The 65,640-nt window shown below is 43.4% G+C and overlaps 1 protein-coding gene across 5 annotated transcripts; it reads right to left on the bottom strand.

Annotated features, from left to right (window-relative positions):
* Positions 1 to 9,562: 9,562 nt before the first annotated feature.
* On the bottom strand, positions 9,563 to 46,043 carry nrip1b (nuclear receptor interacting protein 1b). 5 transcript variants are annotated; one of them, XM_041050757.1, is made up of 3 exons: positions 45,789 to 46,043; positions 40,002 to 40,083; positions 9,563 to 15,951 (listed from the first exon to the last, which is right to left on the bottom strand). In XM_041050757.1, the coding sequence occupies exon 3, from the start codon at positions 15,496 to 15,498 to the stop codon at positions 11,866 to 11,868; it is 3,633 nt and encodes a 1,210-aa protein (XP_040906691.1). In that variant the 5' UTR covers positions 15,499 to 15,951; positions 40,002 to 40,083; positions 45,789 to 46,043; the 3' UTR covers positions 9,563 to 11,865. The 5 variants fall into 5 exon arrangements, with proteins under 5 accessions (XP_040906691.1, XP_040906690.1, XP_040906693.1 ...); XM_041050756.1 differs by lacking the exon at positions 40,002 to 40,083; XM_041050759.1 differs by lacking the exons at positions 40,002 to 40,083; positions 45,789 to 46,043 and adding an exon at positions 45,667 to 45,761.
* Between the last annotated feature and the right edge of the window lie 19,597 nt (positions 46,044 to 65,640).

Here is a 65,640-nt window from a genome sequence, read left to right on the forward strand (position 1 = left end):
AATTAAAACCCCATAGTATATGCAAATAATTTTATTTAGGACAATACTTATGCAATTGCACTGGCAAATGTAGGTACTGTGTGGTACAATCAATAATTCTTGTGTGTAATTTCTTTTTGTTCATTATTTTACATTTTACTCTGTTATCAATTAGTGTTTCAGTTTCTACACGTATACGTTGCAGCATCCATTTTCCTCCCTCAAAGACAGTAAACAATGACCATATTGTGTTTCCAACTACTACCACAAGCTAAAGAATCTTGTTTTCATAAAATGCACTGTAAACTGCTTTTGAAATTGTTTTGAAATGTTAGAAGGACAGTGAGATGAATACTGTTTTACATTCTACAGACAAGAAAGTTGTGAAAAGTGTGTTCCTCAATATTTGCCTTTCATTGCATCATTTGCCATTTGGCTGTTGTTTGTTCTTCTTATGCACCAAATCCTCAAGGCGTACTTGTCATCTTGTCTGTGGTATTTCAGTTTACTGTGAATTGACATTCTGAGATAAGGACTTCTTCAACAGGTCCTTGCAAACTGGTTGCCATACACACCGTTTTCAAAAGGGAAGAAGCAAAATAATCAATAAGTCAACATACTCATCAGTAGGCCAAGTCTAACTTCCATATGACTGATCAGTCCAATGAGATTCCAACTATATATTGTATAAAGAATGAAAACAGTTTCTCACATTGCCGGCTCTCTGAGATGTAGATACTTTAATAACTCAGCATCATATTATTAGAAATATTATTAGATATTATTAGAAATATAAACCAAAATTGACCCATTGAGTTGTTATGATAGATAGATAGAGAGATCACCTGTAATTTGGAGAATTTGTGTTATTTTCAACATTATAGCTTTTGCCCTTCGGTATAACTACAGTGGAATACTCAGCTGTTACCTCCTGCTCCTTTGTTGTTAAAGAGCTGTCCTTTGGCCTCCAGGAGGTGCTCTAACAACAGCACAAACTTGCAGAACTTCCACACCACTGGTATTGAACAGACTTACTATTTAAATACATTTGATTCATATGGAAATGTAGACTTTGTGTGCAGATTCAGATGCAGGTCGCTTCCACAGCTACAACAACAGCGCAGCTGATTATGTTGGTGGAAAGTACATTTACTCAAGTACTGCACCTAAGTCCAGTTTTAACATACTTTTGAGGAATTTTTGCTATGCTGCATTTCAGGGGGGATATTGTACTTTTACTCAACTACATTTATCTAAGTGGTTGAGTTACTTTGTAGATTAATATTTTGCATAGTGCAACCACTGCAACTATATTCAAGTTATTTTTCTATTATTCAGCCCTGAAAGTCTTTTTTTCTTAAAACAAGTGAAAACCATATGTACCACATGGTGGTGGTATGCCTCCGCACGGTTGGGTGCCTGTTTGTAGCAGATGTAGAGGTAGAGGTTATGGGTGTTTTGTAGTGATAATGGCAATGTTTGGGAAGGTTAGTGTTGGGTGTTCACAAACAAAACTTACACAAGATCACAGTGGCCTTGACCTTTGACCTCTGACCTCCAACACATATTGAGTCCATCTTTGACAAGTAATGATAATGTGTGCAAAGATTGAAGAACATCACTTAAAGCATTGTAGAGATAACACATTCTGAAGCACAACATTTGCATTAAGGTCACAGCGACCATGACCTTTGACCTCTGACCACAATCTAATCAGTTCATCCTCGAGTCACAGTCAACCTTTGTGCAAAATTTGAAGACAATCCCTCTTAGGGTTCTTAAGATATGGCACTGCCAAGCAAAATGTCAATTCAATCACAACGACCGTGACCTTTGACCTCTGACCTCCAAAATCTACACAGTTCATCCTTGAGGCACAGTTGACATTTGTGCAAAGTTTGAAAGCCATCCCTCAAACGGTTCTTCCAATATCACATAACCATGCAAAACATAAATATGGTCATAGTGACCTTGCCCTTTGACCTTTGACCTCCAAACTCCTTTCAGATCTGCCTTAAGTCACAGTCAACATTTGTGCAAAGTTTGACAGAGAGACCTCAAAGCGTTCTTGAGATATTGCGCGTAGAAGACTCCGGGACGGACGGATGGACAACCTGAAAACATGCCTCTGACCTTGGCTATTGCCGGCGCGGAGGCATAAAAAAATCTGCCATTGTGATAAGAACTCAATTCAAACTGTTGAAATTTGTATTGAAATAGTTCAGTGAATTATCTTGAATAAAATGATATTTTTGCCACCTCCAGTAATCTGTGATCTCTTATTCTGACCTCGTTCAACATTCTCACTCTAATTTCTGAAAGGTTGGTGGAACTAGTTGATTTCTGTACATTACATACGTGTAAGTACAGGAGTCTCATAGGGTTGAACTACACAGGTTTTGTAATGTGTGGAAAAAGATTAGAAATTCACTTGTCCAATTTCTGGCCTAATTATTCAGACAGATAAATTAACACCAACATCCAAACACTGGGCATTCAAATCTGTCAGCTGTTATTAATTCAGTGCAAGATGGGAAAGAACAGTCCTCTCACAGAGAACTGGGTCATCCTTTAGATGTTCAGGAATAGCATTGTTGTAATAGTAATAACTGAAGCAGTCAGCATGCTTTGTTAACATGAACTGTGTCATCTAAGTAGCACATATAAATATTAATGGGAATAGTCAGAACTTCTTGGTGTTATGTGGAAGGATTTGGAAACAACAACAGGGATGTGAGCAGGATGATTTCTTCAGTATATGTTTTGCAGTTTCATTACATGAAGAACTGTACTTCAAAATCATGCTGTGTGTAGTTAAATTGTTACATGCACACATATACATAGTACATATCAATATATTATTTTGTCACAGCCTGAATGCTTCATTCAGTACAAACATTAGCTGTCCAGTGTGGCACTGTCATTCAGCTTTTCTCCAGCAGAGGGCAACGTCTTCCTTTGGAGCTCCAGCTTGCATAATGTCAGCTCTACACAGCGGCAGCAGAACTGTGGAAAAGGAAATGAATCATGAAAATAATTCCACTTGCTAAATGATGTAGCATAGCAAGTCACAAAAGTCTGTTTCCAGTTTTCAGCATTGTACCTTAAATCGATATCTCACACTTCTATATGCAGCGTTATAAAATATTGACTGACCACCAGAGCCTGTGAAGGTTACCGTAAACACCAGAACGCCTCTTAAAACAGCCCTCTTGTCTGAGCAGACACATCACACAGTTTGACCTCAAGGCAGGAGGTAGAGCTATCAGTCAGAGAATCTGGGAAGCTGTCAGGAAACTAATCAGAAAATAAGTTGATGAATCAATTGGCAAAGTCAAACAGTACCCGCTGCAGTCTGAATAGATCCTTGGCTGACAGGCTGATATATAAAGAGCTCAGACTTGTTTGTTGAAGATCAAAACGGATCCTGAAAGTGAGCCTGAGGGCTGTATGATAATAGCTTCACTCACACCAGGATATTTAAAATCCCCCTGCTCTCCCTCTGATTCAGTAGTCCACCACAAATAAAATGTACTGTATATCACAGCTGTACTTTAATATAGATTTAGAAAATCAATGAAAATAAAAATCCTTAAGTATATTTGTCACAGGAGTGCTGTTTTCAACATGTGCTGTTCATGCAAATGCATTCAAACGTATAGATATAAGTGGGAGCCCTTTTAATATAGGTGCCCCAGAATTTCCACTTGTCCTGTGGGCAACTTTGCCATGTCTTTAGTCTGAATATTACAGTTAAATATTATACTGTATTTCTTACTGTATCATAGGAGCAGAAGAATAAATAAATGAATGAATTAATAAATGGTTTAATGGGGATTTTAGTGTTTTAGCAATTAGTTCTGGTTCTTTTATTACTTTATTTCACCCAGTGCATGCTTTGCATTGGTGTCCACATCCTTGGGATCCTGAAAGAGTATAAGCATGAATAAAAAATGAATGAATGAAAATATTTTGAGAAGGATTCTCATTTTCTAGCAAATGTCACCAACCATGACATTTGGTCTGACACTAAAATAAGACCCTTTTGCAAACAGACCAGGTTGAACTGGCTCCATGCAGACACTCTGTATGCACATTATATTGCACCAATGTTTTGGAAACAAAATGTTGAGTTGCATCCATGGTCATCTCCTCTGTGCTGCCCTCTTGAGTCTGTTTGCGCACTAGCCAGATTTTACTCACAGTCTGTGTTTTACTGAGGGGCTTTAAAGACAGGCCAGACTCCAAGGCTGCAGATGGACACTGTGGAGTAACTGTGAGTAAAGTCATTTTTATGCCTCCGTGCCGGCAATAGCCAAGGCCAGAGGCATTATGTTTTCGGGTTGTCCGTCCGTCCGTCCGTCCCGGATTCTTCTACGCGCAATATCTCAAGAACGCTTTAAGGTCTCTCTGTCAAACTTAGCACAGATGTTGACTGTGACTTAGATCTGAAAGAAGTTTGGAGGTCGGAGGTCAAAGGGTCACTATGACCATATTTATGTTTTGCATGGTAATGCGATATTGTAAGAACCGTGACTCAAGGATGAACTGATTAGATTGTGGAGGTCAAAGGTCAAAGGTCACGGTCGCTGTGACCTTAATGCAAATGTTGTGCTTCAGAATGTGTTATCTCTACAGTACTTTAAGTGATGTTCTTCAGTCTTTGCACACATTATCACTGCTTGTCAAAGATGGACTCAATATGTGTTGGAGGTCAGAGGTCAAAGGTCAAGGCCACTGTGCTCTGTGCGCTTTTCTCCCAAACATTGCCATTATCACTACAAAACACCCATAACCTCTACCTCTACATCTGCTACAAACAGGCACCCAACCGTGCGGAGGCATACCACCACCATGCGGTACTTCTCGTTTTTATTAACATAGGGTTTGCAGCAATTACATGTCTCTGGTTCTGGCTGACAAACTCCATCTAACAGCATCCACACATTAGAACAGACTATTGTGTTGGTCACTATACTGTTTGAATCTGATTTGTGATCATTTTTTATGAGTGCAGTCTATCACATAATGGCTTTAAGTCTAAATGAGTTGGCACAGTCACCATGAAATTAGATATAAATGTGAGGATCTCTTCTTGAAGCAGACGGCGTCCACTAACATTATCTTTCACTATTTTTTAAAGGCACCAAGAGTATATCTTCCTCATTGGTAAATATTATAAGGTTAGTTTACACATCAGAAAAGAAATGTAGCCACACGTGGATCGTTTCTTTCCTGGGGCACAGTGACCAGTCAATCAATACATCAATCAAATTCAGTCTCTTTCTAGCAGCAAACCCCAGAAGTTATTTCCAACACTGCTGACTCATACTTTCCCAACAGGATATTTATCTGTCATAAAACATGAAACCATGACCAGTGATATCTCACCTGAGAGAATCTTTTCCTCATACTAAATCATGGCCCCATATATGAAGTCTTGGCCTTTATATAAACAAGATAAGCCTCAGTGTGTTTGGCGGTCAGGGGAAATGACTGTGTCACACACAGAGATTTTAGTTGCTGATCCTCATATTTAATATCAAACACAGACACAAACGTCTATCATAGATATTAATATATGATACGGGAAATATGAACCTAACGTACCTGAGCAGCATCACAGCACAGCAAGGATTATAGTCAGTGAACACGTAACAGTGTATTTTGCTGGAAACAGTCATGGCAGCAATAATACATAGTTCACTTAATTATAAACAACACTGACTGTGTCCTTTCCCTTTGCTGTTTTTTTCCTTAGAGTGCAATATGAGCATTGATTTTATGACAGTGTAAAGAATGAAGTAGTTAAACCCTGTCACGGCTGGATGTAGAGTATCCTGACAAGATCTTTGTTTGTGACGATTTCAGCCATTTTCTAGCTCTTAATTCTTATAATGCCAGACATGTACTTCCACGAGTCAGCCCCCATCAGTAATAACCTGCATTTCACATTCATTGTGATTTTTTCTAAAGCTAGGTTAATGCCCCAAACCAGAATTTGTCCATACGAATTCACACATTTTACCACAGTGTTGGTGACAGAGATTATGTGGAAGATACTTGATCTGTTTTGTTTTTCATCATGTTTTTCATTATCAGTGCTAATGAGATTGAAATCAGGGTTGAAGTAATTAAAATCATGTTTAATATAAAATCCACTGTCACTCAGAATGTAGCTCCTGTGTCCTGTAAATGGTTTGAAAATACATGGAAGTCTCATGTTTAGATCCACAAGATTGTAAGTTTCCAGCCATGCTCTGTGGTGCTTTTAGCTCACAGTATCACAAAGCTACAATATTTTGTGCCATATTCATCGAGTAAGTGTTAAGATATTTCACTGGATAACCTGCTGGTGGTGCTAAGAAAAACAAACTCATCCTCTGTGGACCATGAATGTCTGCTCAAAACTTCATGGCCATCCATCTGATAGTTGTTGTTCATCAAGAGCAAAGCTATATATTTCTCTCCCTTTTTCATTTCCTACAATTTGATTGCCCCTCAGAATACTGTCTAACTTTCAAGGACTTTTTACTGATTTTGAAATGTGACTTAATACCTTATGACTGCCAGATGCAGCTTCATTATTTTTTCCCTGTATGACTTCACACTGGGTGGAACATCAGAGCACAAACTCAGAGTTAAATTTGGCGTGCTTCGTCTTAAATGGCCCTCAACCCCCACAGCACAAAGTTCCCATCCCAAGTCGTAGCCTGACTGGTTGACACTGAAATGCCCTTTTTCATTCGGCTGGGGATGTTGACAAATGTTTAAAAGTTCATGAACCCGCAGCTCAACCACAATGTTATCGTTTCTGATGAATCATACAGGAAATTAGTGGTAAATACATTTCCTGATCATGAGACTTTTCACATGAAAGAGCTAGAAATTGGTGGGATAGCTGTCAATTGTTTGCTTTCTCTAGGTTCAAACTGAGAGTACATTAAGGTCAGGTCAGAGTGAAGTTTGCCTCCATCTTCATGAATCGAAACCTCCAGATGTATGTGCAAGAACGTGTGTGAAAACCTCTGCAGAGGAAGAAGACACAAGCAGACAGATGATTGACATTGCTAGTTCTCCCTAGCCAGTTTGTAAAACATTTACTCTTGTGTTTATTGGACATGGCAAGTATCATCCATGTTCTTTCAATGTCAGCCAAGATCCCTCAAGCTGACAGGCTGCTCTGTGCACTACAGGGACTCTCACTCATCATGAATATTACATTGGGACTGTTTACATGCTTGCACATGGCCATCAGTGAGGAAGTTTTACAAAAAAAGCTATCACTGACCTTAGCTACCATATAAAAAAAGCAAATTCTTGAGCCTTAATCTTGTTCTTTACACCCAGTGCGCTCAGTGTTGAAGAAAGTTGTCTTTTCACATTGACTTATTTTTTCCACTGTTTCTGTGGACACGCTGCGCATCAAGCTTATCACTTATTTATGACTAATTACCGCTTTATGTATGTAGACTCGAAGGCAATGGGAAGCAGGAAGGTTTAAGAGCCTATCAAGCATGAGAGAAAAGAAAGGACTTAAGCCATGCTGCCACTTGTCATATTTACATGAAATATTAGAAGAATGGCCTGAGTGTAATGCTGGGGAGGGGAGGGGAGGGTGGAGGAAGGTGCTGGTGGTGTGTTGTGTGGTTTGTGTGTGTATGTGTGGAGGGGAGGGGGGGGGGGCGCTACAGCTGCAGGCCAACAGTTGATCCTGTCCCGGGAAACAGGATCAGCCAGGTCAGGGCAAGGAGGGGGGCCAAAAGGTCATGACCCCGGAGGTTAAGCAACAGACTTCACAAAGAGGTACCATCTTCAAAAGCAAAGACCCCACTGGGGGAACCAGTTTAAGGCTGGGAAAATAAACCAGTTTGACCTCCTTTCTCAGTGTAGGAGTTTCCCCAGGTGTTTGCTTTAACTTTTTTTTGTGGTCTGACTTAAGGCACTGCTCTTGTGTATTTTACACTCATCCAGGCACTGCAGCAGCATTACCTTAAGGCAGAGTACAGAGGATTTTTAACAGAAGAAAGTCTGGTGTTTTCGCATTTTATTCAGTCATTCTTTATTTATCATGTGACCCATAAAATGCTAATTATAGTGTGTGTGTGTGTGCGTGTATTAACATAACATGAGGTCAAAGCATATGCTAAGTTCAGCCACTTGTATGAGGAGAAGGTGATCGAACATCTGTGAGCATATTTATCACACAAGTCACCATGACGACTAGTGACGTGCTAGCTCTGTATGGCCTCTATGAAAATAAAGAAAGCACCTAACAAAAAAGTAACTCATCAACATTAAAATCTAAGCACATGAGAAGTTGGTGTTTTAAAGAGTTTATGCGTTCCCATGTAGATAAACCCTTGACCGAGCCCATTAAGTACAGTCATTAAGTTGTTACTTAGAGAATAAGCATCTGTAATGCCAGGAAATAGTTTTTGGAGGCCTCATCACTATGAAATGCCTGTTGTGGGACTTCCGAGTCCTTGGCCTGTAGTTGAGTCAGTGGTGGCCTGGTGTGCAGCGCTCACATCCTTTTGGCCTCATGCTGAGGTCAGGAAATTAAAGAGTGAAGCCACAGACAAACAGTCGATTGTCAAGTTTTACACCTTGACCTCCGTTTAAACTTGCAGCTCCCTCCTTTGTGTTTGCCGCTGCTTCAGCAATCAGAGGAAATCAAGAGGTTACTGGTGGTTCAGCCTTGATAAGAATCTTGAAATGGAGAAGTTCACAGAGGGGAAAGGTTACGGGGAGTTTAAAGAGAGTGCAGTCAGTCATGAGAAGGATTAAATAAAAGGGAAGTCAGGGCTGAGGAACTGTGCTGCGATTTCAAAAGTGCACAGCAGACAAAAAGCCGTCTGTTCGCTCACTGGACTTCATATTCAAACCCAGTACAGGGGAAGTTTAGCTTGAACTCATCTTCACCTTTAGGAAGCCTCACACTACAGGCTGTTTTTTCTCAAGTCATGAAAATTAACACAGAATGGACAACTTTCTAGACTGAACGCAAGAATTAAGATTTTGTATCGACTGAACAATGAGATCTATTTCGGGCTGTAAATAGAAGAGATGTGTTCCATTTTGTAAGGAACATCCTTGGGCTTTCAGAGTACATCTGGTGATCTCTATGTGTCCTCCCTCCTTTCAGTGTCTTTCCTGCCTTTGTTAAGACTCAGCACTGTAGTGAACAGCAGCCAACTCAGAAGCAGACGTTTTGGGGCAAATACAGGACATCCTCTCACTCGACTTTAATGGACCAGAGTCTTTGATTGCACAAAGGCGAATTTGGCTTTGATGCCCTTTTTTTTAATAACACAGTTCTTTATTGTGAGGCCCAAGTCTGACATTGGCTGCTTTAGTTTATGTTAATAAGTTCTGTAAAAATGGCCGCTCACATGATTGAAAACTAGGCTGCACAAGAGAATCTATTTAAACACATGTATTGTTTAAAAGAATTCATAGAAATACAAATGTGTTTTATGGTCACAACGCAAAGACGAGAGCTTTCCCCAGAGAATGTCTTATAATATATAATATTCTGAATGGTAAACTAGAAAAAGAGGAACACATTCATACTAGGTCATGCATTTTAGTACTTTATTTTTGAGATATCAGTGCAAATGAACACCAAAAATGAAAACATAAAAAATGAAATAATGTTTCAGGTCTTCACATGAAAAAAATGAAACATCTTTTTTTTTTTTATATTTGCTGCTACAAATGTATTTCTTAGATGCACAATGCAGATCTATGATTGTACGTCAGTCCCCCACTATAGCCCCGAGCTCTTTCACAGAGCTTTGTTAACCAGTAACAGAAAAGAAAATCACAAAAATATTCAATGCACGTTTATTTTTCACACATTTTTATCAACTTGCTCAACAGTCTGTGGTTATTTAGAGACTGTTCATATTCTAAACGAACCTCTCTCTGTGATAAAAAAAAACCTATTTTAAGACTTGACATTTTCCCCCATCACCAGTAGGGATACACAGGTAGTTCCCATGCGTCTGCATGCAACAGGCAGCAGTGAGGAGAGTCAGACATTATTACACAACACAGCGCAGGATAGATTATCATTTACCACATAGAGACACATGCAAAGAACAAACCAACCAAAAAAAGATGGGCATAGCATCCTCTGCCTTTGTATGTACACTTGTACGCATATAATTCATATTTACATATCAGGGCATTAAAAACTAGGGTAATATCTTTTCTTAAACATTACAAAATAGTCATCTTTCATACTGAAAGTACTATTTACACAAATATATTTAACCGTTGTGAAAATGTATTAATAATCGAAGAGACGTACTTCATAGGTATATGTATTAAAAAGATCACAAGACTAAATGGATAAAGCAGTGTGTGAAAATAACTGAATACAGTACAATCAAAATAAGGAGCTAGATACCAGATATCCCTCAAGACACCAAAACGTCTTGGTGATTATTGGGGGGCAGGTACATATATCCAGCTGCTTTGAAAACAAAGATGTACCTGTGGTCTTCTCTTTATTATCATGCAATTCTTTTGACATTTTATGAGTTAAGAGACTGCCACAAAAATAAAAGATGTCCATTAACCACAACAGTTAAGAAATTATGAAAAAAAAAAAAAAATCACAAACTGTCAAATTCTCAACAGATAACAATACTGACTTTTTTTTTTTTAATTACATGCCATTAAATTATTCTGAAAAGGACACAGAGAACTCTGCTTCGATAGTGCAAACTCTGGGCACTCCTTTACATGAAATGAAAAGAAAAAGCCATGTGCTTCACACTCAAACTTTTTGTGTGCATGAAAGAAAAAAAAATCGGTGTGGGTTTACCCATGATGGCGAGATAAGTTTCTCAGATACTGCAGCCTTTTAACTGTTGCTCTAGAAACCTGTTTACACACAGTTGCTCAACTGTAAGCACCACACACACTCTGTTGACCCATCTGCTCAAAACTGCAAAATCTGCAAACACATTACCCTGAATTTGCGCTGTCGAATATTGGCCTTAAAAATTCAATACAAATAAAAGCAAAATACAATGAGTTGTGACCATTCAAACCTCGGCTGATATATTCTCGCTCCATGGGTAATTATACCACACCATGAATCTCGAGGAAAAGCAAAGACAAAGCATTCATCATGGCAGGATCTTCACTGAAGCTACTGCAGTGTGAATATTGTTTTCAGCGTCCTCCTTTGAATGAATTTATCATGTACACTGTTGTAATAGACTGCTGTGACTGCTCCAGAATGACTTTATTTGGAATCTTATCTAAAATTGATGGGACTCTGTCTATCTGAAAATGTTCTGATGGAGAAAATAAATAAATGTCCACTGAACTGAGCACTAACATTTTTGGAGTCATTAATAATAAATGTCGCTTGAAATGTTCTCTCTAAATGTATTAGGGCAGGCAACAAAGAGGACATGGAATAGTGATATGTGTGCAATTCAGATACAAATAATTAAGTATATAACAACACCAAGATGTACAAATAAGAAGTGTAAAACAAGACCAAATTGTGAAGGAGGACTTCATAACTGACAAAATGAAATATGTAGTGCATGATAATCAGTGATGGGAGAGGAGACATTTGAGACAGTTGTGTAGTTTTGGTTGTATCAATTAGTCATTTTGCTAAGTAGACCTGTTTTGTACCATTCCATGACCTCAATATTTAAAACTGAGAAAGCAATGCAAGTATGCATTTGAATTTGAACTTGCTCTATTAAACTAAAAAGAAAAGAAAAGACAGAATCATTTTTGCATTCTTTGCTATTTGTCTCATCAAACCAATTTGGCAAGTCATTAAAAAAGAAAAAAAAACAGAGTCAATGAATTTGATTTCCACTTGTTTTTCTGTAGTTGATACAACTTCTACTCAAATGATTGGCTCAGCCCCTGGCTCTCATGGCTGTGCTTGTCATTGTGGGTTGGTGATTGCGGGGTGGAGCTCAGACTGCGTTCATAAGCATGCATGTCACTGATTGGCTCTTCTTTAATTCTGACCACAGACTGGGTCCCCTCTGCCTGATCCCTCACCTCCTTCCTCAGCTGAAGGCTACCCTTCTGCAACATGTAATACAGGATGGGGTTGGAACGTGAGAGCCGGGGAGAGTCCGGGTTCGAGTCACAACCCTGCTCCTCCTCCTCATTCTCCTGACTACTCCATCGCACAGGGCTCTCGGGCTCCTGTTTGACTAGAGTAGGGGGGTCCCGTTTTTGAGTGACAGGCCACGGAGCTGGGTGGCGGCTCCAGGGGGTGCGGATAGGACTGTCACCTGCAGGGGGGGTGGGCAGTGGTCTGATATTACTCTGAAGCCCTGAGTTGAGGGAACCATGGGGATGCCAGCTGGGCAGGTGGAGGAAGCTGTGATTATGGGCAGGCTGACTGAGAATGCTGCCGTTGGCCTTGCCGTTGGCCTGTAGGACGGAAGGACTGGGTGCCCCCCGGGGCTGCTGGGACAGCTCCTTCAGGCAGTTGTCAGAGAGCAGCAGCTGTTTGAGCACATTGAAGCCCCGACTCTCTCTGGTGAGGGTTTCGCTTGGTGGGCTCCTGGGTGGAGCTTCCTCTTCCTTCAGACTCCTCTGCTGGTCAGGCTCTTCCTGAACAACAGAAGAGGCAAAAATGTTTGTGTCACCACTGTCCACAGCTCTTGGAGAGCTGATATTATTCAAATTGTCAGTCCGATCAGAGCAGAGGCGTCTCTTCTTAGGACTGGGGCTTGGATATTCCCTCTGTTCCTCTTTAACCTGTCTGGGCTGTGACTCGGCCTGCATAGCAGCACTGGTATAGTAGGTAGCAGTCTGTTGTTTAAGCAGCTGGCTGAGGAGCCCGTATTTTGCTATGACCTCTGCAGGCCGTGGTTCTGTTTTTACGTCCTGCTGAGAATCTGACAGGGGACTATTCTTCTCATAGCCACTAGGCCTCTTTCTGCCACTCAAGTCCTCAGACAAGGCAGAGGACAGTCCCACCCCCTCTGTGATCTCTGTTTTGACCTTTATGTCCAAAGGTGGCCCATTGGAGGTATCACAGCTGATGGAGGCACCAGGGCTCTTCTCATAGCACGCCCCTGCCACCTCCACACTCCTCCTCCCACTGGGCCTATCTTTGCGGCTGACAGTAGCAGTAGAAGAGCCTGTTCCTAGAAGGAGCTGCAGCACGGTGCGCCTCTCTAAGAGGTTCTCAATTTGTGATGAAGGAGGAGAAGCTTCCTTCCGACTGAAAGGTGTCCCACTGCCTGAGGGTCTGTCGGACAGTGGGGTAGTGGTGGTCCTGTGGATTGGAGCATTGAGCCTTTCCAATAGGGCAAGGGGCCTGCTGGCATCAAGCTCCTGGCCCAGCCCTTTGCTGGGGGGGATGGGTGGGGAAGAAGAAGCTGTGCCACACTGAGCCAAATTCTGCAACAGTTTACTGGCACTGAAGGCAGGCTCTGATGCCTGCTCTGCAGGGAAGGTTTTAGATTTACACAAGTCCAATGGGCTGGACTGGGCGTGGGGGGAAGGGTAGGAGTAAGGGGATAGTGCACCGCTAGGGTCACGGCTAAGAGAGTAGAGGGGCTGGGCTGGGGCTACAGGCCTATCTGTGGGGCTTTTTGTCCTGGTCTCCTCCCAGGGCACCAGTCCCTTAGGTTGGCTTCGAGACATGGTGGCCATAGTTATATCAAGTGGCAAATCCTGGTTACCTATGCTTTTATTAACCATCTCATTATTTCTGCGCTCAAGAAGAAGCTGCATAAGTGTGACCTTAGGGTGGGATTTTAGGTCTGGGCTCATTTCAGACTCCTTGCTCTTGGACAGTTTTGATCCTGATGGCTCTGGCTTCCACTTGTTTATTAAAGATTCTGTTAGTTTGTCCAAGGAAGATGTAAAGCTAGAGGAGGAGGAGAATGAAGAAACAGCACTGGAAACAGAGGAGACAGTAGTACAGGATGGTGAAAAGGCTGTGGTGGATGGTTGAGCTGAAGCTTGAGGAGAGAATGGAGCTGGGGTGGAGGAAAACACTGTGGTGGAAGAAGAGAGGGTAGAGGTGGAAGAGGAGAAGGAGGAAGAGGGGGTGGTAGTTTTGGGTCCTGTGTCCTGTGTGTTGGCTCGGCTTCTTATGGAGAGGTCAATGGGAGAGCAACTCGAGTAGGAACTCTCTGCATCACTGCTGTCCTTGGTCAGGCTGCGCTCCTGGGCGGAGCATTCACTGTCCGATGTGACTGAAGAGGAACCGCTTGGTGGCAGAATGCCACAGCTATCCTCCAGGTGCCCATTCTTGGTCAGCTGCTTCTGGTTGTTGTGGTTGTTGAGTAGCAGGAGCAGCAAGCTGCTGCATGTCTGAGGGGGGCGGGCTGGACGTGAGTCAAAGCCTCGCTTCTCCCTAGGTGGCTGGCTGTGACTGTGGCTTGGAGCATGTGGGGGAGTGGCTGGGGAGCTTTGGCTGTGGCCACGCACCAAAGAGGGGCTCTGTGGACTCGACAGGGCTGTTCGAGAGAGCGTTGTCGTTATTGTGTTTGTTGCTGTCACTCCATTTTGGGTTGTTAAGGAGCTCATGGTGTCTGGGGCTCCAGGCAGAGTACCTCCCACACTAGGAGGCCTTACGTCCTGGCCATGCTGCTGGTTTGCCATGGCAGCTAGTCTCTCACTGGCAGATCTTCCTGAGAGCTGGGCTTTGAGCGCATGCTCCCTGGAGTACTGCTGGAGATGGGCTTCACTGGACAGCAGCAGCGCCAGCTGACTGCAGGCCACACTGGGCTTGGGTGAAGGTGCTGGACTAGAACGGATTTTCACCATGTTGGCCACCGCCTTCAGACGCTCCGCACAGGAGACTGATTCAGAGGCTGCTGGAGCAGAGGGAGGCGTGGCACTGTGTGCTGAACGAGGTGATTCTGGGGGTCTGTCCTGATTGTGCCCCCTTCGACTGTAAGGTGTGTTGCTGTGATTCTGAAGTTTGCTCTTCCTCATTAGGCCCTTTAAGCGGCTTGAGGCTGTCCCATACACAGGAAGTGGGTCTTTGTCTGCAGGTGGTGCCTTGGATGGAGAGGAACACTCACTGGGGGGCTTATTAGAGTGCTGAGACATTGCCACACTCTGAAGCCGTGAGCTGAATGACTGAAGCAGTGAAGCCAACAGGGTGCTCTCCCCAGCATGAGGAGATCCCTCTAGTGCTCCATTTTGCAGGCTCCCCCCTTGGCCATTCAGTTCCATAGGGGGTGAACTCATCCGCTGGTTCCCTGGATCATTCCAGGCTCCAGAGCGCAGCAGGCGGGCCTTCTTCAGGTGCTGTGTAGAACCCAGTGTGGGCCCATTGGTTCCAGCCTTGGGAGCTGTAGGGCCATGGCTGGGCAGTTGGTAGGGCCCACCCACCTTATCACCCTGCTCCTGGTTGCTGTGGGCAGCCTCAGACCTCCCGTTTGCCGTGGCCCCAGGCCCGGCCACCACTGGATGCATCAGTAAACCTTCCAGATAAGTTAGAACAGCTGAATCCTTGTGTGTCTCAGGGCCAGGCTCCTCCCCATGAGTCATGTTCAATACTAGGATCCCCTCGTATGGTTCAGCACGGCTACTGGGAAACAAATGTCCACTAGGTCATCTGGTTGACAGTGGCATGTACTTCCTAAATAACAAAAAGAGGGCAGGCAATTGCACTGAGTCTGCAGGGGGCTAAAGGATGCACTGGCCGGGTGTGATCCCTCTCCGTAGTGGGCACAGTCAGCACTATGATAAAACAGCAGCCATATTTGGAGGCAATCTGGGGCAGGTGGGCCTCCCAGGCATTGTTGTATGCCTTTAAACACCGTAGGATCCCAGAAGGCCCAGCTCCAGGCTTATGTGAGTAGCAAGCGAGGAGTCAGCGGGATTTCACCACAAAGATGTTGACACATTCCGTGGCTGTGGATGTTTGGGATGTCTGTCCTAAGGCCTGGCTGTGGTTCTGTCAGTGGCGCCTTTCAGCTTTGCAGATCTCGCACGGGGGACCTATGGGAGTGAGTGAAAGAGAACAGAAGGAAGGGAGGAAAAAGAGACATAGGGTGGAGAAAAAGAGGAGAAAAAGGAGAAACCGTGTGAGAAGCAGGGATTTGCAAAGCACTATATCACATTCATTTCACCACCTTGTCTGCCATCTCTGTTACTTAGCAACATTTCAGATTGACTGCACACGGCTCCGTCTCCTCTCTGCACTCTCCCTTCACAGCCACCGAACAGACGACAAATGTAGATTAGGCCTGATTGGATCCAAATTGAAAATTCAAGACCACTACCTTGAAAACATTCAGGTCTTGAGCTATAAGCCCCTCACAGCGATGTCTTTCAAAAGTGAAGGGCCTTGTGAGAGCTGTGAATAATTTCTTATGCAGCTTGTCATTTCAGTGGATTATCCCCCCCTCCACCACCACCACCACCACCTTCTGCTCCTTATGCACTTCAGCAGCATCTCACACGAAGCAAACCCTCCGTCTACATAGAGCAGGAGCCACCCACCCACTCACCCACATGCACAAAAATAAGCATTCAAGCATTCATACCTTTACACAGGCATTAACATGTGTATGAAGATGTGCGTACTGTACATGCACATGCATCACACATCTCACACATACACAGCACAAAGGAAGTGAAAACCAGTCTTGTAATTCCTCAGTCTCACCACTGCATTTATCTTTATTAACACCAGGTAAGCTGTGAATCCTTCACCAAGCTTCGCTCATTTGAGGCTGAATTGGTTTTGCATCAGAAGATGAGCAAAACATGAATTGATCTGATGTGATGTGAGCTGTGTTTTACAGGTACAGTACAAAGGGAGCGGAGAATCACAGCAAGGATATAGCTAACAGACAAGCTGTACTTGACTGTCAAGCGTGTGTGTATTTGTGTGTGTGTGTGTGTGTGTGTATTGAGGGGTAGGGGTAGCTTAAGGATCAGGTGCACCTGTCACACCACACCACTGTCAGGAGGGCAGAGCCGGTGACACTAAGGTGAGCATTGTGCCAGTTGCCATGACAGTGTCAGCGGTGCTGCCCTGGGAGACCTCTGCTCTGAACCCTGTCAGCGTGGTTTCCGTGGATACAGGACACCTCCGACAGTCCTGGCCACATCCCATAAAGGTTAATTAATACAGAGTTTCCACTTCGCCTCAGCTGCTGTCCGTGTCCTTTCCTGATGCCATCCTCACCTTTGGTGTCCGCTGAGTGGACCAACATAGCGGGTCACACAACAGGACATCAGCCCTTGATTATGACGAAAGGCCATGGCAACCCACGCAGCCACCAGTCTAAATACTTCACAGAGAGCACTAGCAAGGGCCAAAAACAACAAGGCAGCAGGCTTCAAATTAGGCCGAAACCCATCCCTGTAGCCAAGGTCCACAGGTTGTCATGACAGCGAGGGCAACAAAGTGGCCCTTTTAATTCTACCTTGAAAATGAGCCGGGATTAGAAGCTGGATTGAAGTTGATCAGCGTGCAATTATGTCTGAGCAGCAGTTAGGAAAAAATCGGGTTGGCAAGTTAAAGACCTCTTCAAACTAAAGGTCCACAGTCTGATGAGACTCTTCAGACTGTGCACTGCTGTAGAGGACAGAATAACTTAACTGAGACGGGCCCATCAGCGTCAATTACAGTTCAAGGCCATCTTTAAGCTGTTGACCTAAATCTGACAACAACAAAAGCCAACCTGGTCACACTGGGCCATCTGACGTCTGCTGTCATGCTAATCTTAGATGCTCAGGATTAGGGCTATTTTCCCGCCACTGAGCTTAACGCAATTATACTTGAATGGCCTGTAACACCGCATTTGATAAGCCCAGTAAACATGTACACGTTTACCTTCAACATAGCTTGGGAAAGGAACTAATATACCTTTGATACAGCCCTCCAGTTAGTGAGAGGAAAATGTACATGGAACAGAAACACTGACACGGTTTCAACATGGGAAATTCTGCTAATCTCTCTGCTGCTGGCAATGAACCTTTGGAATTACAGTTGACCTTGTCTATGTTTTTGCCCAAAGAAACTTCAATACAGAGCAGACAGGGGACACTATGCCACTGCACTATATTAAGTTTATACACAACAGAGCTACTGCATTCACTATCTCACATAAAGTATGAATTACTCTTTAAACAAAGTGGGGACCTTCAGGCTCTTGAGAGACATGTAATGACAGAACCGGTGTCAAAAAGTCCTGCTACAGCAAGGGCAAGAAAAAATATGTTCCCCTCAGTGACAGAGCTCTGTTAACAAATAAATGACCTTAATATAGGGAAAGCTGTCCTCTGTACTGAGCCCCTAAAGCATACAGCCCTCCTCCTTTCCCCTCTCAGAGTGTGTGATGTGTGCATTACTATTACATTATCTCCCCTGGTGTATACATTGAAAATGACCTTACACATCTGTTAACATGTCATCTCATTGGTGGTGGCACCCAAAAAGCCTGACCTCCACCTCCCCCACTCCCCCCACTGTGGGACACCACAGCACCAATGAGCTGCTCTACGGTTTCTGTGGTGATTATCCATTATCCTTGACAATGTCAGCCAATGACAGAGCAGGCACCATTCTAAAGTGATTTTTACCCCTACAGTCAGCCACGTACATGTGAGAGGGAGGGCAAGTGATGGGGAGGGGTGAAAAGCTTCATCATCCTCTGGCTGGTCGACTCTTTATCTATTTCTCTCTCTGTTTCGCTCCTCTTGTGCTTAAAAGACACCAGGAACAGGAAAGGTCATTGCACTCTCAGCTGGTTCCTCAGATACATAGAATTACCAGGAGGCCGACATAAAAATGTGTCGATGCAGATGTCAGGGATTAGATCTTAAAAATGTGACCTTCATTTTCCCCTCTGACCTCCAGATTACTCCTCCTCCACCACCCACTGACTCTCAGTCCTGAACACACTTGCTGGTAACACCGATTTTTTTTTTTTTTTAATCTTAAAAAAAGTGAGTTCTTAAATGACCTTCATTGTCAGGAATGGTAATCCATTTAAGCCATTTAAAATGTATGAGACCAAACAAAAGAATTAAAAAGGGGAAGAGCCAAAGGAGCTGCAGTTAAAGTCAAGGTCATTCATACCGCTAAGGCTTTTCCACTTGATGCAACAGCTGGTGTCCATGCAAAGCTCAGGGCGTTAATAAAAAGTGACAATGCTGCCTGAGCGGTGTGTATTACTAATGTCTGACACCAGCCTGGCAGATGTGTTCTCCCTGCATTTAAGGGGAGTCAAGGTTAAAGGAATTTAAAAGGAGAGGCGATGCCTAAACACTATTATATCATGTAATCTGCAGCCCAGCCCTGCTGCACATACTCAACGGGGTAGCTCACTTACACATGCGGTGTGACCGCTATTTGTAAATTCAATATGCCCTGACATGATTAAATAAGACAAAACATAAGCTACCTGACCAAATGCAGTTGTTTCAGGCCTTCCACAAGTGAACGAGTGCACCAGAGGAAAGTTGAATTAAAGGCTCTTGTTCACCTTGAGAGAGGTAAACAAGAGAATAACATGCTACTGAACAGCAGGAGAGCCAGAGCAAGAAAATGTTTTTGCAGATAAGTCAATCAGGACAAAATAACACTGAAATGCAATACACAGACACATGCACGCCCACACAATGAGAACTAGGGCACTCTGACCCACTTCTTAGGATGCATTGACCAAACAAGTCATGCATAGCACACACGCCCCCATGTGCGCACACAGAAACCCATGGATGTACCCCACATAAAGGAAACGTGATACATGAATGCTGAAAAGTCAGACCTCTTGTGTTAAGTAGCACAGGCGATCCCATTGGGAAAAACCATCCTACTCAGAACACTTGACTGTGAGGAACAGCGTGTGATGGCTGCATGCTAACATTTGAGACTTGAGCTAAATGGAACCGGAGTGCTTAAGTTCTTGGCCTGCATCTGGCCTTGGATGAGGAGCGTGGGGGTGGATTTTAACTTCATCTGTACTCATCAGTACAAAGAGTTCTTGGGGTTGAGAGGGAGCATAGAGGAATTCATGCACACTGATGACTCATCTAAGCAGTTCAGAGCCCAGCTGACTGGCGGAGGACCCAGCCAGACTAGCCAGTGCGGTGATGATATCACTGCACTGTATCACAGATCCGGACAGTCTTTCCCTTCACCTTTCATGCCCAGGCTTGCATGGATGTGTTTACAAAAATGTTTGTGTCCATAGTAAATATTTGTGTGCCATTTGGAAGACCCACCCAAGGGCCATTTCCTGAGTGGCTGAGAATTAGTGCATCAATTAAACACACACACATTCCTTCTTAATGAGCCGTGGCTGCCATCAATCTATACCTGATTCATTTCTATTGGGCTCCGAGGTAATCTTCTGCTTACATCGTCTGTCCAAAATGGTGCTCATTTCCCTCCCAAAACAACACACATTTTCCATTTGTAAACACTGGTGCTGGAAATAGGAACAGCTGATTGCCCCATGGCCAACACGCCAAAAGGCAGAGCTAGGCTCTTGAAACAGACTGCAGTGGTGATGTCTGAGGGAAATGGGCCACTTTGCAATTGAGATCAAATGTCCCACTGTCAGGCTGCCCTGAAAGCTGGATAAAACCAGCTAAAAAACCTTGGCCTTTAATGAATCATTCCCATAATATCCTTGGCATCAGCCCTAAGAAGGCTATTGCCGTGAGTCAGCAAGATGTCCGCCTTTATTGGGTTAAAAAAAACTACAGCTTTTTTTTTCTTTGTACTGTGAGTAATTTGGGATGGTTTGGAGTAATATGGTGTGTGACAGAGGTCTAAGTGACAGAAAAAGGAGAGGACATATCTCTGCTATCATTTTGCCTTTCATAATGCTCCCAATGACCTACTTTCTAGTTTTTAAATCATTCTAATGCTTGCTCTGAGTGAGGTTGGAGAATGATATTACAGAGAACAATGAGTTGTGAAGGGACATTCCATCAGAACCATCAAAAACAACACCATTTGGATTTTTCTCCCCCTTTTTACCGCAGTAAGAATGCAGTCTTAGTCAAAGCTCAAAGATACACAATTAAAGGAATCTCTTAAATCAATTAGATACATTTAACCCAATAATGTTTAAAACAATTATGTGCAACCTTTTCTGAGAAAATCTCTCAAGCAGCACCAATCCAGTTGGCAGGGCAGAGTTGACTACATGCCAGTGAACAGGAGACTTCAATAAGATTAGCCCTACACCTGGGCCTGGTGTCCGACCCAGTGCTCACAGAGCAATAGCTGGTGCAACCAACAAAAACAGCCTCACTCTAAACATTCCTGACAGTCTCAGACTGTAAATTAACCTCCGGCTTAATAATCAAAACCACCTTTAAATACAAGGTTGTAGCTAGGCAAACAGGTGAGGGTGGCACAAACATGCCCATACATCTGTAAGGTGAATTGATAATCTAGCTTCTTATCCAACTATACTTATATATATTAAGGGGCATGCTGCTGCAACAAGCTGCAGACGGCACAAACATCAAGACAGATAGAGGTACATTGATATTTAATAAGTGAACTGTAACTCTGGGAGGATTTCGTGCACACCCCGGTTAGAGCAACACTGCTAGAAAAACAAAGCGAGTAACCGCTGCTAACAATACTTCCACATAGTGTAAGGGTTTTGGATAACACTGATGAAACAGGAAACAACATGCTCACCGTCCTGTCACCCCAAAGGATCTTGTACCACCTTGCACCCTGTTGTTACACAACCTGGAGAAGACCAAAGTGTAAGCTTCAGACAGGCCAAGCCAGCTATTTAAGTTAATGTTACAAGCCTCTTATGATTCCTTTTCAAGCAAGACACAGGACAAAACACATTTTAACCAGTTATTGAGCTCATATAACCCCAGTCAGTGACACTGAAGGTTATAATGGAATAGTCTGGGCAAAGACTGTGGCTGCTGTTGTACAACAGAGAACTTAACCAAAACAAAACAAATGTAGTTATGATTACATATTGTTATTATTATTAGTTTTGATCATTATTGATATATATAGAAAAATAATATGATGATATGGATGTAAGGACTACATCATCCATATGTTTATGTTTATCTGAGACACTCATTTATTATCATTTACATGAGGTAGCATGACAACAAGACAGGGCCTAATAACCACATTCACTGCCGTTTATACATATGGCCATGGGGATAGAAATGGCAACAAGGTTGAAGGACAATGGCAATTAAGTGGTGGCCCATGTTCACTAATGTTAAGACTCTACTTTGGACTTTAGTTCAAAACATGAACAAACTTGTCTAAAGGTGACTGAAGCAGAGTATAAAAAGAAAGGTGAGGACTCGTTCATCCTTCCAAACACATCTATCTACTCTTATTTTGTTAGAAATATAAAGCTTTGCATTCAACATAAAAATGACACACTTTCGCTTTTAAGTATGAGTCGACTCCACTGCTAACTACAGCCCAGTTAAACCATAACCAGAAATCCCAAAACACTGTAATATATCACAATTAGACAGTTAAAATGCTTAACTTCAAAGTGGCATCACAAATATTTTGATAGCATGGCATGAGGAGATCATGTTGAATGTTTGAATGTATCCACATACACAGAAAGAGATAAAAGACAATTTCCTACAAGTATTGAATACAACAGGAAGTTAAGGTGTGCAAAGTCCAAAAAAAAAGAGAGAGAAGAACTCTTTATGTGCTAAAAGTCCTTATCTTGATGTGCAAAGATCACCACGATCCCCTGCTGAACCACAGAAAAATCTATATCCTGTACACACCAAAGACAAAACAGACTTTATTTAGCTTGACCTCCAGCTTATAATTAAGCCTTCCTTTTTCCAGTAGGTCTAACACACAATGGTCTGTGCTGCTTACTAACTGCAGCAGGGTCAACTGATAACTAAAACAGAAACAGAGTGAGACTCTGCCTGAGCTGCTCTTTGTCTGTCCAGCATGTATACAGGAGCTGTCCTGGTTAGGAACTTACAGTTACAAAATATGACCTGAGAAATACAGACAGGTGACAAATTAAAGGGAAAAACCAACACAAAGTGTCTCAGTAAGGTGTTGAAGAGCTTCGATGCACCTTCACATTAATTCTACAAGACTCTGGACTCTGCAGGAGGGATGAACAAAGATAGTCCCTCGTTTGGTGTCTTGATGACGGTGGTGCAGAGACCTGTCTAACACATCGGTCCAAACTCTCACACAGGTGATCAACAGGGTTTAGATCTGGTGACTGTGAAGGTCACAGCTCATGATTCACAGTCATTAAACCTTTCAGTGACCCCTCGTACCCTATGGATGGGGTCACTGTGATCCTGTGTCTCTGCTCATTGTTCAGGTTTTTCCTTTCATTTGTCACCAGTCTGTATGTCAGGTTTATACTGGTTCTTTGTATTACTACCCCCCTCGATACTCTACACAAGCCATGCTTAATTTGACAGTATCTGAAAAGAAAAAAAATACATTAATGAGTCATATAAAATATTAAACGGACACTATAAAATAGTATTAAATGGATGTGACAGTGGTCAGGTGTATGGCTCAGGAGGAATATTTATCTCAATATCTCTCTGTGCATCAAGTCAGGCGTATATTAGCAGGTATGAAGGCCTATGCATTTGGATCAGTGGTGATAACCACCTAATCATGCTGAAATAACAACCCTACTTCTGCATTTAGACTGGATCCTTTTTAAAGCAGGTTGATTAGATAAGACTGTGCTTAATCAACTTTCAATGGTCACATTCTGTCAGTGAATGGAGGGTTCATGATTTGGGCCAGGCCAGTGACAGGCAGTGAATATAAAAATGCTTGAGCTGGCCACTGACTATTGACAACACAGTGCACGTAACTGACAAGCTGAACTGATCAGTGTAATTGGCTTTGAATTTAAATTTCACAGTGAAAGGATGGTTCTGGACTGAAGAAAATAATAATTTTAGTGTCTGAAGATGAAACTGATTTTTTCTTTACATATTTGCTTCAGTCACCAGAGACAAAATCAGATGAACAGAAGTATTTAATCAGTTGGTTTTAATGCTGGTTGTCATTACTCAAAATACTGCTGGTTTCTAAACAGGGGTTAATTGTGATTAACTGCCTTTACCTGGGAGCCCAGGTGTCATCAGTCCATGACTGAATAGCTAGAATGAAAACGAGCAGGGATGCGAAGCCTGAAGGCCACAAGTGAACCCATCAGTTTAAATTAACAGAATTGTGATGACAGAATAATAACTGAATTTTTCAGGGTTTTCTTTTTGTTCTTGCTTTGGAATTGATCAAGTTGCTGTAAGAGAAGCATGCTAATTGTCAGCGCAGACACAGACAAGTACAGGGCCAAGGAAGGCTTGCAGGAAACGAGTCTGTCTTCCCTCAGTCTGCCATTGACTATTAAATCAGACAGAGAGAGACAGACAAGGCCAGCACCCAACTGCAACTGGCCTATTATTTCTCTGTAATGAAGGAGATGGAGGGGACAGAGAAAAATATCCAGTGGTAAAACGTAGTAAAATAGTGCTCAACCGAGTAACAAAAAATTCCACACCAAGCCAAATACTAGCACACCTATTCTGCTGTGGTTGGGAGGTGAACGCAGACACACATCATGCTCCCGTACCTTGTCATCCTTAGCTGTGGAGGCTGATACAGGTAAAGTGCAGTAATCAATTTGCTCTACTGGCAGGAGTGCTCCCTTAGAATACTAATCAGGCTTCCTCCCTCCCCTCTTCCCTCGTTCTTGCCATCCCTCCACCACTGCCCCCTCTGCTTTTCTCCTTCCTCATTCACCTTTCTCATGACTTGACACCCCCCCCCCCCCCAGTGCCCCAGACCTGACCAAATGCTAAAGGAGGGCGGGCTGTCTTCTGCACAGATAACTGCTGCCACTAATCAAGCCTACGTGCACCGGGGCGTGGGATTAAAAGAGCTTGCACAGCTTGACTCAGGCACTGAATGGTGTTAGCGCACACATACACACGCACGCACAGGCAAACACACACGAGGTCAAAATAAAAACCTATAGGGAAGCCAGCAGCGTCTCGTCCTAGAAACACACGTATACGCACAAGCCTCAGATGAGCATACAACACAACAAGGTCAACTTAAAAGCTGATATGTTAGGTGAACATTCTCGGGCTATAAAAGAACACACACAAGAAGATTAGATCTAAATTTACTCCGCCAGTCAAAACGGGACTCGGTGGTGAGCCACCCATCTCTATCTCTCAGAACACATGTCACGCAGGGAGCTGCAGTGTTGTGTGCATCTAAAGCCAAAAAGAGGAACAAACTCGGCTGTGAATTGACAGGGCCTTAATTCCCGTTCGTTTTTCATTTGGAGAGATGGCTTACAAGGGGGGGTGGGAGGGGGGGGGGCACTACACCATATCAAACACGCACCGGAGTTGCCTGGAGGCTGTAACAAAGTGTCCTCAATGTTACACTACACACACACACACACTCATATACAGGCAGCAGGAGTGTGTGTATGTGACAGAGGGGGAGAGAGAGACAACACCACCCTATGCATCAGCAGGGATATTTCATTATGTACATAACGAGTGCCATTAATCGCTCTTAACAAGAGGACACAACCTCACCTTGGCAGTCTCACACGCACAGCAGGAAGATGGGGGGGTTGCGGGGTGGGGGCATGGAAATATCTATAGTGCGCACAGAAATTAAAATTCACCACACTCAAGGAACCACCGCCTCCTTTTGACCGACCACATCGTGGCCTGGGGGTGTGTGGAGGTAAGCCAGCAGTCATATAGGAGCTGCTCATCAGGTAGACACATAAAAACACAAAGGTAAAAAAAAAAATAGACAGGAGAAGAAGAAGAGGAAGGAGAAGTGAGGAAATAAATATATAAATAAAAGTGGGGGGAAAATGCCGCAGTGGCAGTTGCCAGCGGGGGCTCGCGCCCTTGACATACTGACACGGGTGAAGGGGGGGGCACTGTCATGTGACACTCTTGTCATTTGCCTGATCACCCGCCTGTCTGGCCAGCCACCTGGCAAGCAACCCCCCCAATCACAATATCTCGCCCACCTTCATGTGCCCTCATCCTCCGCTGACCTGACGCCGCTTGCCCCCCCCCCCCCCCCCCCCCCCCACCTATGCCCACTGCCTACACCCTCCCCACCCCCACCCTGTCCCGCCCCTCTGCAGTCCTAGCACCCTGTCCGCCCCACCCCTAGCACTCTGTCCCCCTCCCTCTCCTCTCCCTCCCCCGCGGCTGTGCAGCAAGGTCAGGCGGGTCACCGTGTCCTCATCTGTAATCCGCTGCCATTCGTCAGCAGCCCCGGCCCAGGCTGGAGGAGAGAGAGGAGAGAGAGGAGAGGCAGGCGCTCCGACGAGGGGAGAATGCCCAATTAGGCAGCTGTCACACACACACACACACACACAGACACACACACACACACACACACACACAACTCAGCACAGCAGAGCAGGAGAGAGCAAGAGAGGAAGGGAGGGAGGGAGGCTGCAGAATCAGCCTACTGTCCACAGACAGAGGGGGGACTGGGGGTGTACATGAATCCTTTCAGCTGTGAGTGTCTGTGTATTGTTTTGGTGTGTGTGTGTGTGTGTGTGTGTGTGTGTGTGTGTGTGTGTGTGTAGCAGTTGGGGGTCAACTACAGTTTAGACATGTATGACTACTATCTGAGGCATGTCAACAGGAGGAGCAGCAGGGTGTACAGACTTTTGAGGATACGGTAGCTAAATGAAATTTTACGACAGGGCAACTATTCTTATCTCACAATGAAACGAGCGCCGAGTATTCTGTTGAGTACCTCTCTTATCTGTAACCACAAGATTGATGAGATGATCAGAGAAAAATAGCTGGGGACAGAAAAACTCCACAGGGTAAGCACCGTCTAATGGTCAGCCGGTCATTTAAACAAATCCAAAGGCCGGGTCACAACGTCCCCAGCCGGAGTGGACTGGACCTGAGAGGTAGCAACATACTGAAATTCTTTATTGTCCCAGACTAGCAGCAGATATCAAATGGGTGACAAATATCCCATAATTGGATCATTCATCACCAGCGAACACATCTGTTTTGAGTAATGGGAAAACTAATCAGCAAAAATGATACAGGGACGACTCCAGCCCAGACACCAGGAAGATTTATGCTACAACGATTCAGGACTCAAGCCTGCACCTATTGATTGTTTAGTCTAAATGCTTTTTCATTTAATCAAAAGAAAGAGTCAAAATGGTCCTATGCCAGCTGGGTGACGGAACAGGTGTGATCGAACACCCTGGGGCCAGGGGCACGGTGGATTTTTAGCTATTGAGAGCAGACTCTTTCTGCGCTCTTCTCCCTTGGTTCCACCTTAAATGTCAAAGTTCATCAGGGTTCAGTGGAGCTTCAAATCCAGCTTTGAGTGGTTAGTGTTCAAAAGGATTGCATCACAAGTGCGAGGGACACTTATCCGGTAAATCCTGTCTGAGTAGAAAGTACAGTTCATAGGGACTTAGGCTAGATGTCATACAGGCTGGATACACATGCTCCTCTACCCTCGGGGAAGATTTTCGCTCTGCTACAGGTGTCTGGGGTAAACCCCACCTTCCCTTCAGACAGCCAGTTTACACACATACAAATGGAAGGGAGGACTGTGCAGGTGGAGGAGAAATGTCCCGTTACATTAATATAGTTAGAGCACGCGAGGGGGATAAACACTGAAATCCCCAGAGCAACAATCCACAGAAAGGACTTTCTCTGCTGCAATTTAAACGTCAATTTATTATTCATCACTCTAAGTGACTTTTTCCAAGACACCAACGCTCTCATTTTCTGTCTGTTTTCTGTGGCTAAGCATAAAACTCTCTACTGTTTACTAGCAGTGCTGGGCAATAGCACATTCCTTAATGACATGTTACAGCTATGTGATGACTTTTTTCAGTATCAAACAGTGTCAGTGGTTACAATTTAATATGCAGTAATTACAGGGAGTTAGACTTTGGGTGAATATCAGTTTGTTCACTCTGTGTTCTGCTAACATGGATCAGTCTGTCTGGGATGAGCCTGTGTGGTGCAGGGGCCCTGAGGTGGGGAGGATGGAGTTAGCCTGTCCCAGAAGAGGAGAAATGTGACTTCAGGTAAATCCAAACTTGTTTTATTCACATGTTGAGTGTAAACCCTGCCAAAGTGTAAAGAGTCAATGAGTAATTGATAACAGTTTTCAAGTAACTTGACCAAAACTGTTATATACTGTTATATATTAATAAACAGAGCAAAGAAAGGGTGCAAACTGATTATTTCTACTCATTTAAATTTAAAGAAAAAAGACAGCTTGTTTTTGAATTAACAAAAACACAACACAGAGATAAAAAGTAAATACATTGCATTAAATACAGCACCCTTCATTTTATTGTAACTCAAGCTGAGCTCCTGAATACTCTTTCTAACATACTGCACACTGACTTTGGTCACTTGGATGTGCTGGAGAGAATTTCAGCATCAACTGCATTTTCTGAAATCAATGTAAATGATGTGCACTCTGCAAATAAATAATGACTTTGATTAAAAAAACAAAAACACTGCAATCCAGTCCTGCTCCTAAACTCTGGAACAACGCAACAAGAAGAGGAATACCAGGAATGCTATTGTATGAGATAAGAGATAGTATGAAGTTCATCAAGGTCACTGTAAAATCCCTATCAAGTCCCACAGACACACTACAGATCCCAGTGGGACTACTCCTGTAATATATGTCAGGCTGTATCACTGCGCGGCTCCACCCGTCCCCGTGATTGTTATTATAATGACTCAGTGTTTTGTCGGCCAGTTCTTGCTCCGTTCTTCCAGCACTGAAAGTACCTAAAGTGCTCCCAAAGTCTAAAGATTGTAATCTGTGATGTCATATTGATGCATAGCCTGAAGCAGCTCCATTAGCAGCCTGGGAGATGGACTTAGTGGACTGTCTGCCTGTACTTTTACATCTACAAGGAAGTTTAGATGATAGTAAGGCTATTAGTTCTGTTCCAGAAAACATGGCCTTATCTCTGTCCAAAAAATCATCCTCCATTACATTCACCTTGTACTTCTCTTCCAATTCACTGTATATTGGTGTAAAATCATAGATGGGAAGGTATTTCTCATTTCTGGCTATGAATGATAAAACCTGAACTAGTGCAGGGGAATAACAAACTCTCACAGCTAAATTCATATGGATAAAATAATAATTGGATGATATTAATAATTCAGTGCTCTACTGAATGAAACTCTCCTTGTCAGAGGGAGGTCAGAGGTCAGGGTGAGCTGCATAGCGGAGTCGCTGGACCGGAGCCGGTAGTGATCCAGTTCAGTGTAGCACAGAGCATGCTGCCAAAAACAAGGACTTAACCCAGGTCCTCAAGCTAAAGGGCCTGTCTCTTAACTCATTACGCCACCGTGCTTCCCTAAGTGCAACCCTGATATGTACAGCTGTGTGCTGTTGTAGGACAAGACAATGTTCTCAGCGTGCAGCCACAGCGTAATGTGCCCTGCAAGCTGATACCTGATTGACCAGTGAACACATGACGACAATGTAAACAGAAAGTGGACGAGCAAGTCAACCCATGGATATTACATACAACACTCTATTATCCATACTCTCAGTATACCTGCATGACAGTCGTTGATGGGTTCAGGTTTGCTATTATGATATCAAAACATAAAACATACTGCAAACTTTACAAACACAACAGCTATTTAATCCCAGTTGACTTTGTACATCTGTCCAGGAACTTCAGATGAAAAATGGCCCTTTGGCTAAGACTGGCACATTAACAGCCACGGTTATCAATGTGGCCTTTCCCTGATATATAAACCAATAAATACATAAATAAACAAAATACAGAGGTTACATTACCGACTCACCTGTCGCAAAAATGTGTAAAAACATAAATATATTTGCCTTACATAAGCAAAACACGGCCACACTTTCACATCATGCATTTATTTACCATTATTGCATCAGCAATTTAAGAAAATTACACTATTATAGTCTAAACATAGACATATTACACAAATCTCCATCCAGACACTTTCACTTGTCATACAGGAAAAGCACAGGTGGTGCTGATCACATTAATAATGGCTCTGTCCTACTCAAGTGTCTCAGTAAGTCATGACAGTTTGACCATGAGCCAGCACAAACAATACCTACAGAAATACATACTGTATTTCACACTGTGTGGGAAACACAGGTGTTAAAATGAGCACTTCAGGAACCCAGTGGGTGTGTAGGACAACAAACGTTTGTAGGTTTGACGTTAAAATTCTAGTAATTCTATGTGCCAAAAATGTTTATATTTGCTTTGCAGTCACTTAGTTATGGTTGGTGATCAGTGTGGCTTACACTCAATAACAGTTACAAACATTAAATGCCTGTGCCCACAGCTCTGCTTTCCCCCTCAAACCACCTGCAGATGCACTACATTTGGCCTGTACAGCAGTGTGTGCTCTCTGCAGAGAATGTTGAAAAAAAAAAAGAAGGTGGAATTCGGCTAAGCTAAAACTCACTTCAGCCCACACCCTCAACTGAGGAACATTTGCCATTGGTTCACTGTCCCTTTAAATAACTTTAAGACCTTTTTTTTCTCTTCTCTACCTCCCTCCCCTGAGGTTTATCACTGTGACTCTTCTCTCTTCCATCTTTCTCTCCCTCTCTTTCACACACACACACACACACAAATGCTGCCTGTATGTGTGGCTGGCAACTACAAAGTAGTTAGCCAAGCATCTCTTGGCTCTGTGCAGAGAGAATAAGACACTCTCATTACTGCCCTTAAAAAGCTCTTGCCCTCACAAAATCCACTGTAGACCCAGACACCAGAAAGTCACAGGAAAGAATCACGGAGTTGAAGGCTACTTTTGTTCCTTACAACTCAATTCTGTGTTTGTGTGCATGTCTGTGGTTGATGGTTTTCTGCAACCCCCCCCCCCCCTTCCCCTTTCCTGTTCCTCTTTAATGTCACAGGGCTGGCTCATATGACCTTGAGCAGCAACGTTGGCACGGCAAGAGCGAGAGCTGCCTCGCTTGCCTGCGGGCGCCCTTGAACTGGATCTGCAAGACAAAAAAAAAAAAAAAAAAAAAAAAATCCTTCACGCGGCCTGATAGACATCTCAGCCCTCCTCCTAACCCCCCCCCTCCCTAACTCACCCCCACAACTATCCTCCCCCTTTCTCCTCAGCTCTTTTATTCAATCTACGCCACTCCTTATCTGTTCCCCCTGGTGGGAAGAGATTTATCAGGATGCTGTATCTTTAACCTCTCTATCAGACTGAGATAGAAACAGAATTTCAAAATGTCTGACCGGGCTGCGTGGATTTATTTTTAAACTACCACCACCTCCTCCTCCTCTTCCTCCTTCATGCACAAGCCCTGTGCCATTTCAGGAAAGGGACGGAGGCGCTGGGCAGGAGAGGGGGGGGGGGGGGGCAGTTACTTTATGGAATACACCTGTGTGATGAGACAGCCATCCACTCCAGAGGTGTTGTTTACGTACGAGGAAATTCCAGACTGTTTTCCCTCCCTGCTTCGCTCTGAGCCATTGGCACACGGTGACCTGTAGCTTCAAAACAAATATCCCTGTCTCTGTTCCAAGGATGAGCGTCAGCTTACCAGCCAATCAAGATTCTCTGACTTAGAGAGGGGTGTTGCCTCAGAGCCAGTGTTTTGACAGGTTGATGGTGACCTACTGCGTCCCAATGAAGACCTCTGATTTTCCAAAGTAAACACCATGGTCCATAGTCCAAAGTCTGGCTCTGCACTGTCAAACTGTGCTGTGCAGAGCACAGTCTACTGTAAAAGCACAAAGAAGGTTTTTATCAGCATGCAAATATTGCGGCACCCTCCCTGCGAGTGCAACTCAGGCCACCAAGGTTCAAGTACTACAGTAAATATTTGCATTGCCCTGTTAGAAGCAATGCGTTCAATACTGGGTGTTTGAAAATTCGTAAAAGGCCTTTTTATTTTGAACATAACATATACACACTGCACAATAGTGTGTGTGTGGGGAACAGTATTAGAGGTTTGGAGACTCAGGGACTGTCCTAGCCCTCCTACTGGTTCTCTTCATGCCTGACCTTTCAAAACTGTAATGTTATCACATGTCATACGCAGGCCTGCTGGAAACCATCTGCTAAAGGCGCTATGTGGCTCCCTGTCACCAAAAAAAAAAAAAAAAAATCAACAACAAAAACACACTGGCTGGAGTGGGCAAGTACTGGTTCTGGCTGGTTTACTGCTCAGCATGCCTCACCTTCACACACACCACAAACACACAGACAGTAACATGTATACGCCCCCTTCAGAGGCTGTTGTTGAGCGACATGAGCTACGAGCAGTCTCCTCAATTAGCGTTAAGGGGCTTTCGCACAGAGACATGAAGTTCTGGGGCTAAGAATAACATTAGACAGGTCTGCTGCCCGGCAGTGGCAGGGCTGGGGAGCTGTGGCACTAAGCAGAGCCGGGTGTGTGTACTAACCAGAGTCTCGCTGCTAATCCGATCCCCCGCCATGTTTAGCCCCACCTCAGGATATAATGTTATGTTTGTTAGTGTGACACCTTGGCTAATAAGGCTGTTTTTACACAGAGCGAAACCAATATGATTAACATTAGCCAGGACTGATACAAGAAAAGAGAAAACCCCAAACAATAATGAACCTTGGTGTTTATTTGCTGTGAAATCCATCCCATAAAAAATAAATAAATAAAAAATCTAGTTTTCATATCAGGGAGATGAGTGTGTTAAAATATTAAAAGACCCACTATAGACACCCCCACCCCCGCAGAAGAGCCAAAAAGCAGACTCGGTTGTAGAGGCACCACAGTGTCCTGGGAGATTCATTACAGGCAGATTTGTTCCACATAGTGAAATATGAGTGAGCTCTACTGCCTGAAAATTGCATTGCTCCATAAGCAGACCCCAATGCAAGAATAAGCTCTGATTTTCAGTTCTAAAGGTCTTAGCTCGGTGCAACAGCCGCAGCAATTATTTGTGAGGAGGAGATCAAACCCAGTGTTTATCCCGTTTTGTCTGTCTGAGACACGGTAGGAAGACACAAAGGATATGAAACAACGAGCGATGGCACAGGCCCATGTGAAATCAATATCAAAAATATACGGTGAGTGTGGATCATTTCTTTCCCGTGGCTTGGTGGACACTGGCCAAAAATCACCATGAGCAAAATTTAACCAGCACTAAGTCTTGTTCTATCACAACAAATCCTCTCTCCGGTTGAGCCAACACTGCCCTGTTTTATTGGGATTCCTTTGAAAAGTTGAGTTAAATAAAATATATATAAATATTTTTTGGCAGAAATACTAATCTCTCATGAGGGCTCATGTAAGCAAATTATCTATTCACATGTCTGGCTGTGGCACAGATGATATGCAAAGAGGTCACCGCATCTGAATAAGCATCTGTATTGATCATTTCTAAACCACAGTTGAACTTAGTACAGTAAATAACCCGACCTGAATAAAGTCGAGCAAATCTGGCAGAAAGTGGGCTATATTTAGAAAAACAGCACCCGCGTGTCAGAGAAAGAGAAATGTGAAAAGATCCTTTACCTAAAAGCATGTGTGGCTCAGGCTTTGAGCTTGTCAGGTCTGACTGCAGTAATCAAACGCTATTACTGGAGACTGAGAGGCGAACAGAGGAACTTATAGGAGGTGGCAGTGCTTCAGAGACTCCTGCACTACTGTAAGGCTTTATATGTGCGTGTGTTTTTTGAAGTGTGGGGCTGGGGAGAGAGGAGAGACCTCAGTGCTCAGCTTGGGGCGTATAATCTATGGTTCATTTGCAGCTTTTCTCCCCAGTATGACAAGCCGTTTACAAGACGTAGCCTCTGCTGCTGACCCAGTTCTGAGTGGCTGCGTCTCGCGACAAGGCCCTGCCTCCCCATCAGGCCCTGCTCCTCGTCTAACTGACGATAACACCGCCACCCTCTGCCTCCGTGAACTGTGGGAAAAAAAAAATAGGTCGCCCTGACCCACTTTTCTTCTTTTTTTTTCTCCCCTCCCTAAGACTGTGCAAGGAGTTCTGCAGAGCATGATCGAGGGAGACAGTTAAAGGCAGAGAGAGGGAAACAAAGGAAGTTAAAAAAGACAGACCCTGAGACTTCTCTGTGATGAGTCCCTGCTTTCTGGCGATGTGTTCCTGTGGCCTTTGGAATAGAGGCGACCCTTATCAGCTGGCCTGCTGCTGTATGTTTGGTAAAACAAAAAAAAAAAAACCCCTCCCACGCCTTGATACAACAACTGCTCCTGAGGTTAAACACCATCTACAGGCCTCACCAGTCCACCCCACCTCCCAATTCCTACATCTCCTCTTCTAGGTGGCCATTATCTCATATCTTACTCAGAATGCTAAATGGGATCCTCTGCCTTATTTAAACACAGACGTACACACTGCTTTTTGCAGTCATTTAACACCCATGAAGATATGACATGTCATCCAGCCAGAAAAATTATGAGCCTCTCTTGGCTAGGGGAGATATTACGGGGCTAGCTGAGCTGGGAGCTGCCCTAATGCCTGGTAGCATGACACTGGCCCCTCTGAGTGCCTCTGTGTGGGTTAGGACAGCTCATGATATATCTCAGATCACGCACGGTGCTCTCATGCAAACCCTTCCCTCATTAAGCTGCGCTCACTCACGCATTGTTTTGTAATCCCTCCACACATTAACCATGGCTCTCCTCGGCGAGCACGCTCCTCTGACAACAGCTGAGAGTTTCATTCATTTATAAAACTGATAGTTTAGTCTGCAACACCCTTTGTATCAGCGTTGGATTCCTGTTTGAAGCCATTGTGAAATACCTAATCAAGGCACACCTTTGACTGCTAATTTAAATATTAATGCACCAGCCAAAAATCATCACTCATCACTCACTGGTGCCTCGGTGTCGCTTAGCAACCTTTGTTTAGCTTCTGTTCAAGAGCTATATTTGTAGGAGTGAGAGTGACATTTAATTATTACCTTTTAAAAACCTTTTACCTTTAAAGAGACTTACTGAACTGAACAATTCTACATCAGTATAGTGTGCTACCTCTTGTTATAGCAGTAGTAAGTCACTCACTGTGCATTACAATCATTTTACACATGCTAGCCTTTCTAAAACCACAGCATGACTTGTAACTCATGCTGTGGTGTAAAGTAAATTTTTAAATTTTGGTTACACAAACCTCTTACAAATAGACTGTCAAACAGCTCTCTGAGCATTAGTGTGCCTTATGTTAGCACCCCAGTGTCACACAGTTTGACCGTACAAGAACATTAGTCCCACCAGATGCTTGTGACTACATGCTTTTGCGTGTATACTCATTTGCATCAGCCACAGTTTGACACTGTACTTTAAAAAACCAGAGGAGGGTTTACCTGCCGCTAAACTCTCACCAGCACGGTGCTAAGCCCCTGCGTGTTAATGGTGACCTAGTGCACACAGACATGTTGGTGCCTCAGAGACGAGTCATGAAGCCTGCTGCTCCACTTTCCTCCGCTGCCAGACAATCTGCAAAAACGGTGGAGCTGCACTGTATCTTACTTACGTGAGAAGTGCAGCAACTATGACCAGAGACAGAGAGAAAATGGCCGTTGGAAAAAAAAAAAAAGCAGAACGGGGTGTCAGGTCTCTTTATTCAGCAGGGGCTGGTGGAGGTTCTAGTTCCAGTTAAGGGGGTGGATGTAGGTCAAGCCCTGCCTCCTCATAAGCACCAAGGTCAACGCTGAATGGAAGGGAAGGTGGCTTAGAGAGAAAGAGGCCCCGGATAAACCACATTCGTCTGGCTCTTGTGCCAGCACTAGCCTCAGACGTGTAAACACAGTTACACAAGCACACAGCTCCTCTGTGCTACCCCTAGGTGTGCGTATACATGTGTGTGGGTGTGTGCGCAAAAAAAAAGAAAAAAGAAAAAGAAAAAAAAATCATACATGTTATACAAGATTTACTGTGGGTCACATATCCTTTTATAACCCAAACAAGACTTAAATATAAGTTAGTAGCACTCCTGCTGTGCTATTTGGACATAACACGGTTACACATTTATAATATAGAGGTGAAAACCAACACCTAAATGATACAAGTTACCAGTTCCACTACTGTGGGCTCTCTTGTTTCTATGAGCTACAGGTGTATCCAGCCAGGCAACAAATGTGTGATTTTAAAAATGTCAAATCCTGGCAGGTGATCACCTTGATTTAATTCGAACAAGACAACACGTAATCAAAACAGCTGATGAGGTGTTATGGAGTTTGATTTCCATTTCCATATTTGTAAAATACAACTCATTTATACTAAAGTAAAAAAAAATAAAATAAAATAAAGGTTGCAAAAGTGTGAAAATCAGAATGAGCTCAACTTGGTCTTTGTGTGGAACAGATAGAGGGAAACACACGCTCATCTGGATCATTGTTCTCCATTTCTAAAGCCTCAGTTATCCAATCCGGACAAACTGTGGCCTGAAGCAGCTAATGGAACAGTATTGTGTGGTGCCTTACTCCCTCCAGCACATAATGAGTTCGTTTTATTAAAGCTGAAGAATATGGTATGTCTTGGCCTGTGTTCTAGCAACGCCACAGTGAGATGAGAAGCACAGCATCTGAGAATTAGTGACACTTGGCTCCAGAGAGAACAGTCAGAGTATATGTCTGTGAAAACAAGACTGGAAATTAAAGCTGCTTCTTCATATAGCTGCCTGAGATCCTGCGAGCAGCCTGGAAGTCTTTCCTGTCAGACACAGTATTGTATTCATGTCAGGGAGAGAGACAGCTCAACTAATCATCAGATTAACTTTCTTATTATTATCTCAAGCTTAGAATTTACAGAAGATGACATTGTGCGTAATTTGTCATCGTTTGACAAAATGCTTTTTTTCCTTTTGCTGAATTTAATTTAATCCAATTCAATTTAGCATTTTGATGTAACATTTAAGATTCAGATAAAATTTTGAGAGACACTAGTTTGGCCCTCTACTATTCTGTTCTCATGGGAAGGTTGACAGTGCAGGGTGCAGCTACGAAAAACAAAAACCAAAACAAATTCAGTTTTTACAGCCACGTTTTATATTTTAGACGATACTTAGTCATCATCTCAGAATTTAAGCTAACATAAAAAAAACAAAGTTGCCAATAATACAAACCCTGGAATTCAAGGAACAGATAAAAACAGCTTAATTTTGTGTCACAATACGCACCATATGGAAATAATGCATTAATGGGAATCAACTAGTCTGAAAGAACCTGACCTGAGGGAAACACTGCCTCCATCTGAGTGTCTAGTCTTCCAAAAACACTGAAAGCACAGCTTAACATTCTGAAAACGTAAAAAAAAAAGATTGATTCGTATGTACTTAGACAGGCGTTTGGCTAGCATGCACTAATGCAGTTTAACAAAGTGGGCTGGGATCTTGATTTACCCGGCCATATGGTAAACATATCCAGGGGGCAGAAATGTTAACGTACAAGCATAAAAATACTCTGAAGCAGAGACAGTAGCCTGCTCTAAAGTGAGACAGTGAGCCAGGGTGGTTTTAAACAGCAGGGCAGCTGTAGGGAGTGAGCAAAGGCAACTGCAATAACACAAATCCTAGCAGCCAGCTCACTCTGGACATGAATCACTCTGGACATGAAACGACCTTTCCCTGACATATGCTGGTATCAGTGATTGAGAATTGAGAAGATGACTAAACCTGCTCGGTTCGTCATCGCAGTCAAACAGGGTGGAAACTTGGGGCCGGCCATTCCCAAATTCAGATAAGGGCAGGGATCACTGGAGCTGAACCGCTCAGTCTGACACGACCTCAACCCTTTTTGACCTTGGAGTGATTACCCAATTGAATGACGGCCCCTGCAGCTGCATGCAGGCCTGTGGCGAGTGTCTCCGCCCCCTCATCCTCGTAGACATACAAGGTCGGGAGAGAGGATAGGGGGTGAGGCTGGGTGAAGGGTGTCACATGATTGGATCTCCTTCTGGAGAGTTACTTAAAAAGCCTCCTCAGCAATCAGGTCAAGGTCGTGCTCTAGTCTTAATGCCAAAGGAAAAGAGAGAAGTCTGTGAATGTGTGTGTGTGTTTGTGTGTGTGTGCACAAAGACAGATGAGAGGCAGGAGGAGTGACTACGTACTCCTCTACATGTTCAGCAGTCCTGGGTCCTTGATAACTTGAAAACACAAGCTATGATTCTATTAGCTGTATTAATCTTCCTGCTTAGTGGACACTTTTATTCAAAGTCACTTACACGATTATCACTCTTGCACATCTCTTTCCATTTCTACAGCTGGATATTTACTGGAGAAATCCAGGTTAATTGCCTTTGCTCAAGGGCAGAGGGTGAGCAGAGTATGAGCCAGCAATCTTCTGGTCACCAGTCCATTTTCCCTAAGTAATAGGTCATATGGCTGCCTCAAGTCATCAGCCCAGTGCTCTCCATCTTCTCTCAAATGGCTTCTCTACTACTGGGAGCCTTCTAACACAGTTATGAGAAAGCTGCACTTCTGAACCACAGTCTTTCGGTCTGTTTAGTCTGCTCTTGTGAGGATGTACTGAATAACGCCACCTCACTAATGGATTTACAAGTGGGCTGGAGGTTCACAAAAGGACGGCATGTTTCAGAAATTCAAGAGACCACTTTCAGTGAAAGAGGGGGACTGCCAAATGTCCTCGGTCCTTCCTTTGTGGTGCGGGAGTGCATTCATTTATTTATTTATTTATTTTAAATTCAGAGATGTGCCACTTCTTTAACCATGTCCTGTTAAAAGATATTTATTGAAAGTGCAATGAGTCATTTATGCATTCATTGACAAATTTAAAAATGGAGTGCAGAGAATCTGAAATGTCAGAGCCATTACAAGGCTGGTCTTTATGCATTTTAGAAGACACACTCTAATGAAATATCATTTTGGACGAACAACAGATTGTCTACCTTGGAATACCAGGGGAAAAAATGAGGTATTTCAGGGGGGGGGGGGGGGACTCAGTGACATTCCTCTATTGGAAACCCGGGTAATGTGCTGCAGATCTATCTGAACTCACATAGCTCCAACTCTCCACGGCCACCCGCACAGGTCCCTTGTTGCCCAGCAACAATTCAGCTCATCACTAGAAGCCAAAAAGTTACACAATTACAGTTCAAGCCAAAAGAGGATTTTGGGTGTGCAGCACTTAACATCATTCAGCAAGTTATATCCAGCTTCTCTAAGATGTGGGTCTGAATGAATGAGAAAGTGGGGAAACCCCAACTCCTGCATTTTCAACACATCCTGCAAAGCCAAGCAATGTGACAGTATGTGCGTTCACAGGCTGACACTGAAAATAACCCAAATATTGACAGTAGAAAGGTGCACTATGAACTTTGAAATGTTGTCGAGCTGGTGGCATACAAGAGCAGCTCTCAGGTACAAAGTTTAATGATGCCTGAATTTCCCCGAACTTCACCCCTTTTGCAACGGAGACGAATCTCAGGGACACAACCTCGAAGCATATACTGCATATGCATCCCCCGCTCCCTCTCTTCCTCCCTCCCTCTCTCCCCTGTCGTCCTGTGCAATATATCCATCATTCATTCATAAATTCTGAAAACTCCTCTTTAGTTAATTGCCTGGGAAAATTTAATTTCAAACGAAAGCTTTTAAAAGAGAAAGATATAATTAAGTCGCAGGGATCTCTCTGCCCCCTCCTTGTCCAGGGGGGCCGAGGGGACATGTGCTGTGTGCTGTGCAGCTCTGCACCGCACTGCTCCGTGTCAGGGAAGTCATACACCCATGTTTAAAGCAGAACGTTACGTAAAGCCTCCCCCTCTGCACAGGCTTACTGCACCAGACGCTGTGTCCTTGCCTGGGCTGCTCAAGGTTCCCAAAAGGACAGGCTGCTAAGAAGTTGGGAAGGACGGGGCCCTGTGATAGCCTGCAAAGGGAGGGAGGGAGGGAAGGAGGGAAGGAGGGGGTGGGGGGGTGGAGGAGAGCCACTGCCTGTGACAGCCTTGGACTTTGAATTCAGCGCCAGACAGGCTCATGCATCAATCCCTCAACTTACAAAGACAAGCCACTAACCTTGACGAGGCCAGGGACTCTTCAGGAATGAGTGGCATTTTCACTTAGCCCCAGCTTCTCCCCTGCACTGCTGCCACATAACCTGGTTAAAATAAGACACAGTTGAATAACAGCCGACCTCGGTCTCTGGGCTTTGTGACCCGTTGTTCTAGACTTCAACCCTTAGGCTTCTTAGACCTCACCAAGCACATATGCAATAATACATTTGGGAGCAACATAAATAGCGCTTAGTACACAAGGTGCAGTAGCGTTGTCTGATGCCTGTCAGGCTGCTTTGTTTGAGGGAAGCATGAAGCAAGCTCATGTGAGTCCATGTCTGATATGATCCTACAGATCAACAACTGTATTATCACAGACTTAATTGCAAATGTCCCCTGACTGCTGCAGCTAAACAATTCCAACAAAAGCAACGAACACAGAGAGAAGTATCTGCTGTCTTTATCCTTTGAATTTCTCTGTGAGAAAACAAGGCAGAGGCTCTCTATCACATGCACACACAGGCTGGATATGCCTCCTATCTATGAGCGTCTGTCCTCATTCCCCTTGCATTCTGCCCACCCTGTCACGCGTGTGACATTGGCCTGCTTGTGGCAAATCAGAGACCTTCCCCTCGTCTGACTGCAGCATCCTGGCAGCACGCTCGCCACAATGGTAGAGAAACCTTCCTACTGCACCTCTACAGCCCGGGGCAGCCGCTCTGCTACAGGAGCAAGAGAGGGAGAGAGAGAGGGAGGGAGGGAGGGAGGAAGTGAGGGAGGGAGTCGGTTCCACTCCGCTCCTCTGCTGTGACCACACCAGGCCAGCCAGGAAAAAAGTCAGGTCCTCTCACATCACCCAGGAGGTCTGCTGCTTCACACTACATCTCCTCAGTCTTTACATTTAACTGACCAGAGGAGAGGGACGGTAGAGATTTAGAGAGCTGGTAGCTCTGTTACCACAGAACAAGGTGGTTGGATGCTGTTCCCTTGCTTTACTTCATTGATCGTAACAGTTAGGCTTCCACGGCGGTTGTTTTTGAAACAGGCTGATGCTTCACATGGTTAACGTGTAATTTATTTGACCTGCAATATCCTTCTCTTTCAGGCTCCTTCCCCGTTCCGTGAGCAGTTTTCAGCAAACTCTAAATAATTCACAGCAATTGCAATCAGCAGCGATCAATCGGGGGTGATAATTGAGGGGCCTGTCATTGCGCCAAGGCCAAGGTGAAGCGCGAAGGCAGAGGGGTGGAGAGTTGGAGGTGAGGGTGAAGGGGGAGGAGGAGGACATGGAGGTGGGAGGGGAGTCATTCAACAGATGAGCTCTGGCTGGTATAGCTCTCAGGGGTTGCAGCAGAGGCGTCCATCTTTCTTCCTTGCATTTCGTCATTCCAGCCCGCATCCAGGAGCGATGGCTGTAAAGACGCATTTAGCAGTTCCTGCCTTGTCATCAAAATGAGTCCCATTGACTTTGGTTGCCTTCTGTTCATGACAGAAGCACCAACAGGAGCCGGAGTGATTGCCTCTGAATGAGATAGTGCTGCTATAACTGAGAGCTCTCACTAAAACCACATCTTCTAAGCAGCACACAGTGGGAATGAACTTAAACTGCCCACACAACGATCTTATTTCAGAAAGCAAAAGCAACTTCAGTACTTCTGTGCTTTGTTTTCAGACATAGTTTCATTCAGTGGGTATTCTAGTGGCACAATATTCAGAGAAAGTATACTAATAACACGTTCTGATTAGTAAATAGTCCAAGTTTCCACATTGCTCGTCATGTATCTGCCTGACTAATTCACGATCTGCTCAGAATAGTGGAGCTCCAGTGTTAATTCTAACGTCCATATTGCATATTCATTTATTTAAATTCAATTTTGTTGGCTTCAGTGGTTTTTCGGTCGCTACATCAATCTGTGCGTGTTTACACTAACATCACTCAAGACGTGACATTTTAGCCTCATCGTCATCGGTTCCGTTTCAAGACGCTTTTCTATTCCGATTTTATGCAATCTGGCCCTGCTGCAGTATCAAAAAAAAAAAAAAGTCATACTGTGGTCTGTGTGTGATACGTGTGCGCATGTGAAATCCACTGACAGATAAGAGGTGTGGAGGAGGAGGCACAGAGTCAAGATACCAGGGAGTGCTACCATCCTCCTCATAGTAAGATGCTAGAAAACATTATTTCAAACACTTTAATCAAGCACAACACTCACTAGTCTTGTATTGTGTTTTTCTCTTGTAATTTTGCGATAATTGTGGTTCGACTATGAAATTTACAGCACAATTGTTGTGGTGTAAACCTCCGGTGCAGTAGTATAAGCAGAAAGTGTCTACTGAATAACAAACAATAAAGAGGACAATGAAATGATTTGGCTTAAATTCGTGCTCCACACAAATATTATAGAGCTTAAACAATTAGAGAAACGAGCCTGTTGTGGCCAGCAGGTCTCCGGTTTGATTCCTCAGTGGGCTGACAATGTACGGGGCCTGTAAGTAGATGAGAAATGCACTTCTCTTCCTCAACATCTACTGTCAAAGTGCCCTTGAACAATGTTCGGTGGCCAACAACACAAGTGCTGGGCAGCTCCCAGGTCTATAATAAATCAAAAACTCTGCAGTAAATGCATGACACTTGTTCTTGTAGATTGCACATTAGTTTGTTTATTCGCAGAGTATCTCAGCAATCAAAAAGCAGGATGCCACCCTCAATTTTGTCCGCCCTGTGTGTCTTGCTATAGTGACTGACAGATTTACAAACAGTGGGCTTTGAGTTGGCACAGTGGTAGTAGTTAGAGAGGCTGTTAGTAGAGATAAGTGCCTGGGCATGTACTCCTGTATCTGTGGCATCATCCTGTATAAAAATATACTATTACATCAAATCATTTAAAGGAGAAAGGAAAGTCACTGACTAGCAACAAGAAGCGATTCTGAAATTACTTAATGTTTTTTGTACTGTAACAAAACACATCCGTAAAAACACAACCGAAAAAAAAAAAAGAGCCCACCTTCATGAACACAATCACACACACGCGCGTCAAAACATGCCACTTTCATACAGCAGCAGCAGCAGGGTTGTGATGGCAGATAAGATTGGCTGTCATGAAAAGCAGCCAGTGGATAAGAGTGAAGAGTGCAGAGTCCAGTCTTGTGACTGTTCAGCAGCCCCAACATAATTTGCATTTGGCCATTTGAATGTCCTCTGGTTCTGTTGCAGACTACTGCACATCACTCAACAGCAGCTCCCCGGACAATAGCAGATGGCTCAGTCAAATCAAGCTACATCCAATTCAGAGGAATTGTCTGAGTTACGGCACGGCTGGTCAGACCACTCAAACAAAAGTACTTTGTAAGTGCAACTTTAAAGTTGGCCTATAAATGTGGAGGTTTAAGTTATCTATGGCAACAGAGGACACGCTGAACTACCCCGAACATCTTGTGTAAGTTCAGGTCAAATAATTAAGCAGCTTAAATGCTCAACAAAAGAAAGGCTAAAAGGCAGACCCCCAGACACAGGCAGTATTTAGACGGCTTTAAAAAAGTTTAACTTTTCTCCGCATTACTTTTTTTTTGTTAGTCTAAGTTACAGCAGTTCTCTGAAAGGTAGCACATTAACTGAGCAAACCTTTTTTTTTTATCCTCATATCACGACATCCAAACAGGCTGCTGCTGGGAAGCTTTGTAAAATGCCCTTTTAGAACCTGAACTGAAGATGTACTCTGCCCTCTTTCCTGTAACTTGCAGCAAACTTCAGCCCCTGACCTTTTGCCTCCACACTGATCCAAAGTCCAATGAAGCAATAGGACATTTCAGGAAATAGAACACCTACGCAAAGGCCATTCAAAAAAAAAACCCCTCCTTGGCAGTTACTGAAAAACATCCAAGTCTTTGAACTCTATCAAAACATATCTGACATGATGACACAGTGATGTGACAGGCTGCAACTGACCAACTTCAACCAGCTGCATTTTGGTCTGAAGACCGAACCAACATCTTTCCAAAAACTTGAAGGGCTCAGTCAGTGGATTCAGACTGGTTTCAGCTGACTGTTTTAGGATATAGTGTAGGTAACGAGGCAAAGCAAAATGACCATTAATGGGGATCATTAACTAAACCATGAATCCAGACCACGGCTGTTTAAAGTGCGTTAAAAGGTCAAATGTTAGCTTGATGCTGATTAAGTTATAGACCTGTTGTAGCAACAGTGCTTTGTAACATTTCTGCCTGTCTTCGCCTACACTGTACTTACTGTACATGTTTATGGGTTAGCGCCACTGTCACTGCCTCCTCCTGAACAGTTATGCAATGTGACCACACAGGAAATATACAAGGGAAAACTAAGACCTTCTGACATTACTTCAATTTAGAATCATTTTCAACCCAAAACTAAAACTGTTTACATCCATGTTTGTCCAGACTCATTTCATATATGAAGCAAAGACAATGAAGGAATGTAATCAAAGGTATTAAACATGCTTGTGAGTAATGGCTAAAAACATGTTTAGTGAGGTAACAGTGACACTGACCCTTGACCTCTGACCACTAAATTCTCAGCTCAACAGCTCATCCTTCAGTCCGTGTGCCAACGTTTGTGCCAAATGTAAAAACCCATCCCTCCAGGCTTTCCTGATATACTGTGTCCACAAAAACGGGGCGGATGTGAGGTCACAGTGACCTTGACCCTTGACCTCTGACCAGCAAAATCTAACCAGTTCATCCTAGAGTCCAAATGAACATTAATGCCAAATTTGAAGAAATCACCTAAAAGTCATCCTGAGACATGAGGTTCAACAGAATGGGTCGGGTGAGCTGACAACCCCAAATCATCATGCCTCCGGCTGCGGCTGTCAGCGGCATGGAGGCATAAAAATTAAGAATGAACGCCTCACAGTGAAGTATGTGTCTGGGCAACCATGGAGATTTCTCATTAAGTAGCCTAATGCATTCAGGACAGCCATATTTTCACACCTCTGAAACCCTACCTATGATTCAAGCTCAACATCTAACTGCACTTAGGCCCTCTTCAAGGCCTTGGGCTTCACTTAAAACCCTTCAAGATCTTTGGAAGGTGCGGGACTCAGCCAATAGCAATTTACACAACAGTGCGACTGTGAAGTGTTTCCCATTGGTGGCGCTAACACTACTTCAAAATAGTAGGCTGTCTGAGCTGATCTGACCCAATGTGATGAACTACATCAACTGTACAAACGTTAAATTCCAACTCCTATGACTTATAGTCTGTATTGTTATTAAATGAGCCTATGAGGTGGCTAAATCCATTCACTGTTACTGTTCATACGGTCAGGGGCAGGCTCTGACAGTCACCGTGAAGAGGCAGAAAATACACTTAGGAAATTAGCAGGACGGTTTCGTTTGGTTCAGCTGCGGTCGGTGCGTGAATATAAACGATCACTGGCAAATCAGCTTCATTTGCACAGAAAAAAGGCAGAAAACAGGCCAGATTTCCTGCTCGTGAGGCAGCCTGGGAACACAGACACGGGCTGCTATTACTAAACGTCTCAGTGGTCTAAATGAGAAGCGCACAACACCGCGCACAGACGGGTTTATCCTCCACTTCTTCTTTATGCAGCGTTTTCAGCGCTATATCCATATGCGCCTCTGCTCGCCTTACGACACACAAACAGCCTCTCCTCTCCTACCATCGAAAAAAAAATAAAAACCGCTATTACCTGCTACGATCCTCGACACCGCGTTCAGTATAAAACACACCCGTGTGTTTTTCCACCCTCGGTAGTAACAATAATTCTCCGGATATGACAGTGCGTTTATGTATAGCACACAGATCCCCTACCTGCGTTGTCCACCCCACAGTCAGCCGGAGAGGCGCATCGTTATTATTCGACAGGAGGAGGCAAATCCAATGAAAACGGTCGCATCTGTCTTGACACTTTCTGGCAGGAAGCAGAAATAGCGAGGCAGGCTTTAAAGATCACAATTTTTAGTCCGAAAAAAATGCCTCGGTTTTTTTCTTTTCTTTTTTTTTTTTTGGTGCTACGACGTGCGAGCGGGCTGAGGCGTGCGGCGTGCGGTCCGTGTGAATTGTTTATTCTCGGAGTCTCCTCGCTGTGGAGAAGTGAGCGGAGACAAGCCACACTCCTCCTCCTCTGCCTGCCGCTGACACCACCCTTAAAGGAACAAGCCTTCACTCTGCTGCTGCTGCCCACACACTCCCACTGCCCATACAAACACAGAAATACACATATAATAAACAATAATAATAATAATACGCATTCATAGACAGGCTATGTTTTTTAATTGGAATGATCATTTTGGTTGTAATTTATTTATTTTTTGCATTGGTAATGTAAGTAGTTGTTGTTATACCACTAACAGAAACTCTCAGCAGGGACAGTCCTGTCAGTAATCACAGAAGTACCAGTACCATTAACAGCAGACTCCTCATAGGTACAGTAGAAGCAGGAGCCTTTAAGTTGCTGTATTTGAGCACTTTTCTAGAACACATCATTCTTCAAACGCTGCTTTACACTGAATATCAGCAGGACACAGAGTCCAGGAAGACAATTTCAAAAGTTTTTGGATTATGGGGAAGTTCAGCTCCTTCAGCTTGTGACAACAGTTGTATAATTTTTTAAGTCTGAAAAAATAACCCTGATGTTGTCATCGGGGTTATTTCTGTGTGAGCTCAGAGACTTAACATTTTCAATAGAAATCCTGAGGCAGGGAGTTTGAAAGAAGAGGGCATTTACCAGGTAGGCAGAGCTGTTGAATTGCACTATGGGAAATGTAAGTGTTTTAGAGCTCTATCTGTAGTAAGAACCAAAAATCTTGGCCTTGGCTATATGTATTTTGAGATAATGTGCAACTCTAACAAGTCTCCCATCCTTGTGGAAGTGCAGTAATAAATTACTGGAGTGGCCCTTTAAGGGTGCACATTTTTAGGGTCTGCTCATATATAAAATCTACTGTAAGCTGAATAATGTAACAGAGGATAATCCTGAACTCTCTTTTAAAATGTCTTTCCCATTCTTTGGCTGACATGAAATGTAATGGTGACCAATAGAAATGACACTGTTTATCATAGCACAGTGAGAGCCTCTGGACATCACCTCCATGTGTTTTATTTTAAAATGAAGAGTGAAATGCCAATTAGTGGGAGGACTGAAGTCAAAAATCTTAATGGAAACTACACAGTAATTCTTTAACCGATCTCTCTTATAACAAAAGCAGGTTAATAAAGTGGCCTTTCAGATAAATGCAGAATTATGTAAGAAGCGCCCCGACCAACCTTTTAGTCAGCATCTCTAAACAAATCATTAGGCTTCTCCTTGGACGGGGTCCAAAATATGAGCATTAAAAGAATATATCTGCCACAGTAGTGGAGATTTACTACCTGTCTCTGCACGCAGAGACCAAGTGGAGAAAATGAACAGCATAAATGGCATCGAGGTGCCCTTGAACAAGGCACAGAGGCAGCTCCCAGGTGTGAACGTGTGTCGCTAAAGTGTGAAGCAGGGTGTCATTCACAAACAGCACGTGTACTCATGGAAACTTCTTGAATGACTTCAATAGTCACCTTTTTTCTCGTCATTATGAAGAAACGGTTCTCACAGCAGACCGTTAGCGGTGGAACTCTGAACTCACGACTGTGCTCCGGATGCTTCCAGACACCATTTTTCTTTCCTTTCTTCTCTGACATCTTGTGCTAATCTGTGCTATCAGGTCCACTGGCCTGCAGTCTCTCATCTCAACATGGCCTTGAACAAAATGTCTCTAAGGACCTGGGGAACATCAGTGTTCTCATGAATAAGAACACAACAACATAACCTACTTCTACCCATCCCTGTCTGTGTTTCCCTTTTCAGATGTAGAATGGGGCATAGTGTGTGTGTGTGTGTGTGTGTGTGTGTGTGTGTGTGTGTGTGTGTGTGTGTGTGTGTGTGTGTGTGTGTTTGGGGTGGGGGGGTTGGTGGCTCCTCCTCCTCCTCCCTCTGCTCTGCTATCACATCACGCTGTGTTATTGGCCACTTGTATTCAGCCAGTTGGATACTGTGCCTCCTAACCTGCTGTAACCCCACTGTGGTGTTTAAACAGTAATTCAGTTCATTGCCAGTAGTATAAACAGAGGTGGCACTCAACATGTCATTCAGGTAAATTGGATAGTTTTCTTTTACAAGGCTGTTGTTCACAATAGGTGTTACCTGCAATTTGCATTTTGAGTACAACAGCAGTTAAAAGTCTGATCAAAGTCCTCGCCAAAGTGCTATTCATAAAAAGTTGATGTTGCTGCGTTTATTGTTGTTGTCTGATTGCACCACGAGTGCTGCTCAGGACATTATTTTTGTGTTCAGCCGTTAACATCGGCCTCAAGTTAGATGAGCGGACGGGCCCCGGTTATTTGGATGGTATCTCCACTTGTAACCTCTGAACTGGAGTGACCTTTCATCTTTAAACTCTGACCCCCGAATGCCACATAGATGGAGATACAATGTCCTCCCTTTCATTCCTTCCCCCAACCAGAACACGTTGAACTTTGCCCTTGAAGCTTTTCACAGAAATGTGGTTCAGGAAACTCTGTCCTTTGACCTGAAATATTGGGACAGATTGCGGCCGACAAAAAAGTCTGAGACCTTTTTTTTTCTTTATGTTAACATTTTGTCATGATTTTATTTATGCTTGTGATTTAACACATTCCGTGTTAAATCACAAAGAAAAGAAGGTTGGTTACAGATGTTAACAGGCTGGCTGCAGTGTTTGGCCTGACACAGCTGTGGTCAGGGACAAAAGAAGTGAAGAAAATGGAAAAAAGTGTGGCACATTATAAAAGGGAAGGTTAACAAGCGTTTAAAGACCATTAGTAAATGGACTTTGATGTTTTACAAGACTGACTTTTCACAATCTTGTTAACACGGTGTTGCATTAAGTGTGTAAAACGGTGCTGGATTGGGATTTTGTAACAGAATTTTAGTAAAAAATAATCAAATCCAGTGAAAGTACGAGAATTTCAAATTTCAGATGCTTTTTTTTTAAGAGAGACAGGGGGATGGTGAAAGGTATAACTCAAGACTTTACAAAACAAACAAGTCATATACTCATGTAGAATACTGTCTCTAATTAAACAACTGCAGACATTAGCTAATTCAAATACAAGTATTTTGTGAAGCCACGGCGAAATACTAAAAGCAGAAATGCTTACAGCTAGCAAACAAACATTTTTACAAACTGATTTTCATCTGTATAATACTCTAATATAGCCAATTCATCCATGATTCACCTTTCACATCTGCATGAGTTCACTGAGCGGTTACTGGGGCAGATTATCATTCAAATCTTTGGATGGGATATGCAGATTTGATTTGTTCCTCCATCCAGGACTGAAGTAATCTGACCCCAGCCCTCTTTACAATCAGTTCTCTATGCACTCGTGCTGTACTTCACTGAATATTTCAAGGTAAAGAAAAAACTAGATGGAAAACATATGAATGCGTGGTCAAAGGTCAGCTCTGCAGTGGTGTTCTCTTGGTCCAGCAGTGCAAACAGAGGAGAGTTTGGACTCAGACGCCTGATTGTCTCAGAGGGAGGGAGCCAGAGTGTCAGGAGACATTAACCCCGCACCTTTGACCTCTGCTCCCCGGTTTCAGCCGCAGTGTCTCCCAAGGTTCGGAGTGAAGGAAGGCCCTCTTGGGGAGGAGGCAGGTGCGAGCTGCAGTGGGAGGGCCCGCTGGAAGTCACACCATACTGTAACCTTTGAACTGGAATGAGTGTGGGGTGGTTGTGACATTCCCCACGTATACAGCTGCAGGGAAGGTTCTACTAAAAACCATATGACACAGCAAAACCTGCCCACAGAGAGCGAAACTGTGGATTCTTCCGCTGCTTTGCTTGAATAAAACCCTGCAGACGCCACATAATTAATTCAACAGAGCAAACAAAGGAATAAGCAGGTAAATCTACCGTAACACTTCATAATACAGCCTGCGATTTACACTGTAATTTCATTACATGAATCAGGTACCAAAAAAAAAACAGGATCCAACTGATACTTCAGTGTAGATACAGTAAATACCCAGTGGTTCTTCTCTTGTTCCTCATAGTTTTGTGTTTGGTTGGAACCGTTCATTATTTCATTAGTGCCTGATTCATACACTGTAATCACACAGTAAATCATGGGCTGTATTATAAAATGTTACCATATCTACATTCATTTGTTACAGTAATTTTGTCAAGGTCAGGGCATGAACCCGCTGAACGGCGTCATGAAAGTGACATCCTTACTACAGCCTCATGAACACCGGCTTCATGATGAGTGGATTATTCATTAACGAGGGAAACTGTCTTTATTGGTGCAAGAAACTATGGATGGAGAAGAAAATCCGTGACCTCTGTTCAAAATAAACAGACAAGAGTGATTATGACTGGATTATGGCAGACATGCTAAACAGCCATCTCAGTCGTCTCAGTAAATATTCCACTTTTGTCCTTGAAGTGTGTCAGAGGGAGATGAAACTGCGTCTGATAGACAAGATAGATAATTCCAGCACAACACAGCACTGCGCTAAGAGAGGAGATACATGAAAGTCACAGCTGCCACTGTCGGAAAAGGTGTGCCAAAGTCCTGACTACGACGACCCCATCTCTCACTTTTCACATTATTTTCTCATCAGATTCATAATAAGTACATTCTGTGAGTTATTTCAATTTGCTCTGCTGGGAAAAGTGCTCCAGTTAAGCAACATTATATCTGACTGAGGTCATCACGGGACATTGAGAAATGTCTTCTGGGGTACTGACGCTCAGACAGTTGATACCACGGTCACTGTCCAGGTATGTCAGTGTTATTTAGTGCAGCAGCTCCGTGTTGAGTTTCTCTGGAGAGCCAGTGATCTGACTGAAAGGATCCACACTCAGCGCAGCGCTCTGCGAAGGGATATCATGATGTTAGCCTCACAATAGGGATGGTGTCTGCTTTCCCATTCAACAGTTTTCTTCAGTCTGCTATCCGTGCAGGGGAAAATAGGCTTCATAAACCCCCATGGTTTAAAAAAAAAAAAGGAAGAACAAAAAAAATCTCCAAGGCCATCCTGCCTGGAGCTGTTTTGTTAAGGTGTGACTGCGAAACTACAGAGATGTTATTCAATAGTCTACATGACCTGAACTCACACGGCACGCAAAGTTTAGAGGTGAAAGAGCTAGTTTGTTCCAAAAAAGGACATCCTCGCTTATTAAAATCGCTGTTCGTTTCATCATTTCGCCTTTACCCGGCAAAGCAAACGTTCTGCCAGAGAATCAATTGTGAGGCTGCTGACAGCAGTGGGAATGTTTACATCTCCCTACGCCTGTCCTCATATCTAATGCTTAACCCATACTCACTTGCTCTGAAACAGAAAAATCAAGAGGAATTTTGGAGTTGTTTTTGGATGACTGTCAAAGTATGGGAAAAACAGGTCACTGCGTTAGCGTGGCTGCCTCTGCGTGAGAGCGCAGTGTTTGTGTGTACGTGTGTGTGTGAGAGAGAGAGAGAGATAGAGAGGGAGAAAGAGAAAGAGTGAGAGAGACAGTTCACGCGTGTGAATAGGAGCACAGGCAAGACTAGGCCGGCTCCTGTGTGGGTGAGTTTTGCCTCACGTCCCCCTGTACATGCACTGGCCCTGCATCTTGTTGACCTAGTTGGTGCTCTTTGACTAATCCCTGACGATTCTGCGGGTGGTCTGGGAGGAGCTCTCCTCCAGTTTCCTCTGCATTTGAATATCAGATGGCAAAGGCGGGGCCTTGTGGAAAAAAAAAGCATCTCTGAACTGCCAAGGGATTTGACTGGAGCGCCTGCCAACACAACACGCAATTTTTTTTTAGTGCTCCCTGCACCTCCTCTCTCTCTCTCTCTCTCTCTCTCTCTCTCTCTCTCTCTCTCTCTCTCTCTCTCTCTCTCTCTCTCTCTCTCTCTCTCTCTCTCTCTCTCTCTCTCTCGTATGCCATCATGGATCTTCTTCTTTCATCCACTTGTCAGACATAAAAGGCACCCATATTTTTTGCCTGTGTTGACCCACTAGTTCAAAGCGACACTGATACTTTCATTGTTTTTTGTGCGTGTGTGCGTGCGTGCATGTGTATGTGTGTGAGTGATTAGAGGTCTGGTTGTTGTCCTGATCATGTAGCCATCCACACTATTCAGCTATCAGTGCTGGTCTCTCAGTTTACACACGTAACAGGAGTTTTCCCACTGACACACAGCCGACATGCCGTCTTCTCATGTGAGGTTTTATTACTTATGTTTGGATGATCCAATTACTCTTTCACCTTGTGGTTTATGGCTCTTCTAACACACTCATTCACTCACTATGGTCCATTTGCAAACATAATGAGTCACAGATATGCTGTTACTGCATGTACGGCCAGTTTTCTGTAAAACACCTTGAGAACAATGTTTGGCTGAGAGTGAAAGTGTAAAAAGAAGCCAGGCTTTGAAGGCACTACCAAGTTTCTCCCCTTGTTTTTTTTTTGTGTGATTGTGGACCCATGATGTGCACAATTGTTTGACATGCGTGTGACAAATGCAGCAGCAGTGTAACAACTAATCCGTAGTCAAAGCTGCTGTGTTGATGTTGGTTTTACACTGGACGAGCTGCTTTGTTTGACTGAGGCTTTACTGGGAGGACACAGCAGGGGCTGAGCTAAAGAGTCAAATATCAGGGACAGAGGCACCTTACTGTCCCTGCTGCTCACTCTCACGCACACACACACACAGATGGTGGCGAAGCGAGGACAGTGAAAACACAGCTCAGTGTCCCTGGGCCCTCGTCCTTCCTCCACCCATCCACCACCAGCCATTCCCACGGGGCCGTTAACATCCTATTGACCCTGCTCACTCATTATCAGATCAGCATGGAACACACTGGGGCACTTTAACCCACCCTGTATACACATACACACACCCTCACACTCTGCACACACACACACACACACACACACTGGCTGCAGATTACTCTGCTCTCCGAACAGTATTTTGGCCCGCTGCTTCATAGCAACCCTACCCTCAAACCCACAGTAGGCCACTAAGCTAGTTCTAGCGATCGTTCATCAGTGTTATTGTGTTTCAGCAGAGAGCTCCACCAGGAGCTCAACGCCCACTGGTACGTCTCCTCCACAGATGCTGGCGGGTCCCGTGGGATGGCCACAGCTTCCCATCATCCCCCCGCTGATTGTCACTAAATGTGTTGACATAAATGTAGTGTGGCTGCTAATGAGCTGCCAACCAGCAACCACTGTCAGCTCCTTAAGTCCTGTCGATATAAGACGGAGGATGATTTTCACTCATTACACAAAGATGTCTAACAATAGATCAAAGCATAGAGCTCACACTATTTTATTCACTTGAAGGCCAAATCATCAGGCAGGAAAACATCTTACAGACATTAGAATGCGGCGTGGACACGTGTAGTCTGTGACGGCCTGTTCCAGCAATTGAAATTCATGACAGGTGTGAGGTAGTGTGATACTCGTGTAGGCACAAAGCCTGCACATCTAATGTTTATTGATAGCAAAGCCTACATAGGCTGTTATTATTTCAAGGCAGTATGGGAAGGCTTAGTTTCAGTGTCTGCGTGTGTGTGCGCGTGTGCCTCCTGTGTGTATGCGTACACAGCCTCACAGTGTTTGTTTGTGTCACACAAAAAACAGATTAGTGAAAACACTGAGGTAAAATAAGCAGCCTGACCTTGCTCTGAAACTGAAAGGCAATCCTCTGAATGATCCGCGGGTCAGTAGCTTTGTCCTTCAGACAGTTAAAGTCTATCCTTCTCATCCCCTCCCTCCCTCCTGCCTGTCTCACTGTTTCCTCCTCTGTCCCTCTCTCTCTCTCTCTCTCTCTCTTTCTTTGCCTTTCTTCTCCAGTAGTTGTATTCACATTAAATCCCTTTTTTTCTGCGTCTTAGGTAAAACTTACTCTCCTTTATTCTCTATCGCTGCAAAACTGTCTGTCTTAATGTGGCGCGCACACACATACACTCTCACACGCAAATTGTATTCAGAACTCCTGATATGCATGTCATCTTTTCATGTCTGGTCTTTGAACACGGCTGTTTGTGTTATTTCAAGACGTGATTGTTCCTCGTGACAAGCAGTGATGGCACTGATGTGTCTGATCTGCCGCTACGCCTCAAAGGCAGACGAGCACGACGCAAAGGCGGAAGCAGATACTACCAGCCATATTAAAGACTTCCCCCGCAAACTCTTTGAGCTGTGAAATGTTTGACGCTTTCAGAGTGTAACCAACATGGGTTGCCAGGTGAGCGCTGGCAACACCCCCCTACCCCCACCCCAACACACACACACACACACACAAACACACACCTCCACTCCCCATCCCTTCAGGTACAGGATGCTTCAAGAGTTGCTGTATTCACTGGAAATTGCAAGTGTGTCAGCAAGATCCAGATGTCAGTTATGCAATGTCTAATTACAGCAAGAAGTGTGGCTTGTTGTGTTACTTAGAAAATGTGTATGTTTGTGTGTGTGCGCCTGCTTGTACACATATGCGCGCTTCAGAGTAAGTTCATTGGAATCTATGTTTAAAATGTACAGGCTTGTATTTATGTTAAGCATGACGGTCATTGCTTGAATGCTGTTGGTTTTTGCTGTAAATTGCATCAAATAGACTGGGGTACATTGTGGGGTACACCTGGGGTACATCACTGGACCTCATGCAAGAAGCAGGAATATGAACAGGTTTGTTCTTACCTGGTTCATACAAGCATTTTACCAATTTACGTACAAACAAAATTCATGATTGGTCCAGACCTGTGGTACAGACAGAACGCCCTGCTTCACAGGGGGAAAACACACCCATTCATATTCTGTTCATCATATCATCATCACCATGGCTTGCTAATTTACCAAGGGATTTTTGGGGATTTTAGTATTTTTATTGGCATATTTCATCACAGCAGCAGTTACTCACTCCAACACCTGCTGCAGGATCTTTATGCAGATGTATCATCAACATTTTTATTGTTTTTAGGTGTTCTGCTAAATTTACATCTTTGTGTGCCGATTTCTGACTGCAGACTTGAAGCTGTGCCGTGTGGAATTCATTTTACTCTCATATGACATTTTTGTGAATGAACCTTTCTCACAAACAAAGTTGTTGATTATGCGCATGATCAAACCTCAAATGCTCACCTCCTCATGAACAGGTGGGATTCGTCGGTCTGAAAAGAGCAATTTAAGACAAGTTTGTGCAGTTGCACTCAAACGAACAAGCCTCACAGAAAAAAGTCAGAGAATTTTAGGACAAGAAAACAAAACTGTTCTTGTGTGAGGCCCCATTGTCCCAGCCCACAGATTTGTTCACTTTAAAAGCAAAAAACACATTTTATAAATTGTATTCTGTAACTTGCTCTAACAACCAACAAGGCATTTGTGTCACTGAGTCCTCTGATCTGTAATTTGACCCATCTGAGTAGCACTGCCATCGTCAGTTCTTTAATCTACTATTGTAGGTGAAAGAAAGACAGCAAACCAATCAACAACAGCAATTTTTTTTTTCACCAAGCTGCTGAATAACTAGATTGGGGCCAAACCCACAGGGTATACAGTACAAGAAGATTTACCACAGTATGTGGGGTTAACCAGGGTGAGCAAATCATTGAGAGGTTAATCTCCAGATCATGAAGGAACATTAGCATACCTTACTTCAGCTTATCTGTGTCATGTGATAAAACCTCCCAGAGATGGACAGATAGATGGATATCACTGCCACCCAGTGATTGTACTTCTCTCAGGGTAAGATAATCTGTACTTATGACATTTATTTTTGGTGGTATGCTGATGATCATCAACTGTGCAGCCCTATGTAACAATAGGCCTTTATTTCTATATTGGTTAGAGACAGCACAAACCCAGGAGTTATACTGATATTCAGAAAGTATAAAAGTATAAGAGTAAAGATTCTTCAAACAATGAATCTTTTGGTTTGGAATACAAAGCATCAGTAAAACTAAAAGCTTTAAACAACAAATATAACTGTCTTTGTGTGTTATGACTTTAGTGCTAATTTTAAATTACATCCATTACAAGTCTGCAAGTAGTGCCACATGATGCCACATTCCCTCCATTCACAAGATGACAACTTATCTTCACCACTACAAACTGGCTTTTAGCAGCTTTTTACAGCCATTAGCTTCCATTCAAGGTGGTGTTTCCTCTAGCTCCACCAGTAGGTCAAAATCTTCACATACTCATAGATGTATTAACATGGTGGACTGGCACGAAACAGACATTCATGGTCCTCTAGTGCCAATATGATGTTTTGGGTTTGAGTAAAATGTCTTGACAACTACTAGATGGATTTCCACTTTGCTTTATGACCAAATACTGCAAATACAATGACATTCTTTGCCTCGGCTGTACTTTGCATTTATAGTGCTAATTAGCAAACGCTATGATGCTAACATGCTAAACTAAGATGGTGAACATGGTTAACCGTTAGCAGGACTCCCACCACTGGTACCTATGGTGTAGGTTTTGATTTACAGTTGAGAGGCAGGTTTCACGTATTGCTATCACCTCTGTGAAGGCTAGACACGTCTTATACATGATAAGGCCAAATCGTTCTTTATACTACACCGTAACTGTGTTTACACTCTTTCATTTACTTTGCAATTCAGAGCAGCTGTGAACTAAGGTGACTTATAGAACTGGAGTTACATCCAGTTACAATATAAGAGTAATTTCTCTGTGTCTCATTATTGAATAAGAGACTACTGCCGTGCAATCTCTGTGTTTTTGTTCACTCATTCATAGAGAGCCAGGACTGTGGTGAGCAAAAGGTTTGCAGATGTCTGTTACTGAAACAGTGCCCCCATGATCCTGTTCAACACCCACTGTTACAATGATTATTATTAGTATTGTTATTATTATATACCCTCTCTTTCAGTCTCTGTGTCAAACCAACCAGCAGAGGCAGACGGCCGCCCACCCAGAGTTTTTCCTCACCACTGTCGACAAGTGCTTGCTGGGGGAATGTTGGGTCTTTGTACATAATACTGAAAAGAGGACGGTTTAGACCTGGTCTAAAAGAAAAGTGTGATGTGGTGTAATATAAAGAAATTCAGTAAGTCTTTGGTTAACTTTAACAACCTTAATTTTGGCTGTTATGACACCGTGGCCCCAATGAGTAGTTGAACAGAGGACACAAGAATGTTGTAAAACAAGTCTATAACACAAATTAATAAAAGACTAAATGAGACTGGGTGGTTTGTAGAGATCAGTTCTTTGCTATAAAAACAGCAGATATTGTATTTACAGAGCCTGTGTAGCCTGTTAAAACAGATTTCCAGCATAACTGATACCATTTACTGTATCACAGATTGAATTAGTTCCACCCGCCCTCTTGTCCCAGCCTGGCGATGATGCAGAGACAGACATTTCTTTTTCTAACCATGACCTTTAGCTGTGTTGGGTCTGCATCCTGCCCACAAGAATAGCCCTGTGTGTGGACAATCACAAACAGAAGGCATCCATTATTTTGAAATGAAACAAAAACAGACATAGTTTTTTGAGCAGGCATGTGTTACTGCATGATACATTTATTACGCAGGAAATAATATTCAATAGAGAAACAAAGCCGTTTTCCCTTCAGATTTCTTCAAGCATAGTTAAAGCAATGGGTTGAGCAACTACAGGTTGTCAGTGTGGTTATAAATAGAACTGTGTGTGTTGTTATGTTAAAATAAAAGGCTATCGTGTTATTAGAGAACACTGACCCCCTCACCCTCCCTCCTTGCCAACACCCACCACCTCTACCACTGCCACAGAATGACGGATCGATTGAAGAGTGACAGCGGTGAGGAAATAGAGAGAGATTCAGGATTTACATCGTCCTCTGACACGCTCATATAAACGCCCCCCCCAATGATAAAGAGACTACACACTGACAAGGACACAAGTCCTCGTTTTGCTGCTTACAAGTTAAAAGATTTGTCATCTCTCCTCCCTCTTTCACTCGCTTTCCCTCTATCTTTCTGTCTTTTAGCAGATTTCATTGCAAAGCATATAACCTTTGTGAATTATTTAGTTTATTGACCTCTGCGGGGATTTAATATGAAGGTCGTTTCCTGCTGGCAGAGTGAGCGCCGGCGGGGTCCTCAGGTGACACGGCCAAGGTCGCCCGTCTCCCTCCAGTTAATAATATATTTGTCACACGCAGTGTGTTAGCCCCCGACACAGTGCTACTGCCTTCCACTTGATTAGTGCAACCAATAAGGACTGCCAAAGATAATAAAGTAGACATTGGCTTAAGGAGATGTGTCAAATGTCCACAGCATCTCTCTCTATCTCCCCCCACACAGATACTCTAAGTACAAACACACACACACACACACACACACACACACACAAATTCACACCCTGTCTTTCCCTCCTCCTCCTTCTCCTCCTCTCTGTTCTTGTTTTATTGTTTCCTAGATGAAGGTTAAAGGGAGATGCTGAACAGACAGAACAGCCTCAGGGCCGTGGAGGGCCTGGCTGCCTGGCTGTAGCAGGCGGTGCTGTGGGTACCAGCAGCAGCCAACCTTTGTATCCCCCCCTCCGTCCCTCCACAAGTTCATGCAGCGCACTGGTGTGTCAGAGGGGCAAGAGGGTGAGTCAAGCAGAGCCGTAGGGGCAAGTGGGTTGCAGAATCTGATGTACAAGGGGGGCAGTAGAGAGCTGCTGGTCCCTGACCGCGCCTGTCACTGATAATAATCACAGAGAGCTATGGAGCCCTATTAGCACTGCTGTTTAGCTGAGACAAGATGGCGCCCAATAGGTGAAACCGAGGTGAATTATGGCGAGGTGTAGGAAAGCATTACAACAGAGGTGGCAAACATATTCTGGCACGGTGCTGTAATGAAGTTGGTGGAGTCTGCGAGGATATAGAGCGGGGGGTTTAAATCTTTAAGTGAACAAGTCTTAAGTGCAACACTATTGATTTGATTGTATGAGTGCTGGTGATAATGCAGGAGGCCCCTGCAATGACAAGCAGATGGTGGTGGTGGAAGAGGTGCTGCAGTCTAAGCTGAGCTGCAGTCTCCTTTTTGTCCTTGTCCTGGAATAGTTTGCGTCGGGAGGTCACCGCAAGGTGAGTCTGACAAACATGGAGGGCTGACACCTGTGAGATTCTGGAGATAACAGCTGACAGTGTTATCAGTCAGATACTGCATGGTTTACACACTGTACATACAGATAATAAAGTCACTGCACAATGCAATCCAGCACAACAACCCCAAAAAAATCCAATATTCACATTATGTGAATATTATATGCTACAATAAAGGTAATGAATTGCAGGGCAGTTTTACTTCATTGTGTCATATGTTTTTGTGTCTGTCCCCTGCACATATGTGTAAAAGCTGAACTGAAATTTGAACTGAATTCAAGGAAACATAATCTAAAACATTACTGCAGCTACTGTGCATCATTTTCTATTTTTTCAAAAGAGGATAAAACCATTTTTGGACAAACAGCCCAAACTTCAGGCCTCTGGGTGGACATTTACCTTAACAGTGTTTGATGGACACTTGAGGGCCGGTGTTGCTGCGCGACGCACTGTCAATTTCCATGGTGCAATACCAACTAGAGCACATCACAGCTTTATTAACACAGATACACCGCCTTTTCCCTTTTTTTTTCTCACAAGCCCATGCTTTGCTTGTTTTGCTGAATCACTGATTTAAGACATTCATCCCTTTGCAACATTAAACATTTTAGCTCTGATTCTTACTACATCTTACTTATTTCAACACCATGTCCTGCATTATACAAAGAAAAGGGTCTATCTAGAAGTATATGTCTATTAGCACTGTCTAAATTTTAGTGATGCCCCTCAGGTAAAGCACACAAAACACACCGTCAACACCCACCAGTTTGTCTGTTTCACTGGAACTTCCTGAAAATCAAAACAAAGCAATGAAAACAAAGCCCCTTTGAAATCAGCACATGGAAGAGTGCGTCAGTGGGAGCCGATGAAGCTGAGATCATCCCAAATTAAACAGTGGAAAGCGAGTCAAGATGGGAGGTGAAATCTGCCAGAGCATTAGCATGATCTATGATTCGACTAGTGGAGAGACACAGTACATTTTCTCTGAATGAATAGATTTGTTGAGTCTATTAATGACCTTCTATTCTAGACCTTTTTCTGTAACTGCCCAGTGCCATCCATAACTCGGCCGATTCCTATCTTATAAATCATTGTTCCAATCCCCATCTTTGCTCTATCATGACAATTAGGCTCAATGCTAGGATTCGTGTTTGCTAAATCCAGATTAACTCATCCCACCTCTGTATCTATGGAACATATGAGGAGGATTAATGGATACAATGTGCCCCATTATATTTGAGACTGTCTGGTGTCAAAAGGAATTAACATAAGAGAGAGACCTTAATCGCTGCAGTTAGTCCTATTGCTAGAAGGTGACACTGTTTTCCACCCTAAAATGATTAAAAAAAAAAAAAAAAAAAAAAAAACATCCCATTGCAAGTATTACTCTAGCTGTGCTCTGCAATTGCTAAACACTACACTAATAAACCGATATACTGGAGAAAAAGGTCAATTTGAGGATGTTGCACGCAGGTTTGACTCTGTGCATGTTAAGATAAAGACACCGGATTCCTCCTGCAGGGCTCCCCCAGGCATATGACTAGTGAGGTCACCAGTTCAGCCACTTATTGGCCTATTCATTAAGGCAGACTGGGGCAGAAGTCTAGGGTAAGGTCTCCACTTCCAAAGTAACTCTGCAGCTCAGACCTCATTTGCAACCAGACAAGCCTATTGTAACAGCAAATAAAACAATATTGATTTTGCAAGTGGCAACGGGGCTGTGCATCTTATTGATCAGGATCAAGCACTTATCACTCTCCAGACCCAGAGTGTGCCAATGTTAAGTGCAGGTCTCAGGTCTTAATTACGACGGTGGCCTTTACATGGTTCCTCGCCTAATGATGCTCCAATAACACCGCTGCGTTTGACCTTCCCTATCAGCCGGGTGGACAAAGGTGCATCTCCTCTTACACAGGATAAAATTTTACTGTTCAATAATTTCATACACAGAACTGACTGTCGTTTGACTTTCATGTTGCATACTCCTGTTATTTAATCTCGTATGTCTCTCCTTTGTATCCCGGTATAGATCCATATATATCTATGAGTAGGCCAGGTGTCCAGATGACCCTGTACACAAAGTGTCTGTTAGTGGAAGACTACAGTTCTTATGTCACATGTCTTCTGCTGCAGCTGCATGTTCTGCTGACATGCTGCTGGGCAAGGCAAGTACATTTACATTTACTCAAATATGATTTTGAATAAATGTTCTTCTACCACAGACACCAATGGTTATTAGCCTCTTTGCAGATTAAGATTTTACCTATAAAGCATATGATCTGCTAATTTAACGCATCAGTATAGATTACACTACCAAACAGTATATGAAGTAGCTTAAACTAGCTCCACCTTGACTAGCTATAATATTCAAATACTACTACTACTGTTTTTATGTATCAGTAACAACATAAAAATAAGCAGTGTAGTGCCCATTCAAAGCATGCTTGCCATCTCATTAATATTTCAATATTTTATTCAATCATCTAATCATCATCATATAATTTCCACGTCACTGATCGCCCCTTTGGACTTCATTTTAGAGATGCAGCCTTGTCTTGGTGAGTATGTGATACCTGCCAAAATTAAAAGGATTAAATGATTGTAAGAAGCGTTCTTTAAGTTACTCGCTTTGGTAACATGAACAACTTTGGAAATACAATACACTGTTAGTAAGATCAAGTAATTGTGTTTTTTGTCTTTTCATGGGATTGGGATTGGCTGAAAATAACAGAATATTACCAGAGTTATCGTTTGAAATAATAAAGATAAAGTCTGCTTGATTATGTCAGACAGGGCTGTGGAACAGATTGCAGACATTCTCTCTGACTATGTTTGGCCTCTGTGAATGGACAGAAAGTGCTGCTGCATCAACTCACCAGTGAGTACTCGTGCATTTCTAAGACAAATCAAGTTGTTTGCATGCTGTGGCTATTGCTGAGGGTGTCGGATGCTCTTACAGGAGGCTCTGTGACTCATCTCACTTAAGTTCAGCTTCACCTCTGAGTCTGCTGTGGCTGAAGCCTTGGCAGATGATCGCCCCCAGACTGAGCTAAAGGTAATAATAAAAATAAAACGCAATTACCCTTTAATAGACACTTAGCCATTACACATACAAAACCATGGTAGCTTATGGTAATGACATGCACCTTTTGCATATGCGTTTCTTTTTTTTCATCTGCCTTGGAGGTAAAGAAGTATGGTTTTGATTCTTGGAGATGTCATGCTGTCTGAAAGATGCACTGCCGTATGAAAATAAAATAAACCATTCAAAAACTCATGAATATATTTACTCAGCCCTGCCAGGTCAACAAACCTTGATAAGACCATGAAAGAAACAAACATATTGCATGCACAGCCAAACATAATGTGCAGTCAGTAGAATATATTCCTAATAAGGCTATGTATTAGACATGGTTAAGATGTTCCTAACGGCGTATTCAATGTGACAGCGATAGATTTTCACAAGCAGAGCTTCTTTTTTTTCTGAATGTCTCAACATGTTTGGATAGGAAAAGATTTGGCCTCTGTCTGTAAGGATTTATAAAACAGTACACCTTGAACGTACCAGGGATCTCAGTCATAGATTAGTGGGCTAAGAGGGAGCATTGCCACTCAAGGTTCTGCTGTCAATCGTTGAATCTCGGTACTAGGTCAATCAATGGCTCCTCTCCCCTCTCTCCCTCTCTCTTTTCCTCTCTCTCTCTCTCTTTCCAGTGATCTTCTCAGATCAGTGGAGGAAGGAGAAAAATCAATGGAGTAAAGTAATCACTTGGCGGAAGATACAGTGAAGGCCCGAGGCCCACCCAGCTACCTGAGTTCCATTTCACGCATCAGCAGCTGCAACACAAACACACAGCGCTAGCCTGTACTCCCATCTTAAACAACACGAGCAGCCCAATGCTCCGTACCCCTTGTGACCTATTCCTCCCCAGAGGAAACTCCCAGATTGCACTGCAGCACACCGCCACTGTCTACCCAATAGCTGGCTATTGATCTGCAGTCCTACACAATCAAGCTCTGACAGCACTGACCATACCACATTTCCAAAATGCCAAGTGGCAAAAATATGCCTCCCTGCCTCTGACATCACCGGCTAATGTGAACGGGAACGATGTCATGTCGAGCCCGTACAGCCCCTGTTCGATAAAGCAATAGTTTTACAGCTTCACGTAGACCTGCAAAATGGTGCAGTGAACCGTTTAATAAATTTAACAACATGACTCCATTTGAATTGAGTCATTCACAATCAAATCGAAGAGTCGCTGGCATGTTGATGATGCTGCAAAGATAGTTCAAGTTTTATCCCTTTTGTGGAGTATTTCTTTCTTTCACTCACACCAATTATTCAGCCTCTGACCCTGCTCTCTCTGGCTAACATTTGGAGCAGCCCTCCCTCTTCTTACAGCACCGTATGACTGCTATTACCTTTGGCTGGCTTGAGGAGAGTGGGTGGAGGGTCACAGTGGGTGGCAGGCAGAAGGAGCCATGGGTGGGTATTTGTTTAACAATTCTAAAATGCAAATGACAGCATACTCTGAAGAGCTGCTGTACTAACAAAGGACCTAAGGGAGAGGTCAGCAGTGTTTCAGAAGGGTCAGGCTAAGGAGGGATGGCCGCCGCATTAAATCGTAACCAGACAGATTTCAGCATGTCCCCAGGTCTCAGTACCCATGTTGTTTATGTATGGGGTCAATAATGGCCAGTCATTTCTGGTGGGGTTATCCATTTTAAGCTGCCCTTACTCAGCTGTTGTAGCTTTATTAGTTTGCATAGGAGCAAAGGGGAGGGTACTGCAGAGGAGAACTATGAAGTATACGAGGTTATGTTTTTTTAATACACTTATCAGAAATGGTAAAATATTGCTTTGAGGAAGAGAATAAATATGAAATAGTGTAAGAAGTGGGATGAAAAGGGCATTTATAATAATCATGCAAATTCAAATACTGAATTTAAATCACATGATAAAAAAAATCAAAAACAATCAGATCTAAGACGAGGTAAAGAACACTGGTTTGGTTGTTGTAAGAGAGTAACAGAGAGAAATTGGTCACTTTACAGATTATATCATGCTGCCAGGACCAGTTTCAACCTTGTATACATATTCATTTAAAGGGTAAGTCCGGTCATATTTAATTTAATATTTTTTACTATCAACAAAACTGTTGAAAACATCAAAACCAAAAATAAACCAATTCTAACGAATTTCTTGAGCATCCAAAGTCTGTTGTAGCTTATTCCTCTTTGTCACGGAGCTCTGTTGTTTTCCAAAACCTCTTAAAAGCTCATGTTACTTTAGTACTATAAACATGAGTAGTTTAATATTTAAGTCGATTCCACATGGTTGCTGTAAATACTCACTAGCACATGTATTATGACATGTATAGCTGAAAAATGTCCTCCTGTTTGGGTATAGGGTCCACAGTTGCCTCATTCTTCATCCGGCTCCTAGTTAATGATTGGCTCGTTAGTATGTGGGAATCCCAAACCAATCTCTTCCTTTGCTGCCTCCTTCGAAAAACACTCTGAAAAGAGTGTTTTGGATAACTAATTAATTTATAAAGACCAGAAAGCACAACTGTGTGTTTGCAGTAGAATGGTCCACGGTGCCCCCTACAGCGTTAGAGGTCAACAACAATTCCTCAAAGCATGTTGGAGCCTTGAGGAAATCATTTTACCCCTTTAAAGAAAAAAATGTGCAGTTCATTTTGTGATTCACGAGCTCACAAATTCCTTTCAAAGGCTGCATCTGTCAACAAACCGGACAGGCAGCTGATCCCGCTGAAGCCTGATGGTCAGATGACTCACACGTCATCTGACCAATAGCTCCTATGTGGTTGCGCTACGTTAAACAGGCTAGTTAGCTTCACTTGAATGAATTAAATACTTGCTAGCTAATGCTAGCTAACAGTAATTCCGTCAATCCAGTGATGGACTGAAACTTTCAATGAAAGCTTAGCTGCATTTCTGTCAATTCAGTTTGTGTAAAGGGCTGAAATACATGTTGAAACGAGGTACCCCGATACATTTTTATTTTCACTGTAACATTACCCTACTGGAGGCAGAGGCTGGTAACATTTGCATAGAAATATCAGTTGACCCTGTGTTTACTTTCCTCACTGACACAGACGAAAATGAAAAGACTGCGTCCATCAAAGCACAGCTGTGAGAAGGGAAGAGATACGGGGACAAGATGAGGAGACTAAGAGAAAAAGAAAAAGAAAAAGAAAAGGTGACAGAGATGAGAGAGGAAGAGCAGGTACTGCCCACTGTGCCCAGGATGGGATGAGCATTATGTCACAGTGCTGTTCAACACAAACAAAAACTGAACAACCTGATCACATTCAGACAATAGAGGCCTAATTACCACAGAGATGGTAATACATGTTCTTTGGTAACTACAGTGGAACCTACAGTGTAGGCTTAATTTAACAACACAAAGCAGGCATAATAAGAGTCACAATACAACTATATATTTTTATGTAAAGGTATTTTTGTATAAAGCACGTGTTGCTTACGTTGTTTACAGTTTGATACACATTTCTACAATTCAAAT

Source organism: Toxotes jaculatrix, chromosome 12 (genome assembly GCF_017976425.1).
Source record: "Toxotes jaculatrix isolate fToxJac2 chromosome 12, fToxJac2.pri, whole genome shotgun sequence".
Lineage (NCBI taxonomy): Eukaryota > Metazoa > Chordata > Actinopteri > Toxotidae > Toxotes > Toxotes jaculatrix.

What these genes read in the sequence shown, in the direction of transcription:
- nrip1b (XM_041050756.1), bottom strand. Translation starts at nt 15,498, where the DNA reads ATGACTCATGGGGAGGAGCCTGGCCCTGAGACACACAAGGATTCAGCT.